Here is a 60,948-nt window from a genome sequence, read left to right on the forward strand (position 1 = left end):
GCACCACCATCGCACTACCATCACCACCACCATACCAACCACAACACCACTACACCAACCCCACCACCGTAACACCAACCCCACCTGTAACACCCTTCTTACTTTTATCTTCGAATTTATTAAAATAAGCGTATTTTTAAAAGTAAAGGCTTCACTTCATTAAAAGTACCAAAATAAAAGTGTTCATAGTGATCACCTACTAGTTAACTACCAACTAGTTTAAGCATTCAAAACATGGTTAGTTAAATTGATTTCAACATAAACATTGTCTAAACAAAGTTAAATCAACGCGGAAGCTTCAAAAGTTCGTGTTCCGTTCTTCAATCATGCTTGATCGCCATCCGGAAGGTCCCCCTTTATCACCTAAGGTCAAAACCACATAAAATGTTAGTTTTGATAATGTTAGAATGGCCATAACAAGTTTCATGAGTCAAAACAACAAAAATTAAACAATTTCGGAAATTTTTTTTTTTTTTGGGGGGGGGGGGCGTCGCGCTACACCTAGCCCCCTTTTTGACAGCAAGTTGTTTATTTGTTGCTGCACTTTCCTAGCTCAACCTTTTATCAAGTCCAAACTTAAAACCATCATAACTTTTGATCCGTAAGTCCGTTTTAGGTTATTCTTTTTCCTACGCGTCCGTAATTAAATTACCAATGCATCTATCAAGATTATTATATCAAAAATTGGATGTACGGGCTGAAAGTCTATAAATGCCTTATGTATTTATTTGACCCGTTTAGCTTTTGCGTTAACTTAACCACTAACAAATTTTATGTCCGCAAGTCGTATTTACCCAACATCTGGGGCTTATGATCACCGGCGTTTCATTACCAAATCTATGGTTTCACGCTCTTGTAATCCATCATTGCCAAATGCTGTTCTAAACACACCCTTACTACTTACAAAACAATTATTCGACCCGTTTGGCTCATTTATGGAATCCTCCATTTCTAATGACTACCAAACGCTTTCTAATCTAATTTTAACTCATTAAATCAAGTAGTGAATATTGTCACTTCAACTAATACCAATCTTTATTCTAAAACACAACTTTGAATGATTACAATATCTTATTTGCGTAATGTAACGAAACAAGTTACATACTTGCATAATTCATCAACATTAGTTTCTAACCATAATTACCCATTCCCGGGCTTGTCAACCTTAGTGTATCACGTCCATTCCATGGTTTACGCTTTTATAACTCAATTTTTAATGAGTGACGTTTTAGTCACTTTAACACTACAAATTCAACCATTGTTCGACCCGTTTGGTTGTTTAATGGAAACCACCATTTTACAACACACCAAACTTATTCTAACCAATATTTGACCCATTTATTTATCTAGTGATCTCCGTCACTTCAACTAAATACCAACTTCATATATTATGCTAATTTTAAAGTCTACTAACGAAAATACATAATTGAGCATAATGTAACGAAACCGTAGTTACGTACCATTAAAGCACACCCTTCAAACGCGTATCTCCTCCGGCTTGTCCACTCGACAATCCGGATTCCTTGCCTAAAGAGTTCAATTCACAATCAATTTAGAACCCTTGTCGCAATATTAACGCATAATTTGCTATAACAATCAAATATGCGTTTTCACCCGATTTTTAACATAGTAATCCTCACTTAGGCATTTTAACAAACACCTAGCGGGTCTGATTTTTATCTAACTAGAATCAAGTTCACAACTTGTTATTTTTGCTAAATTAACATCAATCAGACTATCTCATATAAGAGTTAACATCAATAAATGTGAAATCACTTCACAAATATCTGATTACACTAGAACAATAATCAAAATCCTAGTGTTTATCTAGTTCTACAGAAACCCATTAATCACCTTCAATGGTGTTCATGGATTTTACTAGAATTAAGCATGATTTCAGCATATACTTGTCTAGGGTTTACTCCTAGACACTACAATGTTCCTATTTCATCCATATAACAATCATGCATTAACGATTTTTGAATTTTATAAATTCATCCAGAAATCAAAGTAGAGATTTCCTTCTAGATTCACATACCTTATGACCCCCTTGCAGTGGAGATCACCAATCTAAGCTTTAATTTCATTTTGGAACTGATCTTTGCCTTCAATTCTTGAGTTTTTATGTAACTTAGGGTTTTGAAGATGAGCTTGGGTCGCCCCCTTCTCTGATGATCGACCAGACACACCTTTTTGTGTGTGTTTGGTGTGAGTTATTTGTTTTAATTAAATTAAGTTTCAAGTTTTACAACACAAGCCCCTCAACTTTTGTTTAGTTCTTACATTTAGTGTTTTAACCCACTTATACATCACTACAAGACTTTTATCTAACTAGGTTATTTTTAATCCTAGTTAGTTCACTTGTTTATTCACCGACATTATATTTAAAATAATTGATTTACATTTTCGGGGTGTTACACCACCACTGTACCACCATCACCACCACCGCATCAACCACACCACCATTGTACCACCGCCACCGCACCAACCCACCTCCACTGTGGCTGTGAGATCTAGAACGAGAGTCGAACATGGCTACGTGATCGTAGTAGAGAAGATGATAATCCCCTATGAGGGCACCTCCTGAAGATTACATTAAATCGGTTAAATAACGGGTCAAAGTTATAATAAAATAAAAGTCAAAACGCAGGTTTTCGGAATACTTATAAAATGAACTTATAAACGTTTATACACATATTTTTAACACTATATCAGTTGGTAAATTATATTAGAACATGTCTAAGCATGTTCAGCCCGTCATTTCTAATTCATAGTCTGGTTCGCAACCGAAAGTCTAGCAATTTGACTTCTACTTTGACTTTCAATTCTGACCCGATTTAGCTAAGTTAGCTAGTGATTTGAAGTTGTATTATGATCATGTTTATGTATAGAATAACCCTCTGAGGTTATACTACTTGAGCATAATCAGTTGTTGGGTTTTATGCAAGTTCTTGAATTATGCCATAAAAATGTCGATTATGCCCTTTTGTGCATAAATGGGTTTTAAACTATAATGAACTTATAAAATGGAATAACTACTGATTTAGTAACATAATAAAGATGTTTTGGCATAATGAACTTGACATTAGCTCATCCGATCACCCGATACGCCCTATGCGCGTGCCGTTGACTTATGTAACTTAGTTTACGTAATATCTTTTAGCAAGTGCAAATATCTTTTAATGGATCTCCTATTCTGGAACGAAGGTTTATAATAACCTATTAGAATCCTAACGGGTCTTTAATTTAGCCTAAGCTTAGACCGGTTAGTTTAAAAAAAATACGGTTCAATCGCATGAAAGGCGAAGACCGGTTTAGAATGTGGTTTTGACCCGACAAGCTTGCATGCTTGTTTAATATAGGTAACATATTCACATTCTGGATTTTGAGACAATAAGGATATGGTTTGACCCGTTTCGGCTAAAATGTGTAAACTAGTTACTTAAGCCGATCCGAACGCGAAAGTGCGTCACGGGTAACCATATGAATCATATACAAGTTCCCTGAGTTAATATGCACTAAATAGTTTGTGATATCAGTAAGATATCTTCTATTATGCCCAAAATGATTTTAAACACAAACTATGCCCCGAAAGGGTATTTTGGTCATTTTCAAAGGTATAAAAGAGTTTAATCTGTAATCTGAGTTACAAGTCTGATTTATTTAGTAAATATACTTAATTTAATAAGTTTTAATAGTAGGGTATCATATATATGTGAAATTTATTAGTTATAACCATATTATGCACCGAAGGGGCATTTTGATAATTTCACATAAGCCTAAAAGGTCAAAACTGGAAATCTGAGTTTAAAACCTTTGTTTACTGTTATAATATAAAAATTTACTGAATATATTAGTAGGTATCAACCCTTATATATATAAACTAGTTTTGATACATACTATGTCGTAAAAATGCCTAAAAAGGCGATTTGGAGCCATTTCCGGGTTTTGAAAGAGAAGCTGATATTTTTAATATTCCAGAAGGCTCAAAATAATTTATTTATCATAACGAATCAGTAGAAAAAGGTTTGAGGTCAAAAGAATTTATAAAACTCATTTTATAGCCCAAAAGGGCAAAACCAACAATAATCGAATTGAGCTTAAAACTCTAAGTTATGCTCAGCCTAAAAATAAATAAAAACCTCCAAAAATCCCAAAATTTTCTTTTATATCAGTAGGTAAAAAGTTTGATATTAAAATTTGGGTTTAGATAGGCTATATGCTAATTACGCCAATTAATTATTACGAGTGCTTCTAATTACGCTAATGAGCATAACTTTTAATCTAGACCTCAAACTGATGTAAAATTTTAAGTACAAGTTTATAAATCAGTAACTAAGGTGTCTACTCTTTTATATTTTCAAAAATCATATTTTAAGGTGAAGAGGGCATAATAGTCAACATTTAAGCAATTAACGGAAACATGCATATGAATTAGATGTCTAATGAACCAAGTTGTATAATCACAGAGGGTTATACTAACATGAAAATAGGTCCAAAAGGAACTCTAAGGCAATCCTAAACTTGGCTTAAACGGGTCAGAACTGAAAGTCAAAGCATAAGTCAAACTATGCGACTTTCGGTTCCAAACCGAGCCTAAACTGAAAATTGTCGAGTTGAACATGCTTAGGCATGTTCATACATTAATTACCAAGTTATATTAATGACAAAACAAGTTGCATGAATCTTACATTGCTAATTATGTATTAATTTGGAATTAAGCATTCTGTTGACTTTTTAAAGTAAGCTTTGACCCGACAATTAACATAGTTAGAGTGGGAATCTGAAAATACCCTTTTAAGGGCTTATTACCCACATAATCACCTACTTATAGGTATTTTTAATTCGAGATTTGACTGAGTAATTATTGTTTAATCTCGAAGTCAAACCTTAATTACGACGGTTTGACTTTTAGCTAATTAACTAAGCTAAACTTAATTAAGAATGATTAGGAACACTTAAAATGGTCCTAAATATGATTAGGGACTTAAGGGAAGATGGTTGCTGATCAGAGGAGCTCCAGAGAATGCTTGAAGTTGAGTTTGAATAAGCAAGTCCTAAAGTTCACAACTTCTTCTTCTTATATAGTGCACCAAATGTCACAAGATCTTGCCAAGGAAGTCTACAATTGTTGTGAGATGATCCCAGGTGTCTCTATGATGCTATATACTGCCTATCAAGCCCCTGAATTCGAATACCACCTAAATAAGGAGGTGGAACTGGCTGAACAGACAGCTGTCCATTTTCTGCTGTCAGCGACAGGCTTACGGATCGTAAGCCGAACTCCTTGCGGTCCGTATCCAACTCTTACGGACCGTAAGCTTAGTGGTTGCGGTCTGTAACCGACCCTGGTCTGATGCGCCCAGACATGATTCTTGCGGACCGTATGCATAACTGGTTGCGGTCCGTAACCGATCCTTGCGGACCGTAAGCTTTAGGCCATACGGTCCGTAACCGATGGTCTGAGGACAAAAACTTTGCAAACTTTAAGCTTTGACCATGCACTTCTTTCCAATCCGAGTCTCATGCATTGCTTTTCAGTTGTGGGACCAAATACTCAGACTTTGCATGCTTTGCATGCACTTACACTCCTTTGGCACCTTGTGGCATGTCTTGTAGTGACGGAAATCTCAAGAATACATGTTTTGGACATGCATCAAATTCGAATTCAATTCTCTTAACCAAGAATCAAATTTCCTGATTGTAGTAGTGACATTTTAAGAATCCAATTTCCATATAAAATGGAAATTTTGTTTATTTAGAAACAACCGGCTAAATATATGTTCGATGTTTATCATAATGATTTAAGGTCTTGGGATTTACCACTTGGGTCGTTCAGAGGTATTTTAATAACATGACGCCCTTTTCAAATCCTACCATACATCCTTATTTGATCCGGGTTCCTGACACGTTTGTCCCACATGACACGTATCTTTTTTTTATTGGACATGAATTTTCGAGGTGTTACATCCTCACCCCCTTAAGCAGAACTTTATCACCAACCTCAAACTTGAGAGGTTTTCGCCTTTTATCAGCATAGCTTTTCTGCGTATCCCTGGCAGCTTTCAGGCGGTCACGAATCTGGACAATCTTGTCCGTCGTTTCAAAGACTAGGTCAGGACCTGATAATTGAGCTTCTCCTACTTCTGCCCAACAAATAGGCGTTCTGCATTTTCTACCATATAATGCTTCAAAAGGCGCAGCCTGGATGCTGGTATGGTAGCTATTATTGTAGGAGAACTCGACCAATGGTAGATGCTTATCCCAACTACCACCTAGATCAATCACACATGCACGTAGCATGTCTTCCAGGGTTTGAATGGTACGTTCACTTTGCCCATCCGTCTGAGGATGGTAAGCCGTACTGAAGTTTAAGCGCGTGCCCAAAGACTGTTGGAAACTTTTCCAAAAGTGTGACGTGTATCTGGTGTCTCTATCAGAGGTAATGGCCACAGGTACTCCATGCAGAGATACAATCTTATCAACATACAATTGGGCCAACATGTTAGAACTGAAAGTTTCCTTAATGGGTAGGAAATGTGCTGATTTAGTCAGTCTATCTACTATCACCCATATAATATCATTTCCCTTCTTTGTCTTTGGCAGCTTGGTGATGAAATCCATCGTCACTATTTCCCATTTCCAAGTGGGAATTTCAGGCTGTTGTAGCAACCCTGACGGCTTTTGATGTTCAGCTTTGACTTGCGCATACGTCAAACATATAGCTACATAGGCAGCTATAGACTTCTTCAAGCCTATCCACCAATAGTTTGCCTTCAAATCCTGGTACATCTTATCAGCTCCAGGATGAACGGAATATTTGGAACTGTGGGCTTCCTGAAGGATGACGTCCCGAAGTCCTCCATAAACAGGAACCCATATTCTTCCATTTAACCTCAGGATTCCGTCCTTGCCATAGGATAACTGTTTTTCAGTTACTCCTAGCTTTTCATTAGGATAGTTAGCTTCCAACACAGCTTCCTTCTGTGCAGCTAACAACCTTTCATTCAAACTGTTCTTGATCTCAATGCTCTTGGCATTGATTCTTATCGGCTTTACTCTTTCCTTTCTACTCAAGACATCTGCGACTACATTGGCCTTGCCCGGATGGTATCTTATTTCGCAGTCATAATCATTCAAAGTTTCCATGATGGAATTTGGAGATTCCATAAGAAAAGAATTTGGGTACCTAAGCAAGGAGAATTAAGAAATAAGATTTTAGAAGAAGCCCATAAATCTAAGTATACCATGCATCCTGGTAACAATAAAATGTACCAAGATTTAAGAAATAATTTTTGGTGGATAGGAATGAAAAAGGATATAGCTGAATATGTATCTAAGTGTCTTACTTGTTCGCAAGTAAAGGCAGAACATCAGAAACCTTCGGGACTACTACAACAATTAGAAATGCCGGTATGGAAATGGGAACTCATAACAATGGACTTTGTTACAAAGTTACCCAAAACCAGAAAAGGTAATAATGCAATTTGGGTAATTGTAGACCGATTAACCAAATCAGCTCATTTTCTACCCATGAAAGAAACCTTTAGCATGGAAAGGTTAGCCAAGTTGTATGTAGACGAAGTAGTATCCTTACACGGAGTTCCGCTCTCCATTGTATCGGATAGGGATAGTCGTTTCACTTCCCATTTCTGGACTAGTTTACAGGAAGCAATGGGAACCCGACTAAATTTAAGTACTGCATATCATCCACAAACAGACGGACAAAGTAAAAGGACAATACAAACCCTGGAAGACATGCTCCGAGCATGTGTGATAGATTTTGGTGGTAACTGGGATAACCACCAACCCTTAATTGAATTATCCTATAACAATAGTTATCATTCAAGCTTTGAAGCTGCCCCATTCGAAGCACTGTATGGACGTAAATGTAGAACTCCAGTTTGTTGGGCAAAAATAGGAGAAAGTCAATTATCAGGTCCTGAAATTGTGAAAGAAACCACTGACAAGATAACTCAAATCAAAGAAAGACTGAAAATGGCTCGAGATCGTCAGAAAAGCTATGCAGATAATCATCGCAAGCCGCTAGAGTTTCAAGTCGGAGACAAGGTACTTTTGAAAGTTTCTCCTTGGAAAGGAGTAGTACGGTTCGGTAAGAAAGGAAAGCTGAGTCCAAGGTACGTAGGACCATTTCCAGTAATCCAACGAATAGGACCAGTTGCCTATCATTTACAACTACCAGAAGAATTAGCTGGAGTACATGATGTGTTTCATGTATCCAACCTCAAGAAATGTCTATCTGACGAATCCCTGGTAGTACCTCTTCAAGATATAAAGGTAAATGAAAAGCTGAAATTTGTGGAGAAACCACTACAGATGGAGGATAGAAAGATCAAGTTTCTTAAGCACAAACGACTAGTGTTAGTCAAAGTCAAGTGGGATTCAAAGAGAGGACCAGAATACACTTAGGAGATAGAATCAGAAATGAAGCGAAAATATCCTTATCTATTCCAGTAAATCTCGAGGATGAGATTTTTATTAAGGTAGGGAGGATGTAACAACTCTCACTAAAATTATTATCTATTATGTTAATTATCCAATAAGGAAACCCTAATTGAGAAACTTAAGTAATCATGCATAACCCCAAAAATTTTCAGAACAATCAGAATCAGGATCAGGGCCCCTAAAACTCAAGGGGGGGGGGGGGTAAACCCTAGCTTACGATTATCCATATAACTTGCTGTCTAAAACGAATTTAACAAAACTGTCAACTCAGCTAAGCTAGTTAGGAACGTGGCTACCCTATGGTGTAGGGTGACCCCTCGCGTCACGCGACGCCCCACTTAGACCCCTCGCATCACGCGAGGGGGTCAAATTTTCAGTATAAATAGAGGGCTTTGGGACTTGCATTTTAGCGTTGGAACAACATTAAAACTGAATTCGTACGTTGAGTTATAGTCTGTTTACTTCAAAACACACACAAATCACGATACGCTGCCGCGATAACAGGGTAATAACTCGATCGCTATTACGATTCAATGTCCGATCGATTGTAACTATCCAACGGATGTTTAAGTGCTGCTCAAATTGGGTTTATACATTGTCATTCGTCGTGATTCCGACAGAATGTTTGAGTGTCGCCTGAACTCGGGCTATACTCTGTCATTAGTTGCGAATCCGCTGGATGTTTAAGTATCGCACTTTGTCATTCGTTGTGAGGGTTTAATCTCGTGAGTTATCGTAAATGCTATATTAGTTACTAACCTAGTTTTCGTGTGCATTGTTATTTGAATTTAGGTTAATAAGGCTATAATCAGTAGGCTAAATGCTGCCCATCTAAACTTGCAATGTGAGTCGTTCTCTTTTTATCAACTGTTTTACAATACCTCACATTATTTTCAAAAGGTTATAATTACAGGGATTAAGTCGTGGTTATCTTAATCACTGGCTAGTGGGGTATTGTGCACATTACTAATTTCTCACGGGTTAGGCTAATAAGCCCTAACAGTGATATATCATCACTAATTGGGTGACAGGACTTAATAGTGGTATGACCATCGTCACACAGCGTGACACGGCGCCAGATAAAAAAAAAGATAAAGGCCATTGTAATCGCTCTTATGCTGTAATTCATAACTATGTGTCATTTTCTAAAAATTGAATGATTCACTCAGTATTTCCCCGCTGACAAAATATTTTTAAAACATGTTTCAGGCGACCTACTGTGAATCAAGGAAAATGTGGTACGGAGCACTAACAAGCTTGAAGAGGTGGCTCAGTTAAAATAAATAAACATGTTTTAATTAAATCCGGGAATTTCCTAGTAAAATTCCTCTATTGTAAATTACGGGGTTTATCCCGAATTATGAAATAAAATAATCGGGAATTTCAAGTTTTAAAAGATCCTGTATTTAAATCTTCTGCTGTCGCATAAATTAAATACCACGGGTTCCTGTCCCACGGCTCCTGACCGGGTCAAACCGGGGCTGGGGCCGTGACAACTGGAGCGTTGCTCAACTTGTGCTTCAAAATATCGAAGGATTCTTGCTGCTTAGGCCCACAATTGAACTTGCTATTCTTGCGAGTGAGAAGAGTCAGGGGTGCTGCAATTCTTGAGAAGTTTTCAATAAAGCGTCTGTAGTATCCTGCCAGTCCTAGGAAACTATGAATCTCCATAGGCGTCTTTGGCTCTTGCCAGTTCATAATAGCTTCAATTTTAGCGGGGTCTACTTGGATACCACGCTCACTAACAACATGTCCAAGGAATTGGACTTCACGAAGCCAGAATTCACACTTAGAAAATTTAGCATCGAGTTTTTCTTGATAAAGCAGTTTCAGAATACAACGGAGATGCTTCTCGTGGTCAGCTTGGCTCTTTGAGTAGATGAGGATGTCATCGATGAAGACGATGACAAATTTATCCAAATAAGGCTTGCAGACACGATTCATGAGATCCATGAATGCGGCAGGTGCATTAGTGAGCCCAAAAGGCATCACTAGGAACTCGTAATGACCATAGCGAGTCCTAAATGCAGTCTTGTGCACATCTTCATCTTTAACCTTTAACTGATGATAGCCTGACCTTAGGTCAATCTTGGAAAAGTAGCTTGCTCCTTGAAGCTGATCGAACAGATCGTCGATCCTGGGCAAAGGATACCTATTCTTGATAGTGACTTTATTAAGCTCACGGTAATCGATGCACAAACGCATCGACCCATCTTTCTTCTTGACAAACAAGATTGGTGCTCCCCATGGAGACGAACTAGGTCTAATGAAACCTTTGGCCAGCAATTCATCTAACTGCGTCCTCAATTCCTTCATTTCTGTTGGTGCCAACCTATAAGGTGCTCTTGCAACAGGCGCCGCTCCTGGAATGATGTCAATCCTGAATTCTACTTGTCTATCTGGCGGCAACCCAGGTAGTTCTTCAGGGAAAACTTCAGGGTATTCAGAAATGACTGGGATATCTTCAATCTTCGGTTTGTGCTCATCAATGGTCACTTGTGCCATATAAATGACACATCCCTTCTTCAAGCATTTAGATGCTTTGAGCATTTCACCTGCTCGGGTAACCCGTACTGGGTGTCTCCTTGGATGGTAAGTGGCTCACCAGACGGAGTCTTGATCACCACTTGCTTCTTGTTGCAGACAATCTGGGCTTGGTTATGCGATAACCAATCCATGCCTATCACTATATCGAAACCGGCTAGCTTAAACGGAAGTAACGACAAAGGAAAAGAGTGGTTCCTAATGGATATGACACATCCGTCTAATACAGTCGAATCGGTTTCTATGGTTCCATCAGCTAATTCCACTTCATATTTCACACTTAAGGCTTTAACAGGCATTTTCAACAACTCACAAAACTTATTATCTACAAACGATTTATCTGCTCCAGAATCAAATAATAATCTTGCGTAGATATCATTAATAAGAAAAGTACCTGTTATGACATTGTCATCCTGAACAGCTTCCTTTGCATCCATGCGGAAGACCCTTGCATTGGTCTTCTTTCCTTCCTCAGCTTTCTTTGCAAATTTTGGGCAATTTGTCTTGATATGCCCTTTTTCATTGCAACTGTAGCATGTTGCATCTTTGATCTTCTTACAATCTAGGGTCTTGTGCTTAGAAGATTTGCAAATCCCACATGCCTTCGGCTGAGACTGGGATTTCGACTCAAACCTACACTTTCCAAAATGGTGTTTCTTACAAACCTTACACTTGGGCTTATCTCCAGATTGATGCCCATCCTTCCTAGATTCAGACCCCTTCTTGTGATCATGGTTTCCCTTGTGTTTCTTGTCTAACCGACGTGAATTATCATCATCACGCTTCCTTTTCTCGGCATCAGTGTTCCTCAGCGATCTCTGCCGGACCGCGTCCAAGGTGAGGGACAGGGATATATCAGCTCCAGACCTGAATGTAGTTGGCCGAGAGGCCTTCACACTTGCCTTTATATCTGGGGCTAGACCCCCAATAAAACGAGCTATCCTTTTGGGTTCCGGGGTCACCAGATACGGAACCAACCTTGACATAGTATTAAAGCTCGTGAGGTAAGCTTGGCAATCCAGGTTCTTCATCACTAATGACAGAAAATCAGACTCGATCTTTTCCACCTCACGCTGAGGGCAGTAGTTTTCCTTGATCAGTGCCACGAATTGTTCCCAAGACATGTTGTACAATGGGATTTTCCCTGCAGCTTGGATCAGAGATCTCCACCAGGCTAGGGCCTCACCCTTGAAAGACTGGGACACAAACTTCACAATGTCTCTTTCAGCACACCCACTAATATCTACCACCGTGTCCATCTCATCCAACCAAGTCATGCAATCGACAGCCCCTTTCTCCCCAGTGAAATCTCGGGGTTTGCATGAAACAAAGTACTTGTAGGTGCAACCTTTAGCACGAGGCTTGTCATTAAATACAATCTTTTTGGATGGAATATTGTTTTCATTTGAGGAATGTCGATCATCATCTTTCTTTGATTCCTCTTTCTTAGGCTTAGGTTGGATAGAGGGTGGTTTGCTGTGAGCCTTAGAATGAGTCTTAGGCTTGGAATGCGGTGTAGATAGGGTTTTACTTTGGTTCCCACTAGATTCACTATACTGCCGATCCAAAGCCTTCATAACAGCATTGTCAACTAGTGCTTGCAGTTCCGCGCCGGTCATCTGTATTTTAGCATTATCATGGTTTTCCACTGGATGACTATTCACTTCATCCGACCCAGTCATGTAGCTTCTATTGCTACATATAGAAAATAATGGGCAAGGTTTTATTTAGAGGCTTTTATAGCATTTTATGATTTATTAACCATGGTTTTAATAGCCATTTTTGGTTAATATGTTAATTAATTATATGTTCAGGACCTTTATTATAATCCTATATTTTAATTTAATAATAGCACAAAAGCTTTAGTCGTATTGACACATCAAATTTACAAACCAAGATTTTCACAGAATCAAGGTGTTTAAGGTTCGAATCAAAGTTCATTACCTTTCCTAGACAGGGAGTTGTAGGCTACCACTGTCGTTAGTCTCAAGGACATAATTCTTTAGCCCGAAGGCACTTCATCCTTAAGGGATGGTTATATAATTAAAGGAATTTAAATAACCCAATTAATAGATGACCTATGTGATTTTATCGCCTCACAGTTTGTCATAAAGGTTAACATTCTTGCAGATGTTAACAAGAATTGGAATCTTTGTGTGGGTTCTACCATCTTGGCCATGTCTGTAATGACATATAGGCTAGGTTTTACCTCTAAGATTCTTTTAATAATTAACGCAGAACAGTCCTAAGTTGAGATGTTAATATGGATCTAATTCTAATTATGGAACTACCATCTTGGCCCTGTCTTAAGATGACACATGGCTAGGTATTGTCCTTTTTTAGAATTTGCCATTTTAATATATAATGGTAGATCTTCTAATAATAAAATTATTTTCATTTATTTCATGTTTCATGCACATAATTAATAATAACAAAATGAAAATTTAAATTAAACATCTCATTAATAATTCAACAAGTACAACCTTTGCCCTAAACGGGACTTCTACAAAATAACATGCCCACGCAGGGGCGAAACAAACAACAAACCCACGCAGGGGTTAACAAAAGACATGCCCACGCAGGGGCAGAGTACAAAAGACAAGCCCACGTAGGGGCTGAGTACTGAAACAAAAGTACACGCAGGGACTTGATTACAACTAAAATAAATAAATAACAAAAGGTCTTCAATGACCCCTTCTCTTTGACTTCCCTTTGATCAAGTCTGACAACCCCTTGAAGAAGCCTCGAGTGTTACTGCGCTCTGTTTGAATTTCCCGTTCACATCGGTCCAATCTTTCAAGGACCTCTTGTTGGCGCTCCGGCGGGATCAGTTGCGGCTGCGGCGGCTGATACAGAGGTTGAGGAGGTGGCAGACGCTGGTACCCATAAGTTGGGTAACCAATGGTCCAAAGACCACCATAGGGTCCCTTTGAGTGATGAGCATTGTAGTCCCATGCCTCCTAGTATGGGTCCACATTGGCATAGTCATAATGGGTATGAGCCGGCTGCTCAAAAGGGTTATACGCCGCAGAACCGGCGTAGGCAGGGATTGGGTTGTCAAAACCCAATGGTGGCGCCATAGGCGCAGATTTGATCTCTGGGATGAGGTTTGATGCCCCCCCCCCATCTGTGGGTCTTCTTCTTCTTGGAGTGTCGGATAATGACTGCCACTCGAGGGCTGGGGAGTGCTGATGCGGACTCCTCCTCGCACGGACATCCGTGTGTTTGACCTTCTCCGCCTCGGCGGCTCCGGAGGTGGTTGCTGTTCCACTGGTGGTGGCGGTGGTGGCGGAGTGACTGCCACAAATCGGGAATCTTCGGAAGGATCCTGCTGCTGCTGCTGGTGGTATGGGGATGAGTGTTCAGATGGGGTAAAATACCAGTCCCACTGGTTGAACCTCGCCTGGTAGCTGTCAGGACCACGATAAGTTGATCCATGAAAAGATGACTCATCGGAGATTTCGATGGGGTGGTTCTGGGTCCCGGTTGCAGGCTCCACGGGATCCGTATCTTCGTCCATGTCATTATCACCCGAAAAATGATCTTCGGGTCCTAGTGGGTTGAAACCCACGGGTTCTTGAATGAAATTAGCCGGGTTGAACCGGCTTTGGAAAGCAGGGGTCGGGTCACCAAAAGAATGGTGCGAGTTTGACCGCTGCAACGGTACGAAGGAAGGCGGAGGGTTGTCGGGCTCGTTTTCGGATTGCGGCCCGAAAGAATGCAAGTAGGACGGTGAGGAACTTAAGGAGACTTATCGCCTCCCGGGTTCAACGTAAACCCTCCACGGCTCCTGGGGGCTAGTGCTCATTGTAATAGATGGTTTACGCCGGTGAGAAGGCCCGGCTTCATGATCATGGCTTTATAAAAATGTCGATTATGCCCTTTTGAAGTTGCATTATGATCATGTTTATGTTTATGACCTTATATGCTTTATATGCACTTATGCAAATATAATACATGATAGATATACGAGAGCATAATGTAAGATCATTTCAAACTATCATATTATAACACTCTTCCTTCGCATTTTATTCTTATATAATGTTTCTTAGTTTGCCACTCTAGGTGATTGATCTCCAATATTGACATGGACATCATTGCAACTTCTCAGTTAAGTACATGATTACTACCTTTACTTTGTCACATGGATATTGAAGCATTTCAAACTTTTCATGAAACACCTCGGAAATTTTAAGCAAATTATATGACAACACGTGTCCAATTGAATCTCAAATATGTCAATTATTGGACGAGAGGGACTAAATGTGTAAATTTGTGGAAGAATGATTATGGAGAGACAATTTATGTCAACATGCCAATTAAATTATCCTCTGAGGCCTAAAACCTTACGGACCGTATGGCATGGATTTTATTGTTTTTTTACAAGCGGTTACGGACCGTAAGAGATTCAAAACCTTGGGCGCCCACGAGGCTTACGGACCGTAAGCCATCACCCCTTACGGTCCGTAAGGGGTGCAGCTGGCAGAATGCTCAGTCTACTGTGGCAGCCTGCATTGTTTGCCATGTATACGCGAATTGCTACTCTTGTGCAGCTTGTGACACATTATTAGACACTTGCTAACATCTTAGAACAATCCCTAGCACCTGGCTTAATCCTATAACACTTCTACGAGTATAAATAGCAACATAAGTCTTCCTCATTCTTTGCTCATTCACACAATCTTCTCTCTATCACTCTCTCCTGGAGTTGCTTCTTCATAGAGGCCTCCTAACTGAGTTCTTTGTCATCCTAGAACACTTGTAAATGTTCCTTCTCAGCTCTTTTCTTTTGTAGGCTAAATTATTAGCCGAAAGTCAAGCAAATTGACATTTGCTTTGACTTTCGGTTATGGCCATTTTGATCCAGCCATTGTTCGAATCGAACATGGCTACGTGATCGTAGTAAAGAAGATGATAATCCCCTATGAGGGCACCTCCTGAAGATCACATTAAATCGGTTAAATAACGGGTCAAAGTTATAATAAAATAAAAGTCAAAACGCAGGTTTTCGGAATACTTATAAACTGAACTTATAAACGTTTATACACATATTTTTGACACTATATCAGTTGGTAAATTATATTAGAACATGTCTAAGCATGTTCAGCCCGTCATTTCTAATTCATAGTCTGGTTCGCAACCGAAAGTCTAGCAATTTGACTTCTACTTTGACTTTCAATTCTGACCCGATTTAGCTAAGTTAGCTAGTGATTTGAAGTTGCATTATGATCATGTTTATGTATAGAATAACCCCTTGAGGTTATACTACTTGAGCATAATCAGTTGTTGGGTTTTATGCAAGTTCTTGAATTATGCCATAAAAATGTCGATTATGCCCTTTTGTGCATAAATGGGTTTTAAACTATAATGAACTTATAAAATGAAATAACTACTGATTTGGTAACATAATAAAGATGTTTTGGCATAATGAACTCGACATTAGCTCATCCGATCACCCGATACGCCCTATGCGCGTGCCGTTGACTTATGTAACTTAGTTTACGTAAGTTAACCGAATTGGGTCAAACTCTTTCAAATTCTTATAAATTCCAGAAGGTATCATTGTTTACCGATATTATACAAGTCTTAGTACTTGTGAGGGTTTAAACTACATTCTATATGGTCACCACTTAATCTAGCGTACCGTACCATTTTCTTTATATATTAGTTAACCGATCCAAGTTTATGACTTGAATAGGACCTGCTAACATTCTAATGTCACACCCCTATTTTCCACGTGTCACCGGTGGGCCCGGTGGGGAGTATTGTGACATAGTTGATATCATCATAGTCAAACAACACAAATTTGAAATGCACAGCGGAAGCAAAAAGATAGATTTATTTCAACCGAATAAATATTGTAATATTTAAGTATCATAATGTTGTTGAAACAGATCCACAGGCGGATCAAAATAAAGAGGAAACATAGTTCAACAGAATTTGGCATCTAAGCTTGCGAGACTTCTATTTGATGCTAGGAGAGGCCAGCCTATTACGCGTAGTACCTGCACTTAATCTTTTTGGGAAAATACGTCAGTTTGCACTGGTAAATACAATTTAACTGACTCATTTTGAAAATGTTTAAAATTGATTTGAATGCACATGGCATAAAAGATTTTTATAACTTAGGATAATTATTTGAATATAATACTTGTAAAGAATTACATGTTTATTTCTCATCCAGTAGCCTGGTTCATGCCGGTTTAAAGATTAATAGACACACCACTTAGTATAGTCCCGCAGCGGGAAACCAGCGGTTATACCTTGATAAATGTAAATGCACTGACGGGTGTACGCCTACACCCGTGTGCTAAGGTCGTGGCCATTCTTTGAATGATGCCAAGGATATCCGGGACATGGTCATTAAACTCCCAAAGGCATTAAACAAACAAAACAAATTTTTAAACAGGTCATCTTGATAATACTTAACCACTAATCGATTAAGGTCAAATGCCCGACCAAGCGGTATTTTATATACCGTACCCCAAGTCCGTATAGGGAAAATAAGTTAAAAGTATTTATCTGACCAAGTATTGTCACAATTAGCAAGTGCAAATATCTTTTACTGGATCTCCTATTCTGGAACGAAGGTTTATATTAACCTATTAGAATCCTAACGGGTCTTTAATTTAGCCTAAGCTTAGACCGGTTAGTTTTAAAAAAAATACGGTTCAATCGCATGAAAGGCGAAGACCGGTTTAGAATGTGGTTTTGACCCGACAAGCTTGCATGCTTGTTTAATATGGGTAACATATTCAAATTCTGGATTTTGAGACAATAAGGATATGGTTTGACCCGTTTCGGCTAAAATGTGTAAACTAGTTACCTAAGTCGATCCGAACGCGAAAGTGCGTCACGGGTAACCATATGAATCATATACAAGTTCCCTGAGTTAATATGCACTAAATAGTTTGTGATATCAGTAAGATATCTTCTATTATGCCCAAAATTATTTTAAACACAAACTATGCCCCGAAAGGGTATTTTGGTCATTTTAAAGGGTATAAAAAAGTTAAATTTGTAATATAAGTTACAGGTCTGATTTATTTAGTAAATATACTTGATTTAATAAGTTTTAATAGTAGGGTATCATATATATGTGAAATTTATTAGTTATAACCATATTATGCACCGAAGGGGCATTTTGATAATTTCACATAAGCCTAAAAGGTCAAAACTGGAAATATGAGTTAAAACCTTTGTTTACTGTTATAATATAAAAATTTACTGAATATATTAGTAGGTATCAACCCTTATATATATAAACTAGTTTTGATACATACTATGTCGTAAAAATGCCTAAAAAGGCGATTTGGAGCCATTTCCGGGTTTTGAAAGAAAAGCTGATATTTTTAATATTCCAGAAGGCTCAAAATAATTTATTTATCATAACGAATCAGTAGAAAAAGGTTTGAGGTCAAAAGGATTTATAAAACTCATTTTATAGCCCAAAAGGGCAAAACCGACAATAACCGAATTGAGCTTAAAACTCTAAGTTATGCTCAGCCTAAAAATAAATAAAAACCTCCAAAAATCCCAAAATTTTATTTTATATCAGTAGGTAAAAAGTTTGATATTAAAATTTGGGTTTAGATAGGCTACATGCTAATTACGCCAATTAATTATTACGAATGCTTTTAATTACGCTAATGAGCATAACTCTTAATCTAAACCTCAAACTGATGTAAAATTTTAAGTACAAGTTTATAAATCAGTAACTAAGGTGTCTACTCTTTTATATTTTCAAAAATCATATTTTAAGGTGAAGAGGGCATAATAGTCAACATTTAAGCAATTAACGGAAACATGCATATGAATTAGATGTCTAATGAACCAAGTTGTATAATCACAGAGGGTTATACTAACATGAAAATAGGTCCAAAAGGAACTCTAAGGCAATCCTAAACTTGGCTTAAACGGGTCAGAACTGAAAGTCAAAGCATAAGTCAAACTATGCGACTTTCGGTTCCAAACCGAGGCTAAACTGAAAATTGTCGAGTTGAACATGTTTAGGCATGTTCTTACATTAATTACCAAGTTATATTAATGACAAAACAGGTTGCATGAATCCTACATTGCTAATTATGTATTAATTTGGAATTAAGCATTCTGTTGACTTTTTAAAGTAAGCTTTGACCCGACAATTGACATAGTTAGAGTGGGAATCTGAAAATACCCTTTTAAGGGCTTATTACCCACATAATCACCTACTTATAGGTATTTTTAATTCGAGATTTGACTGAGTAATTATTGTTTAATCTCGAAGTCAAACCTTAATTACGACGGTTTGACTTTTAGCTAATTAACTAAGCTAAACTTAATTAAGAATGATTAGGAACACTTACAATGGTCCTAAATATGATTAGGGACTTAAGGGAAGATGGTTGCTGATCAGAGGAGCTCCAGAGAATGCTTGAAGTTGAGTTTGAATAAGCAAGTCCTAAAGTTCACAACTTCTTCTTCTTATATAGTGCACCAAATGTCACAAGATCTTGCCAAGGAAGTCTACAATTGTTGTGAGATGATCCCAGGTGTCTCTATGATGCTATATACTGCCTATCAAGCCCCTGCATTCGAATACCACCTACATAAGGCGGTGGAACTGGCTGAACAGGCAGCTGTCCATTTTCTACTGTCAGCGACAGGCTTACGGACCGTAAGCCGAACTCCTTGCGGTCCGTATCCAACTCTTACGGACCGTAAGCTTAGGTGGTTGCGGTCCGTAACCGACCCTGGTCTGATGCGCCCAGACATGATTCTTGCGGACCGTATGCATAACTGGTTGCGGTCCGTAACCGATGGTTTGAGGACAAAAACTTTGCAAACTTTAAGCTTTGACCATGCACTTCTTTCCAATCCGAGTCTCATGCATTGCTTTTCAGTTGTGGGACCAAATACTCAGACTTTGCATGCACTTACACTCCTTTGGCACCTTGTGGCAAGTCTTGTAGTGACGGAAATCTCAAGAATACATGTTTTGGACATGCATCAAATTCGAATTCAATTCTCTTAACCAAGAATCAAATTTCCTGATTGTAGTAGTGACATTTTAAGAATCCAATTTCCATATAAAATGGAAATTTTATTTATTTAGAAACAACCGGCTAAATATATGTTCGATGTTTATCATAATGATTTAAGGTCTTGGGATTTACCACTTGGGTCGTTCAGAGGTATTTTAATAACATGACGCCCTTTCCAAATCCTACCATACATCCTTATTTGATCCGGGTTCCTGAAACGTTTGTCCCACATGACACATGTATTTTATTGGACATGAATTTTCGAGGTGTTACATCTAATTAGTTATTATACTATTCATTCCAGACTAGGGCGTCCAATAAATTGCACCCTTACTTGTCATTTTGTTTGAACGGTTGTGCTCATATATATCTTGGATTGTTAGATTTAAGCCAGATAAATACTCTTAACCTATTTTCCCTATACGGGCTTGGGATATGGTAAATTATTACCACTTGGTCGTGTATGGGATCAATGACAGATTGTGTTTGAAAATCCACATAACCCGTTTTAATTCGTTTTGCTTGATAACTTAAACATTAGGGGTTAATGCGACTGTATTCTGGATGACTCATTTTATTGCAAATGGCCACGACTTAAGCACGGGGTGTAGGCATACATCCGACAAATGCTAATGCTATAAAAAAATATTTTTCTTACCGTTTATGGGGATACCCTTTTATGGGTTAAAGTGACGTGTTGGTTAATCATGTTATCGGTGTTTAGTACCGGGCCTTAAATGTATTGACAACCATGTAATACTGATAACAAGAGACATATTTTATCCCAAGTTATTTATGAAAATATATGTACCATAGTGTACATTAAAATGATTTTGAAATATTTTCAAAATGTGTCGGTTATTTGTATTTACCAGTGTAAACTGACATATCTTCAAAATTCTAAGCGCGGGTTGCAAGGTACGTAAATAGGTCGGAAGTTGCCCGTTAAATGCATAAGTGGAATTTGCAACTCCATGCATGAAGCCTAGTAGTCTATTTATGTAATCATTTGTTTATCTGAGCCGCCTGTGGATCTTTATACACTTTGGTCTGTATAATATTTTGAACTTTGGACACTTGTAATTTGTAATAGTATTTTATACTACCAAGACTTTCGTTTGTGATTATCTGTATCAATTTGTCATGTACCCCAAGTCCAGGCCCACCGGGAAATCAGGGTGCGATAAGTTGGTATCAGAGCCAACATTTAAGTGAATTAAACACTAGCCTTTTGTGTTTAATCTCAAATATCACATTAACATAAGCCTTAGACTTTTTCGAGTCTAGGCATTGACCTAGGATTACTCATATATATATTAAGTTATTGTTATTGTTTTTGATATTTAACAGGTAACTAATATGTCACCAAGAATCAGAGGACGGGGAAAAGGTCCAATGAGGGGAGGACCATCTGGACACATACCCTCGCAGTCCCATAGTTCGGACCACCCGCAGTATTCAAGCGAGTCTCACTCGTCGCAATCTGCGAGACACTCTATTTCACACCATTCCTCCCACTCTAATCATTCACACCATTCATCTCACTCTCACCACTCACACCAATCTCACCATTCTCACTCACATTCTTTTCATGACTCATTTGACCCAAACCAGTTTATTAACACTCCACCTGTTAGCCAAAACTAACTAAATAAGAAAAACTAACTGGATGACAATTCTGGCCCGGAAATGCCGCATTAGGATCCTATATGCATCCGATTGAACTGTCAAGTGACACAGCATCCTATGCAGGATCTCCATAGTAGAGTCCCGATGAATGAAACCAATACTTTAATCAATTTACTTTTGTTTACACACCACCATATCCACCTCCACCTCCACAAACACTACCGCCTCCACAAGAGGATGAGCCAATGGAGCCCGCAGAGTAACCTCAACCGCCACCGAAACCAGGAAGCCTCATGGAGCACGTATGTCGGTAGGTGCGGGGCAATGGTCAGGTTCTCTTCCACCTTTGCCTCCATCATATCCTACTATCCTAGAGGACCCACAAATGGGAGGACCCTCTAACACTGAACCTGTTTTTGAGCCACCTCAGCAATCATCTGCTCAACAACCACCTTTGGATTTTGATAACCCTATTCCTACCTATCCAGATATAACTAGATTTGGTTCATCTTATTCGGCAGCTCTTACGGATTTTAACTATCCAGCGCCATCGTACGACCCCTACATGCAGGCGGTTGTGCATAATGCACTTTATCCTCACCATTTACTCCCACTTATGTCACACCCCAAAATCCACACACGGAGTATCACCGCTTAGAGGCGTGACATGACCAGGATCAAGCCACCAATCATATTGAACAAGCATGTAAGTAAGTTATAAAATCCAACACAATACAATTGGTGTCCAAACAACACATAGTTTAAGTCGCAAGCGGAAGCATAATGTTGAAAACCAAAACATAAGTTTAAACGCAATGTTTAGCATGGCACACAGTTGTCCATGTCCCACAACGACTCTTCCCACTCCCAAGCAAGCTTCAAAGATACCTAACGACCTGCAAGGCATGTAACATAGAGTCAACAACAAAGTTGAGCGAGTTCACGGGAGGTGTTTGGTTAAAGTAGTTTCTCAAGAACTAAGAGTTTGTTTTCAACAGTAGGTTAAATCAACTTTCCTTGTTTTCCAAACCATAAACGGTGGGGGCTACCCCATGTTGTAAACCACTAGACTAGATGCATGTATTGGTGTCCTTCCCAACCGAGGACAGAGGTATGTACATGAGTACATAGGTTTATCGCAGGCTTCCTTCCCAATCCGAGGATAGTGTACGTATAAGAACACGTAGGTTTAGCGCAGGTGCCCTTCCCAATCCAAGGACAGTGGTACGTAATGAGTACGTAGGTTTAGCGCTGGTGTCCTTCCCAAACCGAGGACAGAGGTATGTACATGAGTACATAGGTTTAGAGCTGGCGTCCTTCCCAAACCGAGGACGGGAGTAAATAGTCTAGTTGTGGCGAAAGTACAAGTTCCGTCTTAGCTATTTAATCCCATTCCCAACCCACCGGGAATCCCATGCCTTAGAAGTGTGAACTCACCTTGGTTTGCTCGGCAGATACACGAAAAGGTTACTTGAGCTATTTGTGGTCACCCACGTCCTAACATGGTTACCATACAAGTCAGGTTTTGGTTTCAAGTAGTGCACATAAGTTTTACACATAGCCTAACAGGTTACGAACACGTATTAGTCATGGCAAACACGTATAACACATTAGCAGTCAATTGTATAAGGGCCTAACTTGTGCGACTCGGATGATTGGGCCATCGGGCTTGTGCGAGCCCAATCATCTTGTGCGAGTTGGTAACAGAAGCCCAAAAGCATACGGCCCAAACAGATAAATAAGGATCACTTGTGCGGTCCGAATGGTCTTGTGCGATCCGGATAGCTTGTGCGATTGTGTTTTGGGCTATTCGGCCCAACAGCATAACAGGTTCAACAGATGTGTGTGGCCCAATCCTTGTGCGATCGGCACGGTCTTGTGCGATTCACAAGGTCTTGTGCGATCATGCATACTAAAAAGTACCCTGAGCATAGATGGTTGTACCTAGCTTGTGCGATTGGCTCTTGTGCGATCAGATCAGATCTTGTGTGATCTGATCTTGTGCGACCGAGATGGCTTATGCGATTAGTTATGTGGTATCCTAAAATCATGCAATCCGTTTCTCTATACTGACAATTTTCCATATTTACAATTTATCAATCAACAGTTTCTAACCAACCATTAATCGATCAAAACAAGGTTTTATCAATTGATTCATATGAACCCTAATCCGATCAATCATGAACAAAACACAAGCAACAATCCTAACACTTATGCATATTAACATGATTCATGATCTCGATCTCTAACATGCACACTAGCAGAATCAATCCAATCAATTATCCATATATACTTGTCTACAGCCGATTAATCATGCAATCGATTCTAGATCGTCATTAGCATCATATGATTAACAAACCCTTTATTGATCTACAATATTGTACATGTGAGCCGATTTTATACCAAAATCAATCATATATCATTCATAAATCCTTGTATGAGAACATATCAATCACAATATCATTTAATAACATAATAACCGATAGACACTAACCGATTCGAAGGCAAAACAAGAATGGCCCGAACAAGAAAGCTTCGGGAGGTGGGGATGAGTTGCCGTCGGCTTCGAGAGGAGAGAAGGAGAGAGTAGAGAATTAGGGTTTTGTGTGTGTTGTGTACTTTGCAAGTAATAAGAAGCAACCCCCACACATGGGTGCTTGTATTCGCATAAAAGGGAGTGGGCCAAACCCATTCTTGGGCTGCCCTTTTAGGTTTCGAGTACAATAAGTGTAGCCCGAATGGGCTTGTGCGATCGAGTTAGATTTGTGCGATCCGGGTTACATACATTCACATAACACAATATCAAACATTTCATTTAGTCAATGCTCCACATAATCACATAAGTTCAAAACATGTTACATCAATGCACACAAAAGAGTTCTAAGACACGAGTTGTCACATTATCCCGAAGTTGAAAGAAATTTCGTCCCGAAATTTAGCACGTACTCACTGAGGAAGCTAGTTAAGTTGTATGGTTTTCCTGGGGTTTCACATCCTTCCCCCGTTGGTTTGGAATTTCGTCCCGAAATTCCGCAGTAGCTTTAGCCTCAGTAGTGGTTGTACTGTTCTCGAACAATTGGGGATACTTTTGTTTCATCTGGTCTTCGCGTTCCTAGGTGAACTCTGGGCCACGACGGGAGTTCCAACGAACTCAACAAGAGGAATTCTAGTATGTTAACTTCTCGGTCAGTAATCTCTACGGGTTCCTCAACGAATCTCAGCTGTTAGTCGATAGTGAGTTCCTTCAAAGGAACTATGAGGGTCTCATCTGACAGACACTTCTTCAGATTCGACATGTGGAAAACGTTGTGAACTCCACCGAGTTCTGCTGGTAAGTTTAGTTTGTAGGCCACTTTGCCTATTTTCTCAATGATTTTGCCTATTTTCTCAATGATTTCGAAAGGTCCAACATATCGTGGGTTAAGTTTGCCTTGTTTGCCAAATAGAACAACACCCTTCCAAGGTGAGACTTTGAGTAGCACTCGATCCCCAACCTGGAACTCGAGTGGTTTCCTGCGCTTATCAGCATAGCTTTTCTGACGGTCACGAGCTGCCGCCATTTGTTTCCGTATCTGAGCAATCCTTTCTGTTGCGTCTACCACAAGTTCTGGGCCAGTGATCTGGCTGTCGCCAACCTCTGCCCAACAAAGAGGTGATCGGCATTTACGCCCGTACAATGCCTCAAACGGAGCGGCCTGAATGATGGTGTGGTAGCTGTTATTATATGAAAGTTCCACTAATGGCATATGCTTTTCCCAGCCGTTGCCAAAATCAATCACACATGCTCTAAGCATGTCTTCAAGGGTTTAGATGGTGCGTTCAGACTGCCCATTCGTTTGTGGATGATAAGTTGTGCTCATATCTAAACGTGAGCCAAAGGACTTGTGCATTGCTTGCCACAGTTCGGAAGTAAAACGTGCATCACGATCTAATATAATAGAGGTTGGCACTCCGTGCCTTGATACTACTTCCTTTAAGTACACGTCTGCTAAAGTAGAGAACTTGTCCGTCCCTTTGATAGCCAGGAAGTGTGCAGACTTAGTTAATCGATCCACTATCACCCAAATAGTATCATTTCCACGTTGAGATCTAGGCAGGCCAGTAACGAAATCCATGGAAATTTGCTCCCATTTCCATTGTGGTATCTCTGGTTGTTGGAGTAGGCCCGATGGTTTCTGATATTCAGTCTTGACTCTCGCACAAGTCAAACATTTGCTAACGTAGGTTGCTATGTGGGCCTTCATGCTAGGCCACCAGTACGTAGTTTTCAAGTCGTGGTACATCTTATCCGAACCAGGATGTACGGAGTAACGAGACTTATGCGCTTCGTCCATCACAAGCTCGCGTAAGTTTCCATAAAGTGGGACCCAAATGCGCCCATTTACATAGTGTGTGCCATCTTCCTTTCGTTCTCACTGTTTCCTCGATCCTCGTACGGACTCAGCCCTGACGTTCTCCGGTTTCAATGCTTCAACCTGAGCATCTCCTATCTGAGTTGGAAGACTAGATTGAATGGTAAGTTGTAACGCTCGCACGCGCCTAGGTGTAGTATCCTTTCGACTGGGGGCGTCAGCCACAAAATTGGCTTTGCCCGGATGGTACTTGATCGCGCATTCGTAATCATTCAAAAGCTCAACCCATCGTCGTTGTCGCATATTCAACTCCTTTTGCTTGAAGATATGCTCGAGACTCCTGTGATCGGTGTAAATGGTGCACCTGGTACCGTACAGGTAATGTCTCCATATCTTAAGAGCAAAAACTACTGCTCCCAATTCCAAGTCATGCGTAGTGTAGTTCCTTTCGTGAACTTTAAGTTTACGTGACGCGTAAGCAATGACCTTGTCACGTTGCATCAACACACATCAGAGACCCTGAATGGATGCATCGAAATAAACCACAAAATCGTCTGTGCCTTCAGGCAATGAGAGGATAGGCGCGCTACAAAGTCTATCCTTTAAGTGCTGAAACGCTCTTTCCTGTGCATCACCCCAACGATAGGTGACGCCCTTCTGAGTTAGCGACGTGAGGGGTTGCGCAATCTTGGAGAAAGCCTTGATAAACCTTCTGTAGTAACCTGCCAAACCCAAGAATTGACGGATTTCTATTGGTGTACGGGGTGCAGACCAATTCTTGTTCGAGTCTACCTTGGATGGATCAAAATGAATCCCATCCTTGTTTACCACGTGGCCTAGAAAGTGGACTTCACGAAGCCAGAAGTCGCATTTCGAGAACTTTGCATACAGCTGTTCTGCTCAAAGGAGTTCCAAAATAAGTCGCAGATGCTGCTCGTGTTCCTCCTGACTCTTCGAATAGATCAGGATGTCGTCGATGAAAACAATAACAAACTTATCCAGATAAGGTTTGCACACTCTGTTCATAAGATCCATGAAAACCGCAGGTGCGTTTGTCAGTCCGAAAGGCATAATCAGGAACTCATAATGCCCATAACGAGTCCTGAACGCTGTCTTAGAGATGTCCTCGTCTCGGACTCTCAGTTGGTGGTATCCTGACCTTAAGTTAATCTTTGAGTAAAAGCTCGACCCTTGCAGCTGGTCGAATAAATCATCAATGCGTGGAAGAGGATAGCGATTCTTCACGGTCACCTTGTTGAGCTCGCGATAATCAATACACATTCTGAAGGTACCATCTTTCTTCTTCACAAATAACACTGGAGCTCCCCAGGGTGAAGAGCTAGGACGTATGAAACCCTTATCCAAGAGTTCTTGTAGTTGCATAGATAGTTCTTCCAATTCTGATGGAGCTAAGCGATACGGTGCACGAGCTATTGGTGCTGCTCCAGGAGCTAGCTCGATCTGAAACTCGACTTGTCGATGGGGCGGAAGTCCAGGTAATTCCTCAGGAAATACCTCTAGAAAATCTCGTACAACGGGGATGTCTTCTATTCTCTTTTCTTTCATTGAAGCATCCGTGACGAGGGCTAAGATAGCTGCGTGGCCCTTACGTAAACACTTCTGGGCCTTAAGGAAAGAAATGATGCCCACCACGGCACCACTCTTGTCGCCATGAATCACTAATGGTTCTTCACCAGAATGAAGAATGCGGACGATCTTCTCCTTGCAAAGAATCTCTGGTCGATGTTGAGATAACCAATCTATACCAATAACAATGTCGAAACTACCAAGAACGATGGGGATGCGATCGATAGAGAAAACCTGACCCGCTAAAACGAGATTACAACCCTTAATTATATGCGTGGCCTCTAGACTTTTACCATTTGCTCACTCTACTATGTGCTTGGTGTTCATAAGTGTTGGTGTGCGCTTGAGCATTTGGCTAACTTTTAAGGACACATAACTGGTATCGGCACCCGAATCAAATAAAACATTAACATAAAAGTCGTTCAGTAGGAACTTACCCATCACAACGTTGGGGTCATTCCTAGCGTCTCCCTGACCAATCACAAACGCACGTCCCCTGGCGACATTGCCGTCATTGTTACCCCCGTTGTTACCTCCATTATTGTTCCCGTTTCCTTGGTTCAACTGTGGGCAATGTCTCTTGAAATGACCTTCAGCACCACACTGGTAGCATCCCTTGTTACCCTGCTGTTGTTGTTGCTGGTTCTGTGGGGCTTGTGGCTGCTGTTGTCGATTCTGGTTTGCAGGACGTGAGCTTCTGCAATCTTTGGCTTCATGACCAAGCTTGTTACATCTCTGACAACGATCTTTATTACACGGCCCGATGTGGTGTAAATTACATCGATTGCACTTAGGGTGGTTTCCCCTGTATCCACCCTGACTTCTATTCCCAAAAGACTGCTGATTGGGGCTCCTGTACTCATCCGTCTTTCGCTGCTGGGACTGAGGCTGAACCGAAGCGGAACCCTTGCTCGAATTTCCATCCCACTTGCGTTTGTTGTCACTAGGAGCATCTAAAGTGGTGGTAGCAGCATTGATATGTTTTGGCAGTTTATTCTACTCGACCGCCTGATCTATGAGACGATGAGCAAGTCGAGTGACTTGCTAGATGGTGCCAAGATTAGCCGCGGTCACATGACTCTGAATTTCTGGCACAAGACCCTTGAGGTACAGCTCGATACATTTGATGGGAGGGTCTACCATAGTGGGACACAATGTAGCTAATTCATTTGATCTCTTCGTATAAGCCTCAATTTCAGATCCCGTCATCTTTAAATTGAAGAACTCCACCTCTAGCTTGTGGATGTCATCACGACTGCAATACTCTTCCTTAATCAGATCCTTGAAGTCGTTCCATGGGGTGGCATTAGCAGCTGCCAGCCCTAACATTTGAACCTGTGCTTTCCACTAGGCTAACGCAGCACCTTCGAATGTTCCAGTAGCGTACTTTACCCTACGAGCCTCAGGGCATTCACACATCTCGAAGACATATTCGAGCTTCTCGAACCAATGAAGGAGGCCTACAGCTCCCTCAGTACCGCTGAAGGTAATAGGTCGGCAATCCATGAAGGTTTTGAACGTGCACACAGGTGGCTGAGCGTTCTGACCTGTTGTGAGAGAAAGATAAGACAAGGTTAAGCGCGAGAGTTGGGTCACGAGAGTAGGATCCAACATCCTAGGATAGGTTGGGAATAGCAGGTTATACCTCCTGCCTGAGCGGCTGCGAGTGCTGCCGTAACTTGTTCATTGATAAGAGCCGTCAACTGGGCTTGAGTTAGGTTCACACGTCCACTCATGATCTTCATATCAAAGGAAACATGAGTGAGAAAGGTGGCGCGAATGTGCGTAAGTGTGGAGTGACAGAAGAGAGTAAGCACGCAATGTTGCAAACAGTAGTCACTATGTTATCTAAGCATATCATGAGCAATGTTCTATGTAAACTAACAAGTGACTACTGTTTGCAACATTGCGTGCTTCGGGAGGTGGGGATGAGTTGCCGTCGGCTTCGAGAGGAGAGAAGGAGAGAGTAGAGAATTAGGGTTTTGTGTGTGTTGTGTGTCACACCCCAACCGATGGCGGAAACATCGGGATGAGACGAAGTGTGTATAGATTGCTAGAGACTTCATAACACTATGTGACAATATTTAATTAAATTCAAATTTTATTGCAAGTGCTAAAATTGTCATACAATATTCAAAACAAAATACAACATTGTTTCAACGAATAACATAACATTAAAAGATAGATAGATTAAAGTTGTGTATCTAGTCCATCCTAAACTTGTTTCATCAATCAACCATACTTCATTAATCAACCTGCAATATGTATTAAAATAGAGTTTCAATGCAAAGGCAATGAGCGAGTATATACAAGTTTGTTTACATAGCATAATAGAATAAAAAGGCTCAAATCCAACATGATTCATAATATGTGAATTACTAGTATGCAATTTTGGCGTACACTATGATCAAACCCAAGAATCCAACGCATAAAATAGCCTAATCCCAATTGATAGCGGGATGGTAAATGTTTAACTTAACAATACCCCAAGTTTAACGGGCGGTGCGTAAATCCTATAACGCTATAATTGTTAAGGTGGGCTAGCAAAGTTAATGAGCATATACGTTCCAAATCGTTCAAATAGAGCATACAAGAATCATAAGTAAAGCACATTAGTTTCATGTTTGTACAAGGATTGAGTATGTTTAGTTTAGTTTAAAGATGTTTGCATAATTATACATGTTGCATCCCAAAGTGTAAAGGGGAAAAAGGGATCGAGTATACTCACGGTTTACAAGTCTTGACTTGGAGATCCGAGAGTAAGTTAGGTGATGGATTAACTTGGAGCACCTAGTCCTTCTACACGAGGAAATATAGGTGTGTGAGTTTGGCGTTCAACGGAAGATTATAAATTCAGAGTTTAATATAACATAAAGTAGAATAAAGTACGATACGAAAAATAATCATCTTTAACTTAGTAACCCTTGTATGACACTATGTAACCGCTAGGGTTAGAATGTTTTCATGGGTAGTACACCCATTAGAATCATACTTTAGAGTTTTAGGTCTTAGATGTTATCCTACTACTTTAACATATAAACACAAGTTTAATGTTAAAGGTTCGAATGAGTGTATGTACATATTTAGGTTAAGTATTACATATTATTTAGTTCAATAGTTCAAGTAGGAGGTAGAAGATTAGAATCTTCGTTTAGGCACCTCGAGTTATCATGGATGTCATGTATGGGGTAGGAAGAACATGCTTCCATTTAGGAACCCCTTGAATGTTTACCACTTCACTTGATGTAAAAACAACCAAGGAGGGTCACGAACTAGGATTAGTACAATAATACAAACAACCTAACTAAAGAGAAATCATCAAATCATGTGAGGATTTTATGTTGGAACAACCCAAGTTGTTCCATAATCACTTCTCATCAAGAACCAAGCTTGAACATGACTTGTGGGTGAAATACCCTAATAAAAACAGAAAGTATTTGAGGTTTTAACCTCTGATTTATAGTGTCTCAACCTTGTTTTTAAGCTTAACCAACCATAAGAGAGGTTGTAAGCATTAGGACATAGGCTTGAGATGTGTTAGACACAAGTTGGATGAAGTTTAAACAAGTTTGAAAGAGTATGAAACAAAACAGAAAGTTCTTAGACCATTTCAGAGCAATTCCAGGTCTGATTTCTCCAAGGAGAAGTCAAGGAATCAAACTCTATGATTATCCAAGAAAGTAGGAAGAAGAATCAAGTAATTTCGTTAAGAAATGAGCAAGTTATACTCACTTTAGTGCCAGGGTATGAATCTGCCCGAATTCTGAGTTGCAAGAGTTTTGAGAGTGATTTTGGAGAGATTAGAGAGTGTTTGTAAAGTGTTTTGAGCTTGGAAGGGGTGTGTATTTATAGGAGAGGGTTTAGGTTAGGTTGTGGTTGAGTAATTAATGTTAAAACATGATTTAAAACTCAAAAACTCACCAAAAACCCGCCCAAAACGAGTCTGGTCGCGCTGGTTGCGGATCAGGCCATTTTAACGAGTTGATATATATTTTACTGGGCTGATATTGTTCAATGAGGAGTCCCAGCTCAGCTGGTTAATGCGTGGGTCTGTGGAACCACTGACCCGGGTTCGAGTCCCGTGGCCAGCGTTCTTTTTTTATTCTTTTTTTTTGTTTTGCTAAACTTTCAAATATTACACAACCAGTCCCTGCAAGTTCTATACTTTCAAAAAATTGCATAACCCACCCCTGAATTATTAAATAACCAAGTTATATTAAAAGAAAACTAACGTTTTAATTTAAACTAACTAAGTTAGTTTACTAACTTTAATATCTAACGAGGTTAACCAGTTTATTAATAAAAATAAACTTTTAAATAACAAAATTAGTTAATTTAATTAGTTTAAATGACCTTATTTATAACGAATAAAAATCTTTAAATGATTATTCATTTCGCGAAACTTTCGAGTTTCACTATTTTACGGGTTTCAACTTGTTTAACGAGCATTAAGCGTAATAACGAATCGGGAGTCTATGATAATATATCGTTCAAACGTGAACATTGCACATAAGTCTAACACAAACATGAATAAAATAGCTTCGTTTTCATTATGATCAATAGTCTCGAATTACAAACGAAACGAAAGTAGGTTACAAAGAGAGTACAAGTGTCTAAATATGGAAGGTACAACACGACTTGCTAAAATAAGAAAGGTTCGAAAATGCGGAGCGTTACATTGTGTACTTTGCAAGTAATGAGAAGCAACCCCCACACATGGGTGCTTGTATTCGCATAAAAGGGAGTGGGCCGAACCCATTCTTGGGCTGCCCTATTGGGTTTCGATTTTTATTAATAAATTTAAAAGTTTAGGAACCATATGTAAACTAGTGAAAGATAGAGGGGGTTAAATGTTAAAATACCTAAACCTAAATGTTAAAATAGGTTTATAACTAAAATTTGGGCTTTAAACCATGGGCCAGGTTTCAAAAATTGGGTTTTTTGGGTCAAAAAACATGGGCCCGATTAGTCCGATTTTGACCGATTTTGTCCGACTTTGACCGATTTTGACCATAACCGATTTTTTTGACCGACTAACTTAAATTTAGGCAGTAACCCACTGACTAGCGCCTAGGCGCCGATTAAACGGCCGCCTAGGCCAATTTCTGCAACATTGCATATGGCAAAGCCTATATTACTGGCAATTATAATGGCAGTGTGGCAATGAGAAATCACACTGACCTAATAGGTGGTGGACTATGTCCAAGCCTTATAGGCTCAATGGTTAAATGAGACCATGGCTAAAAATATATTATTATTGTCAAACCATTAAGACATTCTTTCTGTATTAACATTCAACGTAATGTTAATATTCCTGGCAGTGTGGCAATGAGGAATCACACTGACTATCAAGGTGGTGTACTATGTCCAAGCCTTATAGCCTATATGATCAAATGAGATCATGGCTAATATCATCAATACGATGATCATTTATTTTAACATCCATAGTGATGTCAAATGATTTGCCTACGGGCTATATTGTAAATTAAGACAATAACAGTTGTGGCCATATAGCTCCCTGTCCAAAGGTGGTGGACTATGTCCAAGCCTTATAGCCACATGATCAAATGAGATCACGGCTCATATATTATTAAATTTTAAATTGTCAAATGCGACAATTGCAGTTGTGACCTTATGGCACACTGGCCCAAAAAGGCGGTGGACTATGTCCAAGCCTCATAGCCTTTAATGGTCCTATGAGACCGTGGCTAAATATATTTGATTTATTTCATTTAACATTCAATGAAATGTTAAATCATAATTAGGCAGTTGTGAATTATGCACACTGGCCCAAAAGGTGGAGGATACATATATATATATATATATATCCAAGCCCTATAGCCTATATGATCGAATGAGATCATGGCTAATGACATTAATGTCAAGTCATCAATTCCGATTACCAATTATATTCAATATATTGCACTGAGCAATCATTTATTTTTGGCTTTTAGTCCAAGTTTATAGATATGGCGAACCAGAATTCTAATGGTCCAATGGAAGGCGTAATGACAATGTGAATGCTACCCGCGAAGGCGAAGGAAGTAACCTTCAAGCCTTGACTACTGCTGAGGTCGGCAAAGCCATGGAAAATTTTATGGTGAATTTTAGAGGATCGGGTTCAACCCATCAAAAGTCCTAATCAATCCCATATTCTTCCACACCTAAAAACAAGAGCTCATATTATTCCTCAAATGAGATGAGTGAGCCCAGACAAGTTGTCAAGGAAAATCCCGTACTATTAAAGACGGATGCAGTTACAAATATTTTGTATCATGCAAACCTCGAGACTTCACGAGGTGAAAGAAGCTATCGATGCCATGAAATGGCTCGATGAAATGGAGACTGTCGTAGCGGTCGTGCTGATCGAGACGTTGTGAAATTTGTATCTCAATCATTAAAGGGCGATGCCCTGACATGGTGGAATGCCATGATACAGTCAACAGGGAAAGTGATCCTGTATAATATAATGTGGTCCAAATTTGTAGACCTGATCAAGGAGACACACTGTCCTCCTCACGAAGTAGAGAAAGTGGAGTCTGATTTCTTGACTCTCACAATGAAGAATCAAGATTGTCGGAAATATGTGTCCGACAATAATTTTTTATCCAGATTGGTTCCGTATTTGATTACCCCGGAATCGAAGCACATTTCGCGTTTTATCGGCGGTTTGGCACCGGAGATAAAAGGCATGGTTAAAGCCTCCAAACCCATAAAATTTAGATCTGCTGTGGATCTATCTCTTTCCCTTACTCAGGATGAAGTAAGGTTGAAGTTAGTCAAAACTGAGACTGACGGGAAAAGGAAGCGTGGTGATGATCACTTCTAGAAATCGAAGAAAGGTAAATTTGGGTTCAATAAGAACCAGCAGAGGTCGGATGACAGACCTGTCTATAAAATTTGTGGTAGACGACATTGGGGACAGAGTCGTACGGACCAGTAGTCAAAGCCATGTGGCATCTGCAAAAAAGACTGGTCATAAGTCCTTGGATTGTAAGGACTTGAAGAACGTCGTGTGCTACGGATGTGGCGATAAGGGCCACATAAAGACTAACTACCCTAAACGAGCTGTTGAGGGTACTGCAAAGCCTAGGGAGGCAAAGAAGTCCAATGCTCGAGCTTTCCAACTAAATGCAAGAGAAGCAATTAAGATACAAATGCCAATACGGGCTTGGTTTTTGCTAGAGTTTTATTTGATTCTAGAGCCGATAAGAGATTTGTTGACCATAAGTTTAGTAAACTTTTAAACCAACCCCTAAAAGCTTTAGATATTACTTATGAGGTTGATATGGCAGACGGTAGCATAGAAACCGCTTCCATGATTCTTGATGGATGTGTTATATCCATTACGAATCATTCTATCCCTGTTAATCTTTTGCCAATGACGTTGGCGGGGTTCGATATGGTTTTAGGCATGGATTGGCTAGCTGATAACCAAGCCCGTATTGCCTGCGATAAGAAACTTATCGAGATTAATTCCCCTACGCTACGGATTGCCCAAGAAAGTATCTATGCTTAAGGCATCCAAGTGTTTGAAGAGATGATGTGTCATCTACATGGCACAAGTGACGATTGATGAACCAAAGCCAAAGATGAAAGACATTCCAATCATCTCTGAGTACCCAGATGTGTTCCCTGATGAATTACCCGGTCTACCCCCAGAAAGACAAGTCAAGTTCAGGATTGACATCTTGCCTGGAGCTGCTCCTGTAGCTAGAGCTCCATACCGATTAGCACCTACGGATATGAAGGAACTGAAGGTACAATTGGATGAGCTATTGGAGAAAGGCTTTATTCAGCCTAGTTCCTCGCCTTGGGGGAGCTCCTATCCTGTTCGTTAAGAAGAAAGATGGTTCAATGCGGATGTGCATTGACTACCGCGACCTGAACAAGATAACGATCAAGAATCGTTATCCATTGCTAGGGATCGATGATTTGTTCGACCAGTTGCAAGGAGCTAGTTACTTCTCGAAGATAGATTTGAGATCTGGATATCATCAACTGAAAGTTAGGAGTGAGGATGCTCTAAAGACAGCTTTCAGAACCAAATACGACCACTATGAGTTTCTAGTGATGCCTTTTGGGCTCACAAATGCACCTGCAGCATTTATGGATCTCATTAATAGAGTCTACAAGCCATATTTAGATAAGTTCACCATTATCTTTATAGATGACATACTTATCTATTCTCGTAATCAGAATGATCATGAGAAACATCTCAGATGCATTCATGAATTGCTAAAGCAAGAGAAGCTTTATGAAAAATTCTCTAAGTGCGAGTTTTGTCTTAGAGAGGTCTAGTTTCTTGGGCTTGTCATCAGTGAGCATGGTATCCAAGTGGATCCTGCTAAGATTAAAGCTATTATGAATTGGGAAGCACCCAAGACTCAATATGAGATTAGTAGTTTCTTAGGACTGGCCGGTTATTACAGAAGGTTCATTGAGAACTTTTCCCGGATAGCCACTCAATTGACTACTCTGACCCGTAAGAATGTCAAGTTCGACTGGGGTCCCAAGCAGAAAGAATCCTTTGAGATTCTAAAGCATAAATTGACCAATGCTCCTGTCTTAACCTTACCTGCAGGAGTTGAAGACTTTGTCGTGTACTGTGATGCTTCGTACACAGGTATGGGTTGTGAACTAATGCAACGAGGCAAAGTGGTTGCATATGCATCATGACAACTTAAGGTGCACGAAAAGAATTACACCACCCATGATTTAGAACTGGGTGCCGTTGTATTTGCACGAAAAGACTAAGTGCAGGTTGCAAGGTATGTAAATAGGCTGGAAGCTGCCCGGTAAATGCATAAGTGGAATTTTCAACTCCATGCATGAAGCCTAGTAGTCTTTTTATGTATCATTTGTTTATCTGATCCGCCTGTGGATCTTTATACACTTTGGTCTGTATAATATTTTGAACTTTGGACACTTGTATTGTAGTAGTTTTTTATACTCCCAAGACTTCCGTTGTGTTATTTGTGATTATATGTATCATTTTGTCATGTACCCCAAGTCCGGGCCCACAAGGAAATCAGAGTGTGACATTTCATATTATCCTAATGTTATGGCAACCTGAGGAGGTGTGGCAAATGAAAACAAAAATATCAAGCTTTCCCTTGTAAAATCTACTAGATCTGAGGGTTATTGAATTGTGTGTGTTTTTTATAAATATATATGTTTTTTATAAATATATTTGTAATTAACAAGTGATAAACACCTCTGGATTTGGGAATGATTGTCTGTAGGATCGTTGTTGAACCCGAATGAGTCAATCAGAAGAGTTGTTAATCCGATTCAAAGGTGGAATCAATGAAACGGACGCTCAAACTAAATATAATAGCTCTTGTATTGATTTAACAACGTTTACAACCTGAGAGCAATTCCGCAGCACTTCGTTACAAGTTCCAGATCTGTTGCCAAATGAACAACAAGTGCACTATTTATAGTTGGGAAGGTTTCGCTTATATGGACATCCATATGAGCGGAACTATTAGCTAATGGTTTCGCTTTTATGGACAATGTCCATATAAGCGGAACTTCTTGCTAAACCACCAACTTTCGTTTCTCGAACCTCATGCACTGGATATCCTATCCTATCCTATAACATGATACAAGACGAGGTCAATAGACGTAATGCACTAACCGACTCCTCCTCGGATATTGACGAAGTCTTCAGTGATCATTCTCTGTTATGACACCTCTTCAGTCTTGATCATTCTACCATCTTATTCAGATTGTAACAATGTAAGCATCTTTCAATCTTCGTCTTTGATCAGCTTCTCTCTTTTGAATGTTATACCAGGATCTCATCACTGGTTTTATCATCAGCAGCTTCATCATCAGCAGTCTCCCCCTCTCGTCAAGCTTCCGTGCTTTTAGGGATCTCATCCTCACTTTCACCTTGTCTTCAGACTCCCCCTTAGACTCTGCTCTCGGGATCGTAGTCTGGTACCTTAACCTGCAATCACTCATACACTTAATAAGCAACAATCATCTTTAATTTTCAGATATTGTAATCTGACAATTCAAATCATATAAACACTCCCCCTATCATCATGCTACCGCATATTCAACAATCAGGATCATGAACTGACATTTTAACAGTATAAGCATCCAAATCCCCCACAGTTAATCATCCAAGTCCAACTTAATGACCTTGGAGATATCACAAACTGTTTTTGAATTTTTGATTTTCAATATCAAGTTTCAAATTAATGAACTTATTTGTAGGTCCCTTTTCGGAGGATGACGAACCTCAAACCTTGTTATACGAACCCACTAGCGAGTGCGGAATCCAAGCTAGCAAGCAAACCGGTTTGAGACAAGCATAAACACAAGCACACAAGGGTTCACCGATTAACACCACTGTATTAATACGAATGAAGGTTCCGGTTACAAGCACAATGTTTACAAATCTAACTTGCAAACTCTCTAGTGTGTGTGTGTGTGTGTTTTGATAGAATGCTCTCAACTCTCTCTATGTGTGCATCTATCTCACAAGTCTCTCCAGTCTCTTCCCACAACACACTACATGGGTATTTATACCCATACACAGCAGGTCTGACCGAAGGATTAGACAGATTGTCTGAAGGACCATCTGTCGACCACAATGGCCATCGAAGGATCCATATATACTTCGAAGGATAGCATATCCTTCGAAGTCCATCAGTATCCTTCGTGGTTTATCTTTCGAGCCAATCGAAGGATAGACATAATCCTTCGATTGCTCATCCTTCGACTCAGACACTTCACAAACAAATTTACTAACTGTTGACTGAGTCAAACCAGGAGGACGGTTGACTTGGTCAACTTACAAGACTGACAAGGACATCGTTTACATATAGACCGAATACAGACAAAGTACAGACACAAGTGCATCAACAAACTCCCCCTTGGCTGTAGCTTTGTCTTTATCTTCTATAGTTGTAGACTCGTCTCAAACTTCGATGGTCTTTGGTCTTCGAGTTCTCAAAACTCTGATGTCCTTTCAAGTCTTCAATGTCGGAGGATCTTCAAAGTCTTCACGTATTGAAAGCAGAGAGTGTATCAACAAACTACCCGTATCATGTAGGAAGTGTGTTAACAAACTCCCCCTTAACATAAGCTCCCCCTTGAGTTATGCTCGTGAAATACTTTATCTTTATGAAGTGAGATCCTTGTGGTGTTGATGATGGCCAGCGGCAACTCGATCATCTTCATCTTTTGAGTGCCTTCTCGTCGTGTCTTCATTCCAAAGCTTTGTCATCGACCATGTTCTCCTAGCCTTTAGAATCTACACATGCAAGAAATCTAAACGCGTAATGAGAACAACTGCTTGGAATATAGTTAATCATAAACAAGCGACACACGGATGACCATGTCACAATCAAACACCGTCCGACAGTTTGAAAGTTTTTCAAAATTGACAATTGTAGGTCCGTGTTTCGGGATCGATTCCATGATTTTCATGGTTTTGTTCAAAGACGGAAGAGATAAGAGAGGATAAACAAACAAACTTTGTATTAATCCGGTAGTAAACATTACAAGTCGGCCCGATTACATGGAAACCGAACTAATACCAAAGAAGTATACATCCAGGGAGAAATCAAGTGGTGATTTCTCCCGGTGAGGACTCAAACCTCCTATCACTCTCTAGCACACACTTGTGCTCTCACTCTTGTGTTGCAAATGACAAGGTGTTGGTATTTATACCAAACACAGGTTGCACGGTCGAAGGATCAGACTGACTGGTCGAAACATCATCTATCGATCAGACAGTCTTCGAAAGATACACACATACCTCGAAGGATCACATATCCTTCGAGGTCCATCTTCATCCTTCGATGGATATCTTTCGAGCTCATCGAAGGATATTCATAATCCTTCGATGCCTTATCCTTCGACACCCATCATAGCACAACCATACTTTGTCTAGCAACACACACACGGTCAAACGAATAACCCTCTCGTTTGACCACTTCAAACGAGCGGGTCTATACACGTTCGTTTGACCGTTTCACTAACTATTACAAATTCAGCATAAAATAAAACTAATCTATTCGACAAGCAACGGACACAAAATCTGCATCAACAAATTCCCCCTTGTCCGTTGCTGTCGAATGCTGAAAATGCAACTGCAATCATCGATCTTCAGTCAAGTAATCATCTTCTCTGTGTAGACAAATTCCCCCTTGACCGATGATCCAGGTAAGTAGTATCTTGATGCTCTTTGTATAAAACTTCCCCCTCAAAGTACGCGTATCCGAGTCGAGTGTTGTGCAATTTCCTCAAAAGGCTCAATTGACCGATCTTCCGCTGATCTTCCAATACTCCAACCGGCATTTGATAAGGGTTCCATTCTATAACAACTGCATCAAGTCTTGATCTTTAAGCATACCTATGATTGCGTTTAGAAATTTACCGAAGAAATTCAACAAATGAAAATTTTTATCCCCCCATTTCTTTGGTAAGATCTCTAAACCTTAACAGATTCTTTCCACTTCAAAGAAACTGTCGTCAAATGTTCACCAATTCCCTCCACTGAGCGGAACTGTCATCAATCTTCATTGAATGTTCTCGGTTCCGAAAATTCACGAACATGACTTTCTTCTTTGCATAATCTAGTTGAATAAGAACGTCCCCTGGTACCCCGTAGGATCTGACTTGTATCCCCCCAAAGACCAAAGTCTTTGTGAACTCGTTAGGACCGGTATAGACGTTCCAGGTTCATACGTACGTCTTCAAATGCGAGAATATGACAATAAACAAAATCCTTTCGAACATTTCCGAATAACCGGTAACAATCATAAATACTGATGCGCGGAAGCGAACATATCGTGTTGTTTTTGGCCCATAATAGTCGCGTTACCATTTTTGTCATTGCATCGGTAACCGTGACTACCCCACAATTTTTCAAACATCAAGTTTTCATCATCTCTTGTTTTCATCATGCTGCATCACCCCGCGCGCTCCCAAATTCATACGAATTTTGATGTTGACATTTAGAAGCGCGGTTCAAATCAACTTTGCGAACACCCGACCCCACTTCATGTTTCATCTAAAACATTTGGTCCATATGAAAATAATACTTGTATCATTTGTGGCCCAAAAATTTATAAGTGCAAACAATAGTGTTAGGCCTAATATTGAACCAATTCGTTGTGGCCCACTTCCTTTGATGGCAACTAATAAAAACCATTAGTCAACAACCATAATATTATTCCATCACAGCCGACATCCATTCTTTCCCCTTTAAAAGAAATGATCCATCAACACATTGGCTGTAATTGGGTTGTATGGGCGGCAATTATCAACCACCAAAGTGGGCGGTGCATTGGAAGGTGAACACAAACAACAAAATGAAATTTATTTGGTGTCATGGGCGGTGCATTGATATTTGATCCACCCACAAGTTTGCAACCCTTTTTTTTTTTTTTTTAAATCATCAGCCGACATCAACATGTGTAATCTCTTTCCCCAAAGTCAGCCGATAAACATCATCTTCATTTTGTCTTTATTTCATTCTCTTTCTTCGATAAACAACAATCAGCCGACAACTTTCATGTCTCTCTCCTGGTCCTTTTCATCGAGACACACAACAAGCATTCAAAAGTCAACAACCCTAACATCACAGCCGACACAATCTTCTTTCTCTCTCCTGCGATACATTTCAGCCGACCACCATCATACCGGTTGATGATGATCCTTCGACCAAGGATTACCCTTCGAAAGCTGCTGATCTTTCGAACCTGTTGTGATGACCCTTCGATACACAACAAGGTGATCTTTCGAAGATATTTAGGGGGCAAGAAGATCTTTCGAAGCTGTTGATGTTGATCCTTCGAAATCAGACAAATGTGTGACCCTTCGATTCAAACAGATAATCTATCGAAGTTGTTGAGGGTTAAATGTGATCTTTCGAATTGAATGGTCTGACCCTTCGAAACCAGTTGGGTTGACCTTTCAAAAGTAGCTGATCTTTCGAAGTAATGTTTGATCTTTCGGAGTTGTGAGTGATCTTTTCTGGCACATGTCAGATCTGAATCTGACAAACATCAGCTGCTATCATATCAGAACTGACCTTTTTTTAAAAAAGATTTGACCCTTCGAAACAAAGAAAGATCCTTCGAATCATGGAAGGATGACCCTTCGAATGAAGGAATGATCTTTCGAGAAAATGTTTTGACCTTTCGAAGTTGTTGTGGGTGGAAGTTGACCTTTCGAAACAGAAACCTGATCTTTCGAAGTTCTTCACATCTTTCAACACATGAAGATGTGAAGAACATCAAGAACACAGACATCTGGGTAAATTTGCAGATTCGATGAAAACATTTGTACACGATTTTTGATGATGGAAACTTGAAGATTTAGGAGAAAAACATAAAAACCAACACTCGTTTTATCACAGATCTGGATATTCGGGTCCAGATCTGAGTTTTTCTCATTTTCACCATTTTTACATCTTGAACAAAAACCCACAAAAATCACAGATCTAGAGCACATGTGACTTAGTAAACGGTTAGTTTTACTAAATCGGGCACCATGGCTCTGATACCAATTGTAGGTCCGTGTTTCGGGATCGATTCCATGATTTTCATGGTTTTGTTCAAAGACGGAAGAGATAAGAGAGGATAAACAAACAAACTTTGTATTAATCCGATAGTAAACATTACAAGTCGGCCCGATTACATGGAAACCGAACTAATACCAAAGAAGTATACATCCAGGGAGAAATCAAGTGGTGATTTCTCCCGGTGAGGACTCAAACCTCCTATCACTCTCTAGCACACACTTGTGCTCTCACTCTTGTGTTGCAAATGACAAGGTGTTGGTATTTATACCAAACACAGGTTGCACGGTCGAAGGATCAGACTGACTGGTCGAAACATCATCTATCGATCAGACAGTCTTCGAAAGATACACACATACCTCGAAGGATCACATATCCTTCGAGGTCCATCTTCATCCTTCGATGGATATCTTTCGAGCTCATCGAAGGATATTCATAATCCTTCGATGCCTTATCCTTCGACACCCATCATAGCACAACCATACTTTGTCTAGCAACACACACACGGTCAAACGAATAACCCTCTCGTTTGACCACTTCAAACGAGCGGGTCTATACACGTTCGTTTGACCGTTTCACTAACTATTACAAATTCAGCATAAAATAAAACTAATCTATTCGACAAGCAACGGACACAAAATCTGCATCAACATTATTTTATTTTCAGAAACACAATCAGCTTACTCAGATTTTGAAAACTCAGCATCTCAGATATCGGTTGTTGAAAATAAAGTAGAAATCAAAATCTTTTTGTATTTTCTGAAAATATAAAGAAGTAAAGAAATATATACAAACATATTTATAGACAATATTTTTGTTTAAGTATACGACAGAGGATCATATCAGTTGTTGACAAGTTACAAGTACCGTTGAGCTTAATTTCACTTTAAGAATTAAACAATTCACTTAGATTATCGATATACTAGTCCACTTAAATTTTCATACAAATTTCAACTAATTCAGGATACGATTTAGATGTTTTAGGAACTTAAACTCATTCATGTGTCCCACCTCTTGAATATACTCCCGTATCCAGAATCCCAAATATTCAGTCTTACAGGTGAGTATACCGCAAATGATATCTGTCAGGGGTTAGATGCGAGGGCCGTGAGAGCTCAGGTCGATACTTCCGTATACGCAGAGAGATGACGGCTTCGACTTTCTGGTGTGTCCCCTTTAGAGGATCTTTTAGTTACAACAGCACACGATTAGCATTTTGCAATGTTTCATCGATTTTTATGCTGAGGGTGGTTGCTATATTTCAAGCAATGCGAGAAAGTATTATTCGGGGACTAGGTCAGTACTTCCATACAGCAGAAGTCCCGGAATAATACCCCAGATATCACTGAGTATAAAGACCTAGTATCTCAGAATATGGGACCTTTCAAACGAGATTTCAGGGGTTACCTATATATCCAAGTAGTGTTCCCCACAAAATAAGCAAGTGTTTGAATTTAGGTTTATATCCCGAAAAAGTTTACTAAGTGTATAAAAACCTATCGACATATCATCAGTGAGACTGTTTAACGCTTATTAATTCTTTACAATTCTTTAGCATACCGTAACTGTCTACTGATGTACTATCATTTCCTCTTTTTACGCAAAACTCAATTTTTTGAATTTTATCATATTTTTTTTTTATTTTTCAAATTTTCTAATGTTTTTGGATTTTCTGACAAATATTTCTCCCCCTAAAATACAAAATCATTAAATAAAATTTTACAACACGATACTGATAGCTTTGTCTCGCCATCCATGTTCTGCATCTTGTGAACTAAATTACAATAAAAACAGTAATTACCCCCATGATTTACAACACATTGATTTTTACAGTTTGAAAACCGTTTTTCAATCTGATGAATGTAATCATGTTTGTTCAGCCGTGAGGGTTTCGGCGTATTCAATCAACATTTATTCAAACAAAACTAAAAACAAACATATTTTTGGTTTTTCAAATTTTATCAAACTATAAGCATATTTTTGGTGTTTACTTTTTCAAGTTTTTAGGGTTTTGAAAATATTGTTTATTTATGTACAAACAACACTCAAACTAATCTCCCTGTTCAACCAAACCAGGGTCCTGCAACCTCTTCCTGTGCCAGGCTGCTCCAACTTCCCTTTTCACAATCTTCAGCTTCATTGAGCACCTGCACATTCAAACTTTATCAATCATTTGAACAATTTAGCCCAGGTCTATTGAACCTTAGGCATTTCAACACAATAATTTTCATTCAATTTTGGAAATTCGTTGTCATTTAAAACTTTTTCAGCTTTAATTTCAACTTTCACATCTTTTACCGACAACACTTGTTTCTTAGCATTCCACACTTGACCTTTCGGAGTACCTCTTTTGTAAACATTTGTCTCTTTTTGAACCTTTTGATTTTGAACAACATTTTTAGGTTTCCAAAACTCTTGAGGTTTTGTCATATCAACAGATGTTCTCCAACTCTGTGTTGTTCTGAATCTAGGTGTGTGAGAATTCCAGGTCTGTCTTGAATCAAACTTGTTTGAACTTGATTTCCATTTTTGATTGGAAACAAACTTGTTCATATTGTATCGCCAAGTTTGTTTCGAATCAAATCTAGTTAACCTTTGTTTCACACTCTCAGATTTCTGTTTTTCAACATCAACAGGCTTTGGATTTTGACACTTTCGTGCAACGTGTCCAATTTGATCACATTTAAAACACACTTTCTTTGAAACATCCTTGGCCTGTTGTTGTTTCTTTTTCATAGCATCAAACTCCTCATTAGACTGTTGTCCAAATTTGAGTTTTTCCTCTTCTTTCAAGCTTTTCCCTTGAACAAAATTCATTTTTTGTTGCAAATTTTGTTGTTTACTTTGATTCCAATTATGCTTCCTTTTATAACCCAAACCAGCCTTCATGTTTTTCTTCTTAGAACCAGGTTTGTTATAAAAATATTTATGACCTTTACCAGCAAACTTCGGAATCTCAGACTTTTCAAACTCAACCATTTTGAAAACTTTATCAACCTTTTCTGAAATCACATTCTGAATCGGGAATACAACATCTAAGAATAGTTTGTCCGACCCAATCATGGTATAGACCAATCCCTTTGAATCATCATTCAAATTTTTCTTGGATTTTGTGTTTTTCAGATATCCATCATAAAGATTTCCTTCATCTTCATCCTGTGATTCAGACTTACCTTTTGTAAACTCATCTTTCAAAACGCTATCAACAATCTTACTTACCACCTCTGAATCATCAGCATCATCAGATTTGGTGTGAGTCACATCGATACTTTCAGGTAATTGGTCAGCTATGTTCAAACCCTTTGCCACCTTTTCCTCATCATAAAAAGTATAGTTGTTTCTCAATGGTGGTGGTACCTGATGAAATTCTGAACCAATACCCTTTTTGCAATTATCAGTATCTTTGTCATCTGGTGTGATGTTGAAAATGCGTTCAAGAATGTACGAAGAGTTATGATAACTTTGAAGTTTGGTTACTACCTTTTCTTTTTCAGCCAAGACTTGTTTAAGATTAGCAATTTCATCAACACATTTGTTCAATTCAATTTGCTTTTCTTTAAACTTTCTTTCATACATTTCTTTAGTGACTAAAGTTTCAGATAATCTTTGATCAAAACTTTTGACTTGGCTTTTCAAAGTATCATAAGCTTCTTGTACTCTCTGACTCGACCACTTTAAAGAATCATATTGTTTTTGTAAATCTTGACATTTAGATTCTTTTTCAACACAATCAACACATTTAGCAGTACACTTTTCTTTCAAAACCTTATTTTCTTCTTCAAGACCATGACATTTTAGTGTTAGCTTTTCGACTTTTAATTTCAAAATTTCTTCTGTTTCAACCATTTCTTTACATTTCATTTTGAAAACATTTTCAAATTTGGTTGCTTCAGTTTCTTTTGCTTTTATTATTTCTTCTTTTTCAGTACAGGCTTTGCACATTTCTATGCAATTCCTGCACCTATTTTCCTTTTCATCAACTAAATCAACATTCGATAGATCAGAAGATTTTCTTACCTCAGCCTCTTCCAGCACCGATTCTTCTGTCTCAACTTTCTAAACTTCCTCTTTGTTCTCTTCTTTCCTTCTTTCTGTTCTTCCTTGATCTTCTGTTTTTCTTCAGCTTTCTGTTCCTCTATAGCAGCAGTCTTCGCAACAGCTTTTACTTCTTCAATCATCTTCTTCAATTCTTCTTCTTTCCTCTTTTTCAACTCTACCACCTTCGGTAGACTTGCTTCACAAACCTCTCTTATCTTCTTCTCCAAATCAGGCAAATACTCTTTATCAGATAACCTTCGTGTGTTGAAAGTAGCCTGCCTTGGAAGAAGATTTGTTACAGCTTTGAAATCCACTTTTGATGGGTTAGCAACTGGATTACCCTGTGGATCCATGTAACATTCCAATTCTTCATTCCATCGTTTGGCTCTCTGGGCTTCTTTGAAAGGTTCGTTTAATTTTCCAATTTCCCATCTTGCATAGTCTGCTTTCCACCATCTATCAGGATCAGCATCAGCAACAAATGCATACCCAACAGCATCCTTTTCTGGGCAAACTTGACTCCAGTCGTAACCTTCATCGTCATATATAACTGCAAGAGCCCTAGATTTTTCTTCAGGCTGTTTCAATCTTGGTGGCTCAGACTTGTTCTGATGGTATATCGCTTTCTTGTAATAATCTTCATTGAACGGGTTTTCAGAATCATCAGCAGCATACGCATTTCTGCACTCGCGCTTGAAGTGACCTTTTTGTTTGCATTTGAAGCATGTCACTTTGGATTTATCAAATCCTAGTTTGGTAGATGGTCCACCAATTGATTTCCTCCCCGTGATCTCCATGAATCGCTGTGCTCGACGAACCGCACTGGCCATGCACCATCTTATGTCCATTAGTTCCATCTCCTCGGGGTCTAATTGATCATAATCTTCTTTTGTCAAATTGGTATTACCAATCTTCCGTGCAACGAGGCATTCATACGATTCAAGTACAGATGCCAAGAAAATCATCTGTTGTTTTGCCGACTCTTCGCTGAAATTCTGCCCATTCTTCAAATCAACTGCGATATTACACTGGAATAGATTCTTTGAAGCAGATTGGTCTGAGATATTTGAAGAAGATCCACTGTGAAAACCACTGTGAAGACTTTCATTATTCACTGAATTTGAACTTTCTGCAGAAAACGTTGTTTTTGGAGATCCAGCCTGAGGTGCATTTCCTCTGTAGTAAAGTTCCACATTCTGCTGATAAGCTGGACTGTTGACTTTGGATCTTTTTATCTCCAACTCATGGCTTTCAAGCCTTTCTATTAGCAAATCACTTTTAAATCATCAGGCTTGATTGTATTTTTAAGCATTAGAGCGGAAGTATTGCCAATCTTGATCATTGGGCAATGAATCAAACAATTTATCCACCATCGTCTCTTCAAAATATTTGATTTCATGTCTTGCCAACTCCATTTTCAGATGTCTGAATCTTTCGATCATTTTACAAACAGATTCATTTTTCATACAACAGAATAAATCAAACTCTTTACGCAACAATTTCTTTTTGTTTTTGACAATTTCATTACTTCCTACACACTTTTTCCCTAACGCTTCCCACAAATTCTTTGAAGTTTTCTCTTGTTCAAGTAACGAAATAATATCCTCTCTCACTGACTGTTTGATTAATGTGATCATCTTATATTCAGCCACAATATTTTTTATGTCTATGTCTGTGAAATCTTTTGGATCGATTAACTCTCCTCCCTCTTTCACTGGTTCAATGTATCCATTTGTCAATTTTAACCAGCTTTCAGGAGCGAAAGCTTTTACCCAACCCTCAAATCTGTTTTTCCACCAGTTATAGTCTCCAACTTTCATTAACTTTGGTGGCTTCTGTTGGCTTCTGTACATGTTCTCAAACTTCAAATTCTCCGAAATCTCTCTTGAATATTCTTTCAACTCAGATCTTCTGTCTGTCGATTCGGAAGTGAAAGCGTTGTAGAATGTGTTGTAGAACTCTTCACCGTTGTTTGACATCTTTAATCACTGAGAGCAAACAAACAAACTCAATCAGTTTAAACAATATTAAGTAATCTGTAATACACTAACACTCGATTGTCGTGAAATGATCTTGACACGATAAAGTTCACTATTGAGCGAAATATGACACTCGGGCGAAATCAGATTGTACTAATGAGCGAAACCCAAGTTGTCTGTATAAGCGAAACCAGCTGATGACAAAAGAGCGAAATCTGGTTGGACAGATAAGCGAAACCTGTTTGGACAAATAAGCGGAACCTTTGATGTCAAATAAGCGAAACTGACTATGTCCGGATAAGCGGAACTACAATGTCCGTTCGAGCAAAACCTTTGAGCGGAACTATGTAGTTTGGAGCGAAACTAGTGTCACAGAAGCGAAACCTTTTGAGATTTTGTTCACTGGAGCGAAACCATGTGGTCATAAAAGCGAAACCATACAGTGTTCACATAAGCGGAACCACATCCGAATGTAATTTGGTCCATTTATAGGTCGAATTTTGATATGAAACTTTCAAGGGTTTGTTATTATCCACTAACACACATTCTGTGAAAAATTTTACCGATTTTAACCGTGGAAACTTATTCAGATCGAAAAAGAAGGTGTAGAAGATAGAAAATAGATCCAATTGAGCTAAACTCTTCCTCCTGTGCTCTGATACCACTTGTAGGATCGTTGTTGAACCCGAATGAGTCAATCAGTAGAGTTGTTAATCCGATTCAAAGGCGGAATCAGTGAAACGGACGCTCAAACTAAATATAATAGCTCTTGTATTGATTTAACAACGTTTACAACCTGAGAGCAATTCAGCAGCACTTCGTTACAAGTTCCAGATCCGTTGCCAAATGAACAACAAGTGCACTATTTATAGTTGGGAAGGTTTCGCTTATATGGACATCCATATGAGCGGAACTATTAGCTAATGGTTTCGCTTTTATGGACAATGTCCATATAAGCGGAACTTCTTGCTAAACCACCAACTTTCGTTTCTCGAACCTCGTGCACTGGATATCCTATCCTATCCTATAACATGATACAAGACGAAGTCAATAGACGTAATGCACTAACATTGTCGTTGATTCATATATTATTCATATGACAATTTACAATCAATAATATAGTAATACCCCCCCCCCTCCAGGCGAACTCCCTCTCTCTCTCTCTCTCTCTCTCTCTCTCTCTCTCTCTTTATCTTAGGTTCATCTTCTTTTCAGCTCCTAGAGTTAAAGTTCACCGAATACATAGTGAACTATTTATAGAGGAAAGAACTGCTGGTAACATCACCATGAAAGCGGCCCAAAACAACCCATTAAATGTGTAACTACCAGCAATTGCACAAAACTGCTGGACAATTAGAAATAAACAACTAAAACTAAACAGCTGAAAAATTACAAGTAAACAATTGGGATTCCCAAAAGGCGGGTGGAAACCAACACTTTTGGATTCTAGTACTTCTTGTCTTTCTTTGACTGGTTAACTTGGTCTTCTGGTCTTCAATCTTCATTGTGTTGACTTTGACTGTTGACTAGGTGACCAGACACTTTTCATTGCAGCATTTGTACTTATTGTCTTGTATCTTTGAGGCAATAATTATTTGTTCCAGTAGTTTAAGTGGTTGTTTGGATAACTTTCAAGGGAGGGAACTTCTGGACTTTGACTTGCAAACTGATTTATTCCATTATGCAGGGAGATGATTCCACTTGGGTTTTGGTTTTTATTATCAGCAGATCTTACATAACCCAACAAAATCTTTCTCTTCGAATAATATAAACTGAGAAACAATTACATGATTGAGTCATATAAGATTTATTGGTCTAAGTCTTAAGACCCTTTCATATTGATCATACGATCTAAGGAGTATATACTTCGAGTAAGCATATTGTTATCTTTTTAATAGTAGAGATAATAAACCAATAACTTCGGTTTATTGCATGTTCTCAATACTATCGATAAAGAAAATTGATAACATATAAAATAAAAGTATATTATAAAGTAAAATTATTCAAGGTAAAATCTATGATATTAGTTCCAAAGTATGATCAAAATCTAATAAAAGAAGAGTTTATATATTGTCAGTTAGCAATAATCAAAGCTCATAGAGAAGACATGGCTGCAACAAATAATACCATGCCAAATGTCGACCATTGTCATATCTGTTATAACTGTAACGGTTCAGCGTATGATATTCCCTGCTTTGGCCGGGACGAACCACCATCGCATCACGTATTCAAAATGTGTCATAATGGTGAATGTATCCAGCCCCTTATAAGGAAGCCTCTGTTCCCCTTCACAACCGATGTCGGATATTACAATCCACCCCCCCCCTAAGGGGTCCAGCGTCCTCACGGGACTTGGCACCACCGGCCCGACCCTGGCTCTGATACCATCTTTAACAGCCCAACATAATCACACCATTATATTGTTCACTTTGTCCTGTATGAACCACCATCGCCTCACGGATTCAAAACGCATCAGTGATAAAGGTATCCAACCTCTTATAAGGAAGTCTTTGTTACCCTTCACAACCAATGTGGGATATTACAATATTTATAACAAACCAAGTAAACAATGCCAAGATATTGTTCACTCCCCCCCCCCCCGATGGGTTACCCATCCAGAAACTCACGGTTTTGTTTTTACACAACCGATGTAGGACTTACATCTCCACCCCCTTAGGGAGCCCAGCGTCCTCGCGCTAGCACACCGGCCCGACCCCTGGCTCTGATACCATTTGTAAAAGCCCAAGTAAACTGTGTCAAGATATTGTTTGCTTTGCCCCTGATGGGTTACCCATCTAGAAACTCACGATTTTATTTCCACCTGACGAGCCAAAGTACAAGCCAAATATGCATAAAGCACAAACATGGGCATGGTTGTTGCCTTTCACCAATAATCAAGTATAAGAAGATTGCATGATTTAAGTGGTTAAACAACTAAATGATAAATCTTTGTTTTTATAACATAAAATAAGAGTAAATTACAAGATTTGTCCTCTATCTTTGTTTAAAATTACAGGCGGTGTCCTTTGCCTTTAAAATTGATAAGTTTTGTACTTACTGTTTCCAAATGCTACACGTTATGTCCTTTAACCCTAACTCAGTTAAAACTTTTTGTTAAATCATATTATAAAAGGGTAGTTTAGTCTTTTTACCCCTATATTTAAAGAATATTTAAAAAGTAAATTATGTGTGTGTAATAAAGAAAACTCACATTTCTCTCTTTAACTCTCTCTCTTTCCAGCCACCACCCTCAATCACCTCTAGCCACCACCTTAAGCCACCATCCTTCCTCTATGCCACCTTCCACCACCTCCTACCACCATCCACTCCCAACCACCACCCACTACCCCCACATGCGAAACCACCACCACTCCACTACCCACCCCTTTCATTATTTTTCTCAAAACCTCTGATTCAAGTCTCCAATCATACAAGCAACAACAACAAGATCAGCAATTCAACAACAACAAGCAACTACCCCCACCTAAAAAAATTTAGGAACTTTGAAACCTGCCAAAACCCCCAAAACCAAAAATCCCCAAAAACCCAACGAGTCTCCGGCCACAACGAGTCTCCGACAATTAAGGAACTTTGAAACCGCCATCACCCCCACCTACTTGCCACCACCAATTCCACCACACCACCACCAATTCCACCACCGGAACCCCACAGCACCCACCATCATGAATTCCACCACACCACCAATTCCACCACCACAACCCCACTACACCCCACCTACTTACCGATCCATTTTCGCCGTTCAGAGCCATAATTATATAGTAACTTAACAAAACCCCATTTCAAGAAAGGTCCAAGATTCAATCTTTAAACCTCCAAACACACACCCACTACACAAGAATCAACCAGCTGGCAATTTAGTAAATCTGTGAACAAAATTAAGGTGGGTTTTGCTTAAAGATTGATTATTAGAAGAGGTAAAACTGAAACTGAAACTGACCTAAATTAGGTTTAATGAACCCATTAGGTTCATTAAATCTGAGATCTTTTTACATGGAGTTCATAAGGGGTTTCGTTGAACACCCTTAATGTGGGCGCAATTAAAGGGTTAGAACACACGAGAGCTAAAATGGGTGTGGTGTTCATTTGGAACAGCGGATGAAGATAGAGATAGAGAGAGAGTGGGTGAAGAGAGAGAGGAGGGAGAGGAAAATGTAGGTTTTTATATTTATAATTTATTTTTTTATTTCTTACACAATTAGTCCCTTGAATATCAAATTATTTACTTAACAGTCCCTAAGGAGGTAACATGATAAGAATACCCTCATGTGCAAGGCACATGACCATATTTAACAAAAAAATCTGACTGAGTTAGGGCTAAAGGACATAATGTGTAGGATTTTGAAACGTTAAGGACAAAACTCGTCAATTTAAAGGCAAAGGACATCGTATGTAATTTGGTATAAACATAAAGGACATAACTTGTAATTTACTCCATAAAATAATGTAACCGATATTTTATTAGGGGAGGTGGGAAAATACATTCGATGAAACTATAATGGGATGCTTTCGCGCTTTGCGGAGGGTTTTCAGACGGTATCGATACGGTTCTTTATGGTACTAGTATGATTTGGGCACTGGAGTGATCTTACAATGCCAAAAATACTTTATTGCGAAAACTCTGTGTTTAACGAATATCGTATCGCCACGTCGAGAAAACGATAAAAACGAAAAAAGCTATGAGTACCTATTTTGTTTGATTGGTAAGGTCCAGTTTCAACGGGAAAAGTAAATTTACTACATTTGACCCGTTCGAATGAGACTTTTATTCAATCATAGATAATTGTTTAGTTAAGCCAAAAGACATAAAAATATATGCGTAAAAGAGAAATGATAAAAGAATAAAAATTCTAGATTAAATAAATTTAAAGAAAGTTTGGTGCTATTTTTTTATCAAATACTTCTCTTTGATTACGTATTATATAAAGAAAGTATAACTTTACCCTTACAACTATTTTTAATTTTTGTTTAACAACTTTTTTATATTTCATAAAAATCATAAAATTTACAAATATAATATATCAGACCATCGGTGCAGGAAAGTGTATGTGTTAATATTTCATTACACCAGAAAATTTCAGTTAAACCATTTATTTGAAGGAGCAAAAGTGCATAGCAAAGAAAATCTTGGTGGAATAAAATTCAAAGCAACAAAGCTTGATGATAAAAAAACGAAAGTCAAGAAGATTTTTGAAGTTAACCGCTTTATCAATTATATTATATTATATTATATATAATAATGAAAGTAAAAAAACGAAAGTCAAAAAGATATCTGAAGTTAATCACTTTATTTATCAGTTATATTATTATATATAATAAAGACACACATAGCAACCGCATGGCATAATATTATTGAATTGTGACTAACTAATATGTTAATCTATTATTATTGTACCTAACATGTTGTCTAATTATACATATAATAATTTAGGGTCGTATTATTGGCACATCTTGGGAAATTAAATTGACACCTTCAATACGCATCGTGTAGGCCTATACAATGCGTATTAAGGTTGGTTCAAACTTCTAGGTCAGTCAAAGGCTTACAATGTCCCCTTATAAAAAAGTAATACGTATCGTATAGGCCTATACGATGCTTATTGAAGGTGTCGATTTAATTTTTTTATTTTCCAAGGTAGTTTTCTGTCACGCGGGCGAAGAAGCAGTACTTTGGACATTTGTTACTCTTCAAACATCTAGGAAACATTATTTGAGAATACCCCTGAATTTATCGAAGCTGTAGAATGAGATCTTCCACTGTTGGGTTATCATCTTTCAACCTCATTTTCCCTAAATTTATCGATTTTGTTTTTCAACAGGGATGTAATGCAATTCCTCTCAATTGAATAGACAGACACTTGCTTCATAGGACTCACTTGAATCACATTGGATGTAATAACAGTACGTTTAGCATCTGTGCCTGCTTAAATTGCATGACGCTAAGGATAACGAAGATGAACATTGTATTTCTCACGAAAGTACTGAACAACCGAGATAACAGCTCCAGTTTCATCAGCTGCATTTGGAACAAGAAGTCCAACAATTCGTTCATTATTTGTTGTTGTCTCAACAATATGAATGCACGCAACGAATTTGACAACTGTGACAGCTTATTAAAAGTTCCTCAGGCTCACGGCAACCGCAGTGGTAACAAATAGTGTATTGAACGTGAACCATGCTTGTACCATATTATTAAAAAGAATGCATGCAACGAATTTGACAACTGTGCCAGCTTATTAAAAGTTCCTTAGGCTCACGGCGACCGCACTTGTAACAAACTAGTATTGCTGGTGGTTGTTCTGGAAATTGAAGAAAAAGGACTGCGATTATGTTTTTCAACGGGGATGTAATGCAATGATTCCTCTCAATTGAATAGACAGACACTTGCTTCATAGGACTCACTTGAATCGTCTCGGATGTAATAACAGTACGGTTAGTGGATGTTAATTGATGGGATGTGACTGTTCAGAAAGTAGAAATCACCTTCAACTCTTTCCTGGTTAAATCACACACTATAAAGTTTAAACTTATCATTATCTAACTACCGAGTCATACCAATTCATTGAAACCACACATTCGTGTATTGGAGTTTAGAAAGATGACCGAATAGAGATCTGAATAACAAACTGTGGAGAACTTGTTTGCGTTATCCTTCTTGATGCAGATCCGATGATCTTCAAGAGAGAGAGGTTTAGAGTGATATTTAGAATACGCTAAAATATGCGAAAATACGCGCTAAAATATGCTAAAATACGCCAAAGTACGTTAAAATATGCTAAAATACATGAAAATATGCTAAAATACGCTGCAATATGTTAAAATACGTCATATTACAATAAAAATATGCTAAAATACGCCGAAATACATTAAAATACGTAGAAATAACCTAAAAATAGGTTAAAATAAGCTAAAATACGTCAAAATACGCTCAAATACATCAAAATACTATAAAATACGCAACAATATGTTAAAATACGTCAAAATAGGCAAAAATACATCAAAATACGGAACTAATGATATTTACACACGCGTATACATATAACACGGCACTATACAATACAAGTGGATTTCAAACAAAACTGTACGTAATCATAGAATACGATAATCGTATGCAACCGAACGTCACCGAAAAGACGCATGTTGAAGGTACACGTCAGAAAATGACAAAATATGCAAAAGTTCGTCAAAAAAACGACACGTATGCACGTCGAACCAAGGAAAACACGATAAAACAAATTTTCAAATTATGCCATATACGATCGTATAGGCCTATGTTGTATCGTATATCGACTTAATACGCGTCGTATAGGCCTATACGATGTGTATTAAACTTTGAATTTTCTCAAAAATACCCCTGAATTCCGGGTTTAAAAAAGCGCGCTTTAAGCGTGAAGCGATGAAGCGTTTGGAATAGCGCTTTTTTTGGTCTGAAGCGTCTCAACACGTGAAGCGTTTTGAGGCGAGCTTTAAGTGCAAAGCGACCATGGTTTGAGGCGACGCTTCAGCCCAATCAGGTCATATTTGGGCCATTTTTTACGCCCAATAGTCTTTAAATAGGGTTTAAATGAGGCCCTACTTCTTTACCCTAATAATCAGTCGCTATCTTTACTTGATTATGATGATTATTGATTAAAGACTATTTTTATGTTTATGTTTTAAGTGTGTTTCGACTTTAATTTATGTTTTAACTATGTTTTTTATGTGTTAAGTGTGTTTTAATCATGTTTTTGTGTTTATTATTGATTAACAAGTAGAATAGGTCATATTGATGTGTACAATATTTTTTATATTTTTTTTATTTTGAGGGCTTCGTGTACGTGAAGCTCTCACTTCGCGCTTAAAGCTTCGCTTAAAGCTTTTGGAACCAAAACGCTTCGGAGCGCCTCGCGCTTTTTTAAACCAAGCCTGAATTTATCAAAAAAACAGGGTTATTTCAGTAATTTCATCGATAATACGCATCGTATAGGCCTATACGATGCGTATTAAACTATGAATTTCTCAAAAATAACCCTAAATTTATCGAAGCTGTAGAATGAGATCCTCCACTGTTGGGTTATCATCTTTCAACCCCATTTTCCCTAAATTTATTGATTGTGTTTTTCAATGGGGATGTAATGTAACAACTCTCATTAAAACTATTACTTAGTATGTTAATTATCTAATAAGGAAACCCTAATTGAGAAACCCAAGTAATTCTGCACTAACCCTAAAATTTTCAGAACAGTCGGAATCAGGATCAGGGCCCCTAAAACTCAGGGGGGTAAACCCTAGTTGGTAATATCCTAACAATTTAACGTGTAAATTGAATTTTCATGCGAAACCAACTCACCCAACCTACCTGGACACGAACCCACCCTATGCTAGACTAGGGTCTCTCGGGCCACGCGACGCGCACAAGGGAACCTTTCGCGTGGCGTGAGGGGGGCAATTTTCGGGATATAAATAGGGGGCAGTGGGACTTGATACTATGCGTTTATTCGACGTCCTAATTCAAATTATACGTTGAATTATAGCAGAAACAGTCCTACAAACACACACGATTCACGAATCGCTGCCGCAAAACAGGGTAATAACTCGATCACTATTACGATTCAACATCCGATCGATTGAAACTATCAAACAGATGTTTAAGTGCTACCCAAATTAGGGTTATACTTTGTCATTCTTCGTGATTTTGACTTGAATGTTTGAGTGTTGTCCAAATTGGGGCTATACTCTGTCATTCGTTGTGAATCCGCTGGATGTTTAAGTATCGCACTTTGTCATTAGTTGTGAGGGTTTAATCTCGTGAATTGTTGTAACTGCTGTATTAGTTACTAATCCAGTTTGTGTGCATTGTTATTTAAATTAGGTTAAACAAGGCTAATCAGTAGGCTTATACACTGCTCGTTAAATCTGCAATGTGAGAAATTCTCTTTTTTTATCAACTGTTTTACAAAACTCCAAGTTATTTTTAAAGTTATAATTATAGGGATTAAGTCTTTGTAATCACCAAATTACAGCCGGTATGTGGGGTTTTGTATACGTTACTTGATAATCTTCACCATTGGACAACGAGTTAGCCAATGGGTGATATGACCATAGTCACAGACACCATTGGACAATAAGGGCCAATGGGTCGAGTGACAAATACTGTGGGTAGTTGGTTGACATTGAAACATTGTAATCGCTCTTAATACTGTAAATTATAACAAATGTGTCATTTTCAGTAAACTGAATGATTCACTCAGTATTTTCCCGCTGACAAAACCTTTTTCAAACATGTGTCAGGTGATCTGTTGTGAGCAAATAAAAGTGTTGTGAAGCACTACAAGCTTAGAGAAGTGGCTCAATATAAATAAATAAAGAAACATGTTTTGTAAAATAAAAATTTCCCAGTGAAATCACTTTTATTGTAAATTACGAGGTTTTATCCCTAAATTATGTAATAAAGTAAACGGACAATATTTTTAAAAGATCCTGTATTAAAGACTTCCGCTGTCACCTAAATTAAATACCATGGGATTTCCTGCCTCGCGGCTCTAGACCGGGTCAAACCGGGGCCGAGGGCCGTGACAGGAAAAGGTGGTATCAGAGCCACTGTTTTAAGCTTACTACGGATTTTAGCCTATTAAAAATACTTAAGAATTTCTAATTGCCATTCTGTGAATATGTGTTTTATTAACTGATTAATTGTTAAGTTACAGTATGGGTAAACAAAGACTTTCTGCCATCTACCACAAATTAGATACTGCACCCAAAGAAAAAGGAACCTCTTCCTCAAAATACCCAGCAGATCTGGAAGAAGGGATTTTTCTCCTTAAAGCACAACATGAGAATCCTCTTACCCCAGAGAAAAGAAATTCGATTATTAGGAAAAGTCAGAAACCCCAATTCAAGAAAGTGAGGTTTAATCCAGAAATCCAGAAAATAGGCAATAATCCACCTTGGGAAGACAAGTTAGATGAAAAATGGGCAGATCTTTATATGTTAGCTACCGTAGCAGAGAATGCAAACCTCTAAACTACCAATAAGCCTGATTTAGTATTAGCATCTTTATCTAGAAAACCACTACTCCGTAAATAAATAAAATTTTCCGTTATCCTTTGTAAAATTAGTCTTCCGATATGCAATAAAACTAAATATTTGTTTAGATTTCCTTATAAGATTTTAACTTAGCATTTTTTGTGCATTTTGCATATATGCTAAACCAGCATGAGTGAGCTATCTGAAGCATTTCAGAATCTCAATCTTTATCTAGTACCAATCGAAGTCTCCAACGACTTTACTGGTTACTTTGCTGATGTGGAAGAACCTATGGAATTCCAAGCTCCACCTCCAAAGAAAGCAAAGCCTAAAAGAAGAAGATATGTAGGATGGAGGAAAGTACGTAGGAGGAAGCCAGTAACTAGGAAACTTCCAAAAATAGAAAACCCTGTGGACAAAGGAAAAGGAATCGAGACTGGAGAGAGTTCTAGGCCAGCAAGGATAGACATCGGGGAAAATTCTAGGCCAAAGGGAATAGAAATTGGAGAAAACTCTAAACAAACTGAAGACATAACCTTTCAAGAAGAAATAGACCGTCTACTAGCAAGCTGTGATGTCATTAGCCCTATCAACAACAACCTTTACCCTTATCCGGCCGAAATCCAACTTCCAGTAAATCTGGAACCAGCTATTCCAGACCCTCTAATCCACACTCGACCTTTAGGCGAAATGGAAGAATGGTGGACGAACGACTGGCAGTTCCAAAACATAATCAATAGTCCTTATACCTTTCTCCCACAGTTTAATCCAGAACCTATCCCTAATCCGCCCATGAGCAATGAAAACTTAGCCGAACTCTGCCAGTTTGGTGAAGAACTGATAGGTACAGGGAATAGGATCCGGGAAATAGGAGAACAAATTTCCTGGAAATACGACGAAAGGGAGCGTCGCTACTGAAATGCCAGTTGACAAAGAAATAGCGGGTTAGGAAGCTGTGGTTGTATAATAACAAATAGTAACAAACATATAACACTGTAAAATAGGAATAAAACGTTGTAAGATAAACAGTGTGTATGGATGCCTATATAATCTATAAAACGGAAAGTCGAGAAATCGACAATTTTGGCTATCTAGGTATATGTGTTATGTGTATAGGTGTAATTGTTTGTTATACCAATTATTGATATTAATAATTTACACTTATAATAATTACCAGATGGAAAACGTGAATAATGAACTAGTTAATGAAGTAAACCAATCTGAGCAGAATCAGGAAAATCAATATATGACTAGGCAAGATATCGAGAACATTGTTGCTCAAGGGATAGCCAATGCTATTCCAGCAATCCTGGCTGCTGCTCAGAAACCTGCTGAACCCCAACAAATCATTCCTAGTAAACGTACTCCTGAAGATAATGGAAGTAACAGCATAAATGGAGGCGGCAATCATGATGATAATAATCCATAACAGGCCCCATTTCCTAAAAGAATGAAAGCTGCAACGCCTGGTTGCACTTATAAGGAATTTCTTGCCTGTAAACCAATAGAATTTGCAGGTAATGAAGGGGCAAATGCAACACTGCGTTGGTTAGAGAAAACCGAAGCAGTAATTGCAATAAGCAAATGTGACATGAACGATCAGGTCATGTATGTGTCCAATTTGTTCAAAGAAGGGGCGTTAGAATGGTGGAACACGGTATTACAAGCAAAAGGAAGAAGGATGGCCTATGCCATGAACTGGGAAGAATTTAAGAGTCTTGTAGAAAGAAAATTCTGTCCCGAATATGAAAAAGATCAAATAACAAATAAGTTCCTAAATCATCGTATGACGGGTGTAGAATGTCGCGGTTATACTTCAACATTCTTTGAATATGCTAGAGTGGTACCAACACTGGCTTCGCCAGAACCGGTGCTCATTTCTCGCTATATTTGGGGACTAATTAGTGAAATCCCTAACATCGTTAAGGTTGCGAGACCTCGTACTATTGACGATGCTGTGGAATTAGCTAACACTCTAACCGATGAACTGGTACGCACAAGAGATCAAAACAGGAAGAAGGAATTGGCTCAGAAAATTACCCAAGGATTTCGTACGGGTAATAATAACAGCTTCAAAAGAAGAGGAACAAGGCAATCTTCAACCCCGCCATTCTGCAGAAATTGCAAAAGGAAACATTTTGGAAGATGCAATGTAACCTGCAATTTTTGCAAAATGATTGGACATCGTGAGGAAGATTGTAGGAAAAAGACCAGGATCTGCTATAACTGCGGAGAAGCTGGGCATTTCAAACCCGAATGTCCTAAATTGGTTAAACCAGCAGATAACAAAGGTAAGCCAACTGACGGAGCTACTAAGAAGAATGCCAGAGCATTCCAGCTGACCACCCAGGAAGCAGAACTCATTCCAGATGTGATAGCTGGTACGTTCTTAGTTCATGACGTGTTTACAAAAGTATTCTTTGACTCTGGTGCAAACCAAAGTTTTATCAATACTTCATTCTGCCAAGCTCTTAATTTACCCTTAACCACCCTTAGGCAGATTTTTACAGTCGAAACGGCAGATAGGAATTATGTTAACATAAATAAGGTTTTGCAAGAAGGAAAGATAGAACTATTAGGCCATAAGTTTTCTGCCAACCTGTTACCTATGAAATTAGCCGGATTCGATGTGATGTTAGGAATGGATTGGTTGGTAGCCAACCATGCTCGAATCATGTGTGATAAGAACTCCGTAGAAATTCGTACCCCCACAGGAGAGGTAATTTTAATTACAGGAGATAAACCTCGAAAGCTACTAA

General features: G+C 38.8%; 2 protein-coding genes across 2 annotated transcripts; both read left to right on the plus strand.

The window, feature by feature from the left end:
* The first annotated feature begins 34,479 nt into the window (after positions 1 to 34,479).
* On the plus strand, positions 34,480 to 35,120 carry LOC110883437. The gene is made up of 2 exons (XM_022131193.1): positions 34,480 to 34,831; positions 34,897 to 35,120. The coding sequence occupies exons 1-2, from the start codon at positions 34,480 to 34,482 to the stop codon at positions 35,118 to 35,120; spliced, it is 576 nt and encodes a 191-aa protein (XP_021986885.1).
* An 845-nt stretch (positions 35,121 to 35,965) lies between these two features.
* On the plus strand, positions 35,966 to 36,280 carry LOC110883436 (uncharacterized mitochondrial protein AtMg00860-like). Its single transcript, XM_022131192.1, has one exon. The coding sequence runs from the start codon at positions 35,966 to 35,968 to the stop codon at positions 36,278 to 36,280; it is 315 nt and encodes a 104-aa protein (XP_021986884.1).
* The last annotated feature ends 24,668 nt before the right edge of the window (positions 36,281 to 60,948 follow it).

This window comes from Helianthus annuus, chromosome 10, assembly GCF_002127325.2.
Source record: "Helianthus annuus cultivar XRQ/B chromosome 10, HanXRQr2.0-SUNRISE, whole genome shotgun sequence".
NCBI lineage: Eukaryota > Viridiplantae > Streptophyta > Magnoliopsida > Asterales > Asteraceae > Helianthus > Helianthus annuus.

What these genes read in the sequence shown, in the direction of transcription:
- LOC110883437 (XM_022131193.1), top strand. Translation starts at nt 34,480, where the DNA reads ATGACAGACCTGTCTATAAAATTTGTGGTAGACGACATTGGGGACAGA. An exon ending in AAGAGATTTGTTGACCATAA is followed by an intron (nt 34,832 to 34,896) that starts GTTTAGTAAACT and finishes TTGATATGGCAG; the next exon opens with ACGGTAGCATAGAAACCGCT.
- LOC110883436 (XM_022131192.1), top strand. Translation starts at nt 35,966, where the DNA reads ATGAATTGGGAAGCACCCAAGACTCAATATGAGATTAGTAGTTTCTTA.